General features: G+C 45.1%; 2 protein-coding genes across 2 annotated transcripts in view; one reads left to right on the top strand and one right to left on the bottom strand.

The window, feature by feature from the left end:
- Positions 1-13927: 13927 nt before the first annotated feature.
- Positions 13928-51689, top strand: stox2a (storkhead box 2a; the record flags this gene model as incomplete). The annotated part of the gene is made up of 4 exons (XM_084317842.1): positions 13928-14269; positions 26667-26819; positions 46988-49616; positions 51485-51689. The coding sequence occupies exons 1-4, from the start codon at positions 13954-13956 to the stop codon at positions 51687-51689; spliced, it is 3303 nt and encodes a 1100-aa protein (XP_084173968.1). The 5' UTR covers positions 13928-13953.
- An 8726-nt stretch (positions 51690-60415) lies between these two features.
- tll1 (tolloid-like 1) overlaps positions 60416-66232 on the bottom strand; it is a gene marked incomplete at its 5' end in the record, with an annotated part of 135262 nt that continues 129445 nt past the window's right edge. Inside the window, 2 exons of the mRNA XM_084317851.1 lie at positions 60416-62817; positions 65642-65892. Of these exons, the coding sequence (XP_084173977.1) occupies positions 62683-62817; positions 65642-65892 (386 nt within the window). The 3' untranslated portion in view covers positions 60416-62682. The remainder of the gene's footprint in view (positions 62818-65641; positions 65893-66232) is intronic.

Genomic DNA, 66232 nt, shown 5'->3' with positions numbered 1-66232 from the left:
TCTCCGGGGTGATGACCACTTTCTCTTGTGGACCTTTACGAAGACCAGGTCCCCAGGGATCAGTCTCGGTTTGGTGGCTTCCTTCTCCGCCTCCTTCACCCCCTTTTTCTCCTTTCTCTGCTCCTGTCGAAACACAGCTTCATGTATTTTAGTCACTTGCTGAAGATATTTTTTCAGATCTTGCTCAAAAATATCTAATGCCGGGCCCCTAGCCAGGTGTCTAAATGGCGGTGCTGGCATGCTGCGGCCTGTAAGCATTTCATGCGGTGTTAGCTGTGTTTGGCGGTTTACGCTGCTTCTAATAGCCATCAGAGCAAGTGGCAAAGCATCAATCCAGTTAAGCTTAGTTTGCATACAGATTTTCAACAGTTTGTTTTTAATGACCAGATTGGCCCTTTCCACCTTCCCCTGCGACCCGGGACTATAGACACAGGAAAGGCGCTGTCTTATACCTAATTTCTGCATCAGCCCTTTAACCACCTTGTCGATGAACTCGCGGCCATTATCGCTTTGTAATATCGTGGGAATTCCAAATCTCGGAATGACCTCGCGACACAGGAACTTGATCACTGTGTCCGCGTTCTTGTGTTTAGATGGAATGGCCTCAATCCAGCGACTAAAGCAGTCCTCTACTACCAGGAGGTATCGTTTGCCCTGCACTGGCGTTATCATATCTGTATAGTCCATAATCAGATGTCTGAATGGTCCCTCAGGGAGGGGTGTGTAAGCCGCCACTGTCGGTACTCCTTTGCGCACATTGCCCTGTAAGCATGTTAAACACCTGGCTAGTGTAACGTCAATTTGTGCCTGAAGCTTTGGGGACCAAAATCCCATTTTCGTGATTCGTTTCAGGGTCTCTGCTCTTCCACAGTGATCAACACCATGAGCCTCAGGTATCACCAAGGACAGAAGATCGATGGAGGCGACTATCAAACCGTTATGACTCCTCCACAGACCATCTGCCCCCCTTACAGCCCCCCTCTCCGTCCACGACTGTTTCTCGGCCTGCGTGGCTGAGTCCTGAAGATCACTCAAATTATCCTCAGTTACCTCAGTCGTCAGTTCGGCCGCAAACATCAGAACAGCCGTGGACGGCACCGCAGCCGCCGCCTTCGCGGCCTCGTCCGCCGCGTTGTTTCCCGTCGTCACAAAGGACAGGTCTTTTCTGTGTGCCTGGCACTTTACGATAGCAATGCTTTTGGGCAACTTTACAGCCTGAATAAGCGCCACAACCTGCTTGTGGTGAAGGATCGGTGAGCCGTCCGATTTCTTAAAGCCTCTTGCCTTCCAAATGGCCGCGAATAGGTGGCATACGCCATGCGCATACGCAGAGTCTGTAAAGATGTTAACCGTGCGATCTTTAGCTATTATGCATGCTTCTGTTAGTGCTATTAGTTCTGCAAGCTGGGCCGAACATGGTTGCATGCATTGTCCGGCCTTTCTTGTTAGTGTTTCTCCGTTAGGTTTGCACTGTACGACGGCGTATCCTGACCTTAAATTTTCCCCCTCCCGATAGCAGGACCCATCCACAAAAAGTGAGAGTTCTGCTATCGCGAGCGGGTCGACTCCCAAATCAGGACGGAGTTTCACGAAAGCCTGTACCTCCACCTCGCACTCATGCGGTTGACCCTCGCTCGGGAGTGGTACCAGATCCGCCGGGTTACTGCCGTGGCATGTTTTTATCGTAACGTCCGAGTACTGCAGGAGCCTCATGTAAGCCTGTTGCCGTTGGCTGGTCAGAACAAATTTGCCTCTTTCAATCAAGTTTGCCAATTTGTGATGTGTCCAAATGCAAATGTCATATCCCATTGTCACGGCCGTTGCCTTCTCATACATCAAATGTGCTGCGGCCAGGGCCTGATAACAAGGTGGCAGACCCTGCTCTACCGGCGAAAGAGCTCTAGAGTAATATGCTATCGGTTGTTTTTTCCCACTCACCCCCTGTGTTTGAGTCAGGACAGCTGTCGCATGCTGCGCTCTATGTGAGACGAATAGGTGGAAACACTTCTCATAATCCGGCAGCGCCAGGGCAGGGGCCTGTAACAACAGACGCTTAATGTTTATGAACGCGTCCTCCCCCTCCTCGGTCCATGTCAAGGGAGCGCGAAGCTTGTCTGTACCCGCCTCTTTTATCATCATCCTCAACGGCGCTGTCGCTATCGTATAGTCCTCCACCCACTCAGAGCTGTACCCAGTCATCCCTAAAAACGTCATCATCTGTCGGACCGTCAATGGCCTAGGTGCCTTGGATACAGCTTCGAGTTGCGTGGGTGAGATGTTTTTTATGCCCTTTTGAATGACGCGAGACAAGTACTCAACTTTTGGCTGGCAGTACTGCAGTTTTGAACGGGATGCCTTGTGGCCTCCCACGGCCAATCCACTCAAAACTTTGATGGAGTCCTCATGGCACTGCTGACGTGTATCCGAGCAGATTAGAATGTCATCTGCATACAGTAAAACCGTGCTGAGTAGTGTGTCGCACACTCCTTGCAAGTCTTCCTTGAGCGCCTTCGAGAAGTAATGCGGCGAGTGCGCGAACTCTTGTGGCAACCGGGTGTAAGAGTATTGTTTCCCCCTGTGGGTAAAAGCAAACAGATACTGAGACTCTTTTTCCAATGGAACACTGAAGAATGCCTGCGTGAGATCAATGACCGTATAGTACTGCGAGCTACTCGGGATGTTTGTCAGGAGGGTGTGTGGATTAGCGACTTCCGCCTCTGGTCCAGACACCACGTCGTTCACCGCCCTCAAATCGTGTACCAGTCTGTACCTAGCCCTGTCCGCCTTTAGCACTGGGTGGATAGGTGTATTACATCTGGATTTGAAAGGGACGAGCACTCCCCCCTTTAACAGTCCCTCAATCTGATGTGATATAGCTTCCTCCGACTCTGGCTTCATTGTATACTGTCTGATAAAGGGTGGTCTACAACCCTTCTTTAACCTGACCTTCACTGGCTGTGCCGACAATATTAGACCCACATCTGTGTCGTGTTTTGACCACAACCGTTCCGGGGTGCGCGCCAACATGTCCTGTTCCAGCAAAGCATCCGCCTCTGGAATAACGCAAGGGTCTCCTGGTAATCTGATTACTTGCGGTTTTGCCAAAACTGAAAAGGAAATCATTATTTTTATGAAACTCCCATCTGCGCTGTTCCAAATTAGCGGAGATTCCGTGGAGACCCACCTTTGAGTCTCGGATTCCTGTATCATTGAACCTAGATGTTCGGATTCGTAACCAGGATTTATTCTCAGAGTGATGTGTGGGGCGGCGTCTCTTAGTCTATGTTGTTCCCGTAGATACTTACCCGTGTTAACCCTCAACGCCGCGCCCTGTCTCCCTACAATTATCGTAGATGAGTTAATCTGCACCTGCTCGGGCTGTCCCTGCAACCATGCCTTGTTCCTAACTAGGTCACTATTCGTCAAATATTGTAGTGTGCAATGTGCCTCCATGTTTGTTTGTCTAGACTGAGGCAGTTGGGTTTTCAGAAATGGCTCCCAGGGGTCACAGACCCTTTGCAGCTCTGCATCTATGTTGCCCAGCCAGAACACAGTGGCCTCTTTCTCCCCCGTCCCTTGTAGCATCATTTGGTACACGTCTTGTTCAATTTGAATCCCCTCAGGCGTACATAGGATTTTACAGCCTAGTTTACACATTGCATCTCGTCCCAAGAGATTGCGCGGGGTGCTGTCCGAAATTAATACAGGTATTGTTATGGTCTTGTTGTTATACGTCATAGAGATTGGATCTGATGTGGGTATTAATTGTGTTTTTCCCGAGAATCCGACCGTCCGAACATACTGTCCAGACTGGGGTAAGTGAGCGGCGTATTTTTGCTTTATGCAGGAAAAACCTGCTCCAGTGTCTGCCATCATCTCTGTTAATTTGCCCTCCACTAGGACCTGCAGAATAGGTTCTTGCTCAGCTCCCTTGGAAACCACAATCATTTGATTTCCCCCCGTCGCATTCTCTGGGCACCCCTAGTGATTACCCCCCTGGTTTCGGGGCCCTCCTGTCTCCCCCTGGTCGTGGGGCCCTTGTGACTCCCCCTGGCGCACGGGTCTTCCATACTCCGAGCCGGGACGGTATGGTTGCCTACATCTCATTTCCCTGTGTCCCTGCATGCCGCAGTTCCAACAGTGGAAACGGGGAAACTGTTGTTCGTTCCCCGGTCCCTGTGTAAACCGTGGGCCTGATTGCCCATTCCCTGCCTGCCGCCTGGACGCCTGGTTCTGTGAACTATAGCCATAGCTTCTCACTACCTGAGGTGCAGGCGGGGGTCCCTGGTCCTGCATGGGTGGAGAGGTAGCAGATGACACCATTACTGCCTGCAACCTCCTTTGGGGCTGCAGTTGTTGCTGAGTTAACTTCCTTGAGTCATTTCTATCCTGATCCCTGACTTTCTGCTCCTGAGCCCTTTGCTTCTCCACACTATGTGTTACATGTGCACAGAACAAAGGATAAGTCATGTCCATTAACCCCACCACGTCTTCCAGTCTATTCTTAACCACCTCTGGAAGCCCTCTCATCACACTTTCTCTAAACATCGCTCTCTGCAACGGGTCAATTTCTGGGTTGTGTCCTAGCTCACCTCTCCACTCCTTCAGTATTTTGTTCACATAGGTGCCAGGCCCTTCCGTCTCCATTATGGGGTTGCCCGCCAGTTTTGCCGGATTAATACGTGATGGATATTGATTCCTGAGTTTGTACCACAACGCCGCTCTATGCACGTTGAATATGTCTCCATCATGGGCCTGCGTGTCGCATGCCACTCGCATCGATGTATCACCCATGATGTCCCGGCAGGCACCAATTCCTAGCAAGCGCGTCAACAGGGATTTGACGTCACCCACTGCTAGCAGAAAAGATGACGTATTTTCCTCAAACTGCGTGATCCACCTGGAGGCTCCTTCTGAAAGGTCCGGTAGTCTTGCTATTATGCCATCGATGTCTAGAGGTGACCATGGCATGTGAAAGATATCGTTCCCCTTTATTAGCAGGGGAAACTGGCCTGTACTTGTCACACTTCCCAGGAATGTAGGGGCGAAAGTCAGGGTTCCTGTAATGTTTCCTTTCTCCTGTGCTGGTTTCGTGTCGTTCTCATCTTCCTCCTCAGTCAACAGTTTGGTGTGGCCACACGCCCCGTGTTTCCCTGATGTCTGCTGTGCCACATTTTGACGGGCCTCTTCCTCTATCTTCCTCCCGACTCCCTCCCTCTGCCTGCCCAGGTTCTCTACCTCCTCTTCCTCTGCATCATACAACTTCCGACGTACTGTCTCGCCATATGCCGCCAGGACTTTCGGATAGAGATCCTGCGGGGTCAGTTTGGGGGGGGTATCTCGCCTAAGGGAGGTCTCTGATCTAGCGGAGGTTTCTGACCTAGCGGGGGTTTCTGACCTAGCGGGGGTCCCTAATTCCGTCTCCTCATATTCTCCTCTTATTGTCACAGTGCCCACCGGCAATTGCGTGACATAAGGTGGGGATGTTGGTTTCCCTATATCCGTCTCTCTCTGATTTAGCGCTAAAGCTTCCTGCCTGTATGCTCTCCCCTTCTGGGCGTAGAGCTTCATTACCCCCAACTCTTCTGTCCTCTTTTTCAACCTCTTTTTGCTGCTGTCGCCTGGCTTGTGGTTACGAATCATTACATTCATCTCTTCGCATACGTCGAGATCAAAAGTACCTCCGGAAGGCCATTTTGTGTCCCCGGCCTTTGTACGCCTCTGCCAACGGACACCAACCTTGAGAATTAGGTTCTTTATGAGCGGGTTCCGGTCTAACAGTATGTCCTCTGCTGTATGCATCGTTGTTTAGTGTGTATGTGTGTTTATTGTGTTGTGTGTGTGTGTGTGTGGTTGTACTTCAGCTACTACTACTCTACAACTACTACTCCAGGACACAGTTAACCTAGATCTACTACTACTCTACAACTACTACTCCAGGACACAGTTAACCTGGATCTACCAGGACACAGTTAACCTAGATCTACAACTACAACGCTACTACAACTCGGTGTGTGTGTGTCTGTGTGTGACTGTGTGTGTGTGTGTGTGTGTGTGTGTGTGTGTGTGTGTATGTCGGTGTGTGTGTCTGTGTGTGTGTGTGTGTGTATGTGTCTTTGCTGTGTGTGTGTGTGTGTGTGACTGTGTGTGTGTGTGTGTGACTGTGTGTGTGTGTGTGTGTGTGTGACTGTGTGTGTGTGCGTAATGTGTGTGTGTGTGTGTGTGTGTCGGTGTGTGTGTGTACTGTGTGTGTGTGTGTGTGTGACTGTGTGTGTGTGTGTGTGTGTGACTGTGTGTTTGTGTGTGTGTGTATGTGTGTATGTTGGTGTGTGTGTGTGTGTCTGTGTGTGTGTGTGTGTGTGTGTGTATGTGTGTATGTCGGTGTGTGTGTGTGTGTGTTTTCTACCACCAGGGGTCAGCAAACCCAAGAGAGAAAGAGATGTGATGAGTCTGTATGCTACACCTTGGCCCACCAACAGGGGTCAGCAAACCCAGGAGAGAGAGAGAGAGAGAGAGAGAGAGAGAGAGAGAGAGAGAGAGAGAGAGAGAGAGAGAGATCAGGGGCCTGATCTCTGATCCAAACCCTACTTTTTTCCCAACCTGGTGCGTCCTATTGGGGTGTAATAGCTAACTTTTTAAGCGATGGGGGGGTGTGTGTGTATTGTATGTGTGTATTGTATGTGTGACTGTGTGTGTGTGTGTGTGTGTGTGACTGTGTGTGTGTGCGTGTGTGTGACTGTGTGTGTGTGCGTGTGTGTGACTGTGTGTGTGTATTGTATGTGTGACTGTGTGTGTGTGTGTGTGTGTGTGACTGTGTGTGTGTGCGTGTGTGTGACTGTGTGTGTGTACGTGTGTGTGACTGTGTGTGTGTGTGTGTGTGTGTGTGTGTGTGTGTATTGTATGTGTGACTGTGTGTGTGTGTGTGTGACTGTGTATGTGTGCGTGTGTGTGACTGTGTGTGTGTGTGTGTGTGGTTGTGTGTGTGTGTGTGTGTGTGACTGTGTGTGTGTGTGTGTGTGTGTGTGTGTGTGTGTGTGACTGTGTGTGTGTGTGTGTGTGTGTGTATGTATGTATGTCGGTGTGTGTGTGTTTTCTACCACCAGGGGTCAGCAAACCCAAGAGAGAGAGAGAGAGAGAGAGAGAGAGAGAGAGAGAGAGAGAGAGAGAGAGAGAGAGAGAGAGAGAGAGAGAGAGAGAGAGAGAGAGAGAGAGAGAGAGAGAGAGAGAGAGAGAGAGAGAGAGAGAGAGAGAGAGAGAGAGAGAGAGAGAGAGAGAGAGAGCTATCTCTCTTGGCACAACGCCCAGACCTGCTAGCTGGCTCTACGCCCAGAATGAGTTATCTTCCAACTATCGCTCCTTTAAACTGGGCTGTGTGTCTTTAATCAAGAGTTTATTAAAAAAAAAACATGCGTCGTAGAGCTTCGTGCATGGAACCCTTGTTACAGTTATCTTTGCGACCAATATAGTTTCTACACATGTACGAAAGAAAGAGAGAGAGAGAGAGAGAGAGAGAGAGAGAGAGAGAGAGAGAGAGAGAGAGAGAGAGAGAGAGAGAGATCAGGGGCCTGATCTCTGATCCAAACGATGGGGGGGTGTGTGTGTATTGTATGTGTGTATTGTATGTGTGACTGTGTGTGTGTGTGTGTGTGTGTGACTGTGTGTGTGTGCGTGTGTGTGACTGTGTGTGTGTGTGTGTGTGTGTGTATGTGTGTATGTCGGTGTGTGTGTGTGTGTGTCTGTGTGTGTGTGTGACTGTGTGTGTGTGTCTTTGCACAGACGTGTGTGTGTATTGTATGTGTGTATTGTGACACAGGAATGTGTGTGTGTGTGTGTGGGCCCAATAGTGCAAACAAGCTAGAGTCTCGTCTCACGCTGCCCAAATTTTTTTTTTTTTTTTTTTTACTCTCTGCTCATATTATCACAGCTAGCCTCTCTGTAGCAACAACTTCACAAGCCAATAAGAAAACGAACAATAGTGTATCCGTAAACGTAATTAGTTTGACACAGAGAATGCCAGCTGTAATAGTGTGTTTTGAATAACAGCAGAGCGGCACCGGTTTTTGTTTTGAAAATTGAGAGTCTTATCTACAGAGGACAGAAGGCACAGTTATGTGTGTATGTGGAGAGTGTCGTAAAGGGATCAGGGAAAGGGGTCAGGGAGAAGTTTGAACAGATGGAGAAAAATTTGACCAGAGGTCGAAAACATGCAATTAAAATTGATTAGTGGCGCACTTATAGCCTGTTAAAAGAGGAATCGCCCTAGTGTAAACACCTCACCACTCGTGTTCGTCTTAGCCGTCCATCCAGACCTCGTCACACAGTCAGCTCAACTTATTCCTCCCTCAGAATCTCTTACGGATATTCTAATCAAAAGCAAAAATGCTCACCTGTGTTTGTTTGTCGACACCGCCAGAATTTCTACGGGAGAGGTCCGGAGCTGGCCGTGTGAGGGGGCCCGGCAGGGCGGTCTACAGGTCAAGGGTCACCAAATGTTGTGGCTGATGGTTGTTTAACACAGCAGGAGACGATATTTCCAATTTTAACAAGTAGGTAATTTATTTAGGAAAAGAAGTTTTTAACAGCAAAAGCTATGGCTCAGTAGACGGTCACCACAGTTGAAGGAAAAACACTCTAACTCTCAATCCCTCTGCTTGTCCCCTAAATCCCCTCTCAGTCCTGCCCCCACATGACAGATATGATGACGTGTCATATCATGTCAGATATGACATGACGTACATTAAGATGACACGTAGATTTAACATCGGAGAGAGATAAAAACATTAAGAACATCGAAGAGAGATAAAGACATTAAGAAGAACATAGATTTAGATAAAAACATTAAGAACATCGAAGAGAGATAAACAAAATATGATGTACACACACGATATGATGTAAAACATTAAGAACATCGAAGAGAGATAAAGATTTAGTGAGATGTGTGTGTGTGTGTGTGTTTGTGTGTGTGTGTGTATGTGTGTGTGTCTGTGTGTGTGTGCGTCTGTGTACAGACGTGTGTGTATTGTATGTGTGTATTGTGTGTGTGTGTCTGTGTGTGTGTGCGTCTGTGTACAGACGTGTGTGTATTGTATGTGTGTATTGTGTGTGTGTGTCTGTGTGTGTGTGCGTCTGTGTACAGACGTGTGTGTATTGTATGTGTGTATTGTGACACAGGGAATGTGTGTGTGTGTGTGTGTGTCGGTGTGTATGTCGACTGTGTGTGTCTGTGTGTGTGTGTGTGTGTCTGTGTGACTGTGTGTGTCTGTGTGTCTGTGTGTGTGTGCTGTGTCTGTGTGTGTGTGCTGTGTATGTGTGTGTCTGTGTGTCTGTGTGTGTGTGCTGTGTCTGTGTGTGTGTGCTGTGTATGTGTGTGTCTGTGTGTCTGTGTGTGTGTGCTGTGTATGTGTGAAAGAGAGAAAAGACACAAGATTAGAGCACACGATATGATGTACTGAAATGTCCATCTGCCTATCTTGAGGTTGTTTTAAGAACATCAGCCAGACTGTCGCCCTAGTGTCTTTGAGCCCTGCTAGTTGACCTATATTAAACTAGTCAAGACTAACCCCTTTCCTACCTCCACCCCCGTATACACATTTTCCACAACAGGAGTCTGAGTTTCTGATTTGCTGGGATGCCGGATTGGGGGTCCTCATGGAGTGGGGACCGTGGCTGTCGGGACTGGGGCGGAGGGGGGCTCGGGATGTTTCACTTTATAGAGTAATATGTATCCATGGTTTGGGCGTGTGGTGTTCTGGTCTGCTGAGCTTCACCTGGGTATGGTTGTATGTATTTATATATATATAATATATATATTTTCTTTTTTGCTTTCCCTTTTTTTTGCTTTTCCTTTATATATTTGACTCATATTACAACTGTTTGAGTTGGTTTCATTTGATTTAATTGAGTTGTCTTGTCATTATCATTATTGTTATTGTTGTTGTTACTGTCCTGTGATGCCTTGTTTCATGTAAAATAAAGAAATGTTTTATCAAAATAAATAAATAAATAAAAGACCGCCACTGGCTTCCTGTCTCTCACCGGATCAACTACACAATTCTTGTCTTCTCCTTCACCAACTGCCCCCTCCCCACGTCTCCCTGATGCGTGTATATTTTCCCCAACGGAGTTTCACTTCCGCGTTCGGTTTGCACGATCTGATTGGCCACTGACGTTTTTCTCAGCCCCAATCGCGCTACTCCTAACAATCGCGCCAGCAGGCTGTTACCCTAACCTTAACCAACTAACCTTAACCCTAACCTTAACCAACTAACCCTAACCTTAACCCTAACCTTAACCAACTAACCCTAACCTTAACCCTACCTTAACCAACTAACCCTAACCTTAACCAACTTCGAAAGAGAGCGACTTCGAAAGAGTCGCCAAGCTTAACCAGTTTGTTAGGAGTAACGCGATTGGTGCTGAGAAAAATGTCAGTGGCCAATCAGATTGCGCAAACCGAACGCGGAAGTGAAACTCCGTCCTCAGCCTCTCTTCTCTCCACCCCCAAGTCCAACCTTTTGGGGATAGAACCTCCTCCAGGGCGAGTAGCCTCCAGCTGCAGCGCCGGAGAATCCGCTCACTGGCACCTGTGTGTTCTATATATATCTATGCCTGTGGCAGCCACAGGACGCGTGCTGATTGGCGGAAAGTACGGAAGTTTCTCTTCTTCTTCTTCTTCTTCTTATTGGAGCTTTACGGCGGACGGCCACCATAATTGGGGCATTTACCGCCACCTACCGACCCGGGGATCGGGCCAGTCTTCTTTGGTAGAGAGAGAGAGAAAAAAACGTGTCATTCTTATGTTGTGGCAGCAGCAGGGGGGGCGACGACGACTTCGTAACCTAGTTACTTTGATAATCAAGTAATCAGTAAAGTAACTAGATTACCTTTTAAAGGAGTAATCAGTAATCAGATTATTTTTACAAGTAATCTGTGGCATCACTGATTGTAATGAACCAAAGGAGAATATCAATTCAATTTTTTTTTATGTCATCTTTGACGGTGAATAACACCATGCTAAAATTGACCAGACATGGAAAATGATTCAACACCTTCTTGAGATCACGTGTACAAAAAATCTAAGTAAATGAACAAAGGGAAGATGATTAAACGGAAGGTTTTGTAGATACAGTACTGAATTCTGCCATCCGGACATATGCCATTGAAATATGATTATAGAATATCAGACATTTTTCATCAGATTGCACCACCGTTTTTTGCTAGACATTCACAGAAAAGTAGAGAAACACTGCATTCTGTTTTATGGCAATGACGTTAAAAAAAAATTCTAAAGCAAATTGATTGAAAACGTATTAACAGATTGCAGAATGGGTACAATCCAGTACGGCTCAATACAAAACAACTGCTAAGAGGAGATCATAAAAAATATATACATCCGAAAACTGTGTAGTAAAAAGAGATGATGAAAGTATTTTACTGTATTGTACCCAGGGCTTGACATTAACTTTTTGGCTCACTAGCCACTGTGGCTAGTGGTTTTCCAAAGTCACTAGCCACTCAGCATTTTCACCAGCCAAAAATCACCACACTAAATAATGTTTTCATCAATACGTTCCCATTTTATAGCGTGATGATGAATAGGTTTAAAATCAAAATGCATATGATCGGTATCATGTTCCACCATGAATGCATGAAAGGGGGGGGGGGGCGGGGGACGTTGTTTCTGATTATTGATTACCAATAACGGCATTCGTTATTGTAGCATCATACATATGTTGTGTATATCATAAATGTCACTATAAATTGAAAATGGGGGACCCTGATGTAAACAAGACAAACGTCTTTCTCTGGTCTGCATCCCCTTAAGAATTGTGTGTATTGAGCCGTACTGTATTGTACCCATTCTGCAATCTGTTAAATAAAGTTTTCATTCATTCATCGGCTGGTTGGCTATGCTAACAAGGCCTGATCAGCATGAAATCGTTCTTACCTGTGGCCGGTTGGATCCCAAAAAGGATTTCCCAGTTATTGATCGCCATCTGGTAGATCGATATGTCCATTGGCTGATGCTATATTCCTTTACTGCATACTTAATTCTGCGTCGCAAAAGGTATTCCATGCGATCTGATGAAGGCATAGCTTCACGCTAACAGAAAAAGTAGGCCTGAATGAAAAATTTACATCTGGTCTGAAAACAAGGAGTACTCCATTCTCGAGACAGCACCACTACCAGGATCTGGCCGGTAATGCACTTTTCCGAATTGTTGTGGGAGTTGTAGTATTATGTAGTATCACTTGGATTGACTTAATTATTGTCGATGTCTTTTGTAGACTACAGTACAATGTTTTTTTTTCATAGAAAAAATTCTACTGTGGCCGGTAGAATGACAGAGTTACCGGCCACAGCCGAATTCGACCAGCATTTGGCCGGTGGTCAGGTGTTAATGTCAAGCCCTGTTGTACCCATTCTGCAATCTGTTAATAAAGTTTTCAATCAATTCCAGGCTTCGACCCTCTCTCCAACCGTATTGTACCCATTCTGCAATCTGTTAATAAAGTTTTCAATCAATCAATTCCAGGCCGCGACCCTCTCTACCATAGATATTATCTATGCTCTCTACAACCGCACGTCTCAACCGAGCTTGGTCAAGGGGGAGGGGCTAGGCCCAATGTAGAGTGACGTCCCTCGCCGCCAATCAGCGCAGAAGTACTTCGAGATACTTCCGTACTTTCCGCCAATCAGCGCGCGTCCTGTGGCTGCCACAGGATGCCAGTGAGAGGATTCTCCGGCGCTGCAGCTGGACGGTGGACCCTATTCGGAACTCTCTCCCCCAAATTAGAGATCTTGCAATATTTCAATCTCACCTCAAGATCCATGTCTTCTCCCCCATCTTAGCCCCCCCCCCCATCTATCCTTGTATGTTTGTGTTATGTTTGTCTGTTGTTTGTCTCACCACCGCCCCTTATTGTAAAGCAACTTCGAGTTCCAGAAAAGCTATATATAAATCACATTTATTATTATTATTAGCAGTAATTTACAGTCCAGAGCTTATGGAAAGCCTACACATGTAATGTAATACTTTGTAACGAATGCTATATATATATATATATATATATATATATATATATATATATATATAAAAAAAAACGATTTAGAAAACTACTCAAAAAGTACAATTATTACACAAAAAAAGCTACTCGAGTAAGTAATGTAATGCGTTACTTTCCATCCTTACGCAGAAAGAAAATGGGTTATTTCAAAACGTTTTCATCCATACGGACATATACAACATGCATGTTTCAAAAGCATCTTCCTCCAGCAATCATTGTGTAACAACAAGCACTATTTTGTGTCTTGAGAAAAGCCGGCAATACGCGTTGGAGCCGTTTCACTGGTAACGCAGCCTATTATCAAATGCACAATGCTGGAGGAGGGTGGTTTTGTTTTGCAGGTGGCTAACTCTGCATGTTGTGGTGTGGATTACAACTTGTTTTTGGTTTCGTGACCCCGTTTCTGCCATAGCTTCCCGCCCGGCTCGCTATGGAACCCGGCCATAACTCCGACCGCGGGACTCGGTAAGTAAGCTGCTGCATGATCCACCCACCACTACACACTACTCTACTGGCAAGCACTTCATAGAACGTAATGACACAAATCCGAACTATCCCTTTAAGAGAATGTCGCCTACTTGCGTCTATTGTATTTACACAGAGCCCTGTGCTGCTGGCTGTAATAGGCTAAGGCTTGTTATAGCCTAGTTAGTGCAACTTGTTGTCCTGGTGGAAGCCTCTCTCTCTCTTTCTTTTTTTATTATTTTTTTTTTTACTGTAAACTACCCACTATTTGACTCGTTTTGAATGAGTTTACAACCTACAATCCAAAAAGCGACAGTTTCTCAGTTGGATGTCGTATGAATGTGTGGGACGTTTCCGAATCGACGGCAAATCGCACATGAAGCGGATTCTGTATTTTGACAGTGTTGTGTGGTTAATTCAATGGAGAAGTTCCTTCGGATCGCGCCTCACTCCTTGGCTTTAATGCTGTCGCGGGTTTGCGGAGATGAAGAAGAGGAGGAGAAGTTACAACAGCATCATATGGGTTACGAGATATTCGCACATTTCAAAGCTGCAAACATGCAGCACTTCTGGAACAAGACGGTGACAGACGCCATGTCCGATATTTTCTTCCTGGGATGGATAGATGAGCATGTCTTGCTGGTTCAAGGGAAGGAACACCACCTTGAAGTCCTCAGACTCGGCTGGACAAGACGGGTCCTAAAACCACCTGCGGGGTTTCACATCAAGTGCATAGGTTTGATTGATTGATTGATTGAAAACTTTATTAACAGATTGCAGAATGGGTACAGTACAGTACAGCTCAATACATACAATTGTTAAGGGGATGCAGACCAGAGAAAGACTTTCGTCTTGTTTACATCAGGGTCCCCCATTTTCAATTCATCAGGACATATATGACACAGATATAGGACACAGATAGACAGTACTGCTACATCTATACATCTATGACATACCAGATTTGCAAATACAGTACTGTTTGTGATACAAAAAGAGTCCAGAAAAGAGAGTATCATTTGACGTAGAAACTGTACATTGGAGGAGGTTGGGTAGGTGGGGTGGGGTTGAGTGGGTGGGGGGGGGGGGGGGGGACTGTACATTGGAGGTGGTTGGGTAGGAGGGGTGGGTGGGTGGGGGACACACACTGTACAACTGTACAAGCAAAACTGTACATTGGAATATTGACAAAACCATACTTGGTAATTTACTGTACATTGGAGGGGGTTGGAGGTTCAAGGTTCAAGGTACAACCTTAGTCTATAATAGGCCTATACTTGAATCTTGAGTCGATCGGTAAACAATCTGTTGGCTATATATACATGTATATGTGTGTGTGTATATATATTTCTTTTGGGGGGGGGGGGGGGGTCCTATCCCCCCCCCCCCCCCCCACACACACACACTCTCTTTTACACACACACACACGCACGCACGCACACACACACACACACACACACACACACACACACACACACACACACACACACACACACACACACACACACACTAATATGACTGTTGTGCGGGTAGACTACTAACCGACATTATACCCTAAATTGTTCAAACTTGTCCTGCCACACATGTTGAAATTACCAAGCTAAGGGCATAAGCATGAATGTAGGAATGCTGAACATATAGGGTAGGCCTGTGTCGTCTCCTTTACTCCCTTGACTCTAGGCTATGAGCACATGACAGAAAACGGTGCCTGGTTACTTGAGATTCTGCCTCAACCCATCTCTTTTTCATACCACCAGATCTGGGATCACCGTGTTTCAAGTCATAGTAAATGCCCAATTACCATGTTAGTAGGTCAGTGATCCAGGATTAGCACTCTGTTTTAGAAGAGGTGTGAAAAACAAGCCTGATCATTTCATTACCTGTGTCAGAAGCACCTGCATTGTTATTAAAATATGATGTACAAACTAGCCTACATAATGAGTATTTATGGGACAACAATAAACATTATTTCATAGAACACCAAGACACTGTTCAGATCTGGCATTAAGATCGGGTCAGTGGCCAGCCCTAAGTACAGGTGTGAATGCACCTTAGTTAACTAAATGTGGCCTACTTTGTAGGCTATTGAAATGCAAAACAACTGGCTAGTTATTAATTTGATTTAGGCTACATGGTATTGTCAGGGTCAGGACAAATTAGCGCAAGATTTAGTTCCTCTTTTTTTTTATCCACTTTTTCTCCCATTTTTCTATTTTTCTCCCATCCCAATTTTCATATCGTCCAATTCAACCCTCCCCTGTCTTCGAAAGTTGTCTCTTGCCTCCCACAATCCGGCTGCAATGTGGACTAAGTCATACATAGCAATGATAGCACGAGTCCCCTCCGATACTCGAGGTAACAGCCGTCGCATCTTTTCACCTGCGCGGCTCGATCTTTCAGCGTCGGGGGTCTGGGCTTTGGAGGGGCCCCACCCCCGTCGCTTCTTGATTCTACTGCGCAGGTGCACCAACCGACCTGTAGGAGTCGCTGTCCACAACGCCCGATCCCCACCCTTCAGTTTCCCTCCCCGTAATACGGCCAATGTGTATTACTGTGGACGACTAGCTAAACTGAAAGCAATGTGGAGAGCGGGGCTCGAACAGGAGGCATCCTGTTCGAGCCTAGTCTCCAGCATTCGTTGCGAGCGCCTTGCCCACTGTGCCACGTAGCCGCCCCCAAGATTTAGTTCCTTATTGTTTACATCAATAACACTGTTTGTTTTATGACAAAACTCATTGTATTCATATACGTAAAGGTAGGAGTAGATTCTCGAAAGCACTCAAAAATAGCGACACAAACTATTTATCCACCTACCCTACCCTAGTATTTGTAATTAGCTATGTAGCCTTCTTCACACCCAGCCTTGGTGTGCGTTTGTGGTTGTGGATTGCTGTTAACCCTTTCACTACCACACTACAGAAGGTTATAACCTTTCACTACCACACTACAGACGGTTAGACTTTTGTAGTGTGGTTGTGTGAAAGGGTTAACCCTTTGCCGCGTGGCAGTGAAAGGGGTACTGTACGTGTTTGCAAACTCCTTTACTTTGCATGCTTGACATTATCAGCGTGTATAGATTGTTGCTGGGGAAATCATGAATAGGTGGCATAGGACATGCCATTGTTCAGAGCTAAAGGTTCAGGCAGAGGGGTTTTATGTGTGTACTGTATGGTATGTTGCTGCTTAGTCCAGCCTTCAGGAGGGGTGCCATGCCTTTCCTGGACCTATTGAAGCGAGTACTGATAAGCGTTGGAATGTTTGTGTTATAGCTAATAACTTACCAGGCTGCCTAATGCCCACCTGAGGGGACTGTCCCTTACAAAACACTATCATGGTGGGCGGCGGGGGCGCAGCGGACATTGCGCTCGTCACCAACGCAAGAGACACCGGGCCGGCCGTCATACTAACTCAATTGGCAGAATTAGCGGGTGGGAAGTCGAAGGGTGGTAGTCTGGCCGTTGTGAACAGCGACTCCTACAGGTTGGTTGGGGGACGCCTGCACAGCAAAGTCAGGAAAATGGCGGGGGTAGTGTGAGCCTCCCACACGTTACTCCTCGTCAAATGAGAGTCCGCGCTGGCAGGTGAAAAGATGTGACAGGCTTCCTCCACATGTATCGGAGGGGACACGTGATGCAAGGCTTCTATCCTCCCTACAATCTGCCAGTGGGGGGCATATGCGAGCAACGATCAGGACAGGGGAGGGAGAATTGGCACGAGAGGTAAATTGGGATGGGAGAAAAATCACAGAAAAAGGAGGAGAAAAAAGTAGATAAAAAAAACTGTATCATGGTATTTACGATGATTGTAGTGACCAAAGAATTATGGAACCACTGGTATCATGGTTTAACCCTTTCACTGCCACACTACTGAAGGTTAACCCTTTCACTACTACAGTGAAAGGGTTAACCACCGTCTGTAGTGTGGCAGTGAAAGGGTTAACCTGCTGTAGTGTGGTTGTGAAAGGGTTAAGTGGTTAACCCTTTGTCGTGTGGTAGTGAAAGGGTTAACCTTCTGTATTGTTGCAGTGAAAGGGTTAACCCTTTGGTAGTGTGGTAGTGAAAGGGTTCAATTGGATTGTATCATGGTATTATTTAAGTCAAAAGTCATAAATTGTATCATGAAACTGAAAAAGCGGTGTATGGTGTTATCATGGCAAATGAACATGGCACACATCACTTGGTATCTTGTGTTAGATACTGTGTTAAACTCCTTCACATTACGTATTGTACAACTGTGTCTGCTTCCACAGTCTTTCCATGGTCAGATTTTTCTCTGCATTTGAAAAGGGTGGGGCTTCTCCTCCAAGCTTCCAGAATTCTCCACATATTTATAATTCCATTGTTGGGTCATTCTATTCTGTGTGGCACTTTACAATTTGATAGATTATATTATGGGCTTCAAATACCAATAACGAACCTACAGTAACCTATGTATTTTAGTGAAGGGGGAAAAGAACAATAGGCCACACTTTTTTTATTATACACATTCTGACTTGACATTGTTCAGATTTCCACTTGTGATAATAAGTGGTAATATAGTATTTGTCTGTGAAATATTTAAAAACGTTCAACATAGTTGTGTGCGGATTGTATTACCACTATGCTAGCTAACTGCTACCAGTGTTAAAGTGAAAACCACTCCAGTATTTTTGTTTTATAGAGTTTACAATATTTACTTATTTAGGCTATTTTTGTGAGTCTGGACAAATTGTTAAAATTCTTGAGCCTTTTTTTTATTTTATTTTTTTTACATATGCCACTTTTGGATAGGATAACAATACCAAGGCATGAATATGGTTTTGGACAAATAAAAAAAAATTAAGAACAAAAGCTTTCAAGGATGATATAGAATTATTTGCACAAAGGGAATGGGAAAAACATTAGCAAGCATTGATCTGTCACATACATTCTTTAATATGTCTTGTGGTGATTAGGTTTGGGTACCGTTCACATTTGAACCGATACCGGTACCCAACGGGGTACCTACCTCAAAAAATGTGTCCAAACTTCAAATTATTTATTATCATTATTATTTATTTAGAACAATTTGTTAATATATATATAATATTGCAGCGAGCGTGGTCTGCATCAAGCTTTGTAAAGTGTTGTAAAGCTTTGTTGTTGTTGAATCAAGTCAAATCCTAGGTAAGCGTGTATTGTTTAGCCTTTATCTTATTTTCATACCAGCGCTCGTTTCCCTATGCTTTTTCTTTTGTTGTTGTTGTTCTTGGCTCTATATTATTTAAATTTTTCTAAAATGTTCTTATGTACCTTAGTTGCTATTGCATGTACATATATGTATTTTATTACATGTATATGTACATACATACCAACTATTCGCCTGTTTTATTCTCCACCCATCTATCATCCATATTATCACCGACATCCAAGTTGGGGGATCCCCTTTGAACAGCCCATCTGAGGTTTCTCTCCTCCACATCGCCTATGGTGCTTTTTTCCCCCTATTGTTAGATGAGTTGTTCCTCATCTTCATTGGGGAATGTCTGGGAGTGTCGCATATTTTGATTTGATGGTGCTTTTTTGTTCTTGATTTATTGTGATGTTTCTTCTTGACTTATTCAAGAAGACTTGTACAGCCCATGGATGCATTACCTTGTGATTTCGGGCTTTACAAATACATTTGATTTTATAATAGTTTGATTTGTATATGGAAAATACTCAATTTGGAACTATCATAACGTATTGTAAAATCTTAATATAGCCTACAAGTAGATCGGTTTTACTCATGTTTACAAGCATTCCCAATGTAAACAAACCCTTTATAGATATAACATTGAGCTAATACAATTAAAAACTCTTATTTACCTGCTATCAGTCCTTGCATTTAGTCCCACAATTTTTTTTATCATTCTTTTTTTTTATCATTCATTTTTTCTTTCTTTCTTTCTTTCTTTCTTTCTTTCTTTCTTTCTTTCTTTCTTTCTTTCTTTCTTTCTTTCTTTCTTTCTTTCTTTCTTTCTTTCTTTCTTTCTTTCTTTCTTTCTTTCTTTCTTTCTTTCTTTCTTTCTTTAGGTGACATTTTTAATCCCTTGCTTGCCTTATTGCTTTGTTGCAATCATGTTACAACTAAAATTGGTATTTTTATGTGTTTCACAAATATTACAATTTGATCCAAATAACTGGTATGTTTTCAGGCCAGTTTAATCCTAAACAGTAAATAAATTCCTGATTAAAATGAGAGCCAGTAACCACTGTGTGTCAAACCCAACTGGTGAAACCTCTATCAAAAATAGGATAAATTTTTTTTAATCTGTGTTCATTAAAGAAAGATAATTAACAAGGCAATTGAATACTACTGTAGCTGCTCTTAAGTTTCAAGTAAAACAAACTTGTTTCAAAAGCATTTATTGATTGAACATTTTATTAACAGATTGCAGAATGGGTACAGTACAGCTCAATACACACAATTGTTAAGGGGATGCAGACCAGAGAAAGACTGTTGTCTTGTTTACATCAGGGTCCCCCATTTTCAATTCATCATATTATGATGCATGACCTCGCAATTCGGCTGGTATAGCTTCTTGGTTTATTTTCTGACTTGATGTTGTGGACACATTGACTTGATGTATAAACTATAAACAAAGGGCTGCAAGGAGTGAGTGCTGCCTGCTATGCAGGAAGGAAAGTGAAGGGCTTGTTCAGGAAAGGACCCATGCCTGGTTGTGAGGCATGTCCCCCTGTGGAAGGAAAGGGAGGGTCCTGAAAGAGAATAGGGGGAAACGATTGACGCAACAGGAAGAATTTCGTCCACATTTATTCATTTTGGATGTGCTGTATCAGGATGTGTGTTGTATGTTGGCATATTGCTTTTGTTTCACTAGTCAGCGGCCGGCCTGAAATGGACTTTTGATGAAAGGCATGTACTATCGTTAGAGTTCCACTAGAGGGCAGCCACCTGGTGAGAATGTTCCTGCTTTGCAAGAAAGTTGGCTGATAAGGCACAGCCTGAAACTCTATGGACACAATGTTTAATTTGAACAGGTATACACCCACCTGACATATTCAACCTCAACAACTTTTATTTCCTTTGCTTTTTTAATAAAAAAAAAGGGGCAGCGGTTTTTTGATAGTATCAAAAATCATAGAGGTGAGGTGATACAAGTATAAAAGCATAGCATGAGTTGGGATCCAAAGCGTTGTTGCCATTATGGACATTACCTATAGACATGAGCATTAGTAGGCAACCCAGACACTGTCCTGGTTTTTATCGTTTCATTTTATATTCCTGCCTTAATCAATCGCGCTTCTTTCTGTCGCTTGTAGCTCATTCCCCCCATCAGAGCATCCCTGAATCTCAGACATCAGCGTCAACGTAGCACAAATGATCCGTCTGTGTAACAGCCAGTGCCTGTCCCAGTGTCTGCTGCTCCTATCTTGAGCGACTGGCTCTTTAAGGGAACAGCACTCGAGCAGCTATGAGATCATCGGCTTGCGTTGTCATGGCAACAAAGGCTGTTGCAGCACTACTGAGAAATAAGATGGCTGGCACGGTGGCTTTCTCTGTGGTCTCACTGAACTGGAGTAGATTGGATGTGTATATAGGCTATACTGTCCCCTTCACCCCCTGCCCTGTCCTGCCCTCTCACTCTCACCCTTCCTCTCTCCCTCCAACCACCCACCCATCCATCCATCCATCCACAGAAAAGATGAATGTGTGAGGGAGAAAGAAGGGTCGTTTAAGGGTTCATTCATCCGTGGAGACCAGCTTAGTTAGGAGAGAGAGAGAGAGAGAGAGAGAGAGAGAGAGAGAGAGAGAGAGAGAGAGAGAGAGAGAGAGAGAGAGAGAGAGCCAGAGGTTCTGTGAGGTATAGTATACCTTTGGATCTTCACTGGGCATAATGTGAGTCAAGGCCTGCATTTGTGTATTTCACTGTTGATATTTGCTGTCTTCTTTGGCTTATGCGTGTATGTCCTCGATCTCTCGCATCCTCTCTCTCCTCCCCTCCCCTCAGCCTCAATCACCCAGACACAGACGCATGCATGCTCACGCAGAATCGCGCGCAGCAGGCGGACGCGCGCGCACACACACGTACACACGTACACACACACACACACACACACACACACGCACACGCACACACGCATACATACTCACACACCCTTCCTGGAGGTGCTGGGAACAGCTGCAGCATTAGCGTTGAAAGAGATTTGCCGTGGACTGGAGTTTGCACAGCCTCCCCCGTTAATGAATGGATGCTACTACAGCGATCAGTTTAGCAGCGTCTTCCATTGGATCGCGGTGGTGGACAGTGGATATCCATTCTTGAATTTATTTATTTATTTCTATGCTCTCCATTTTTTTCTCTCCCCACCCTCTCCTCCTGGTGTGCTGTTGTCGGAAAGGACGACGGGGTCTTGTGCTTGATCGGATAAAGATGGAGGTGGACGTGGCCTCTCTGATGCTTGGCATACTATTGAGTTGTGTTCACTGCCCATTAGGGTGAATGGAGATTTCCCTCTTTTTTCTTTTGAGTGAGCTCTTTTGTTTTCCGGGGGGGGGCTCGGCCGAGCACTCCTGTGGTGAACTGAGCTATTGTCGGAAGAGACTGGGCCTCTTATTAAGCTGTGGATCTTTTAACCAGCCATCCATCCCCTCTCTTCCACCCCCCCCATTTACCTTTTAGTTAGCAGGGAAATACGGATAAAAAAAAAAAAGAAAATCCACTAGAGAATCTCTCCTCATCGTCCTCTTTGCTTCCAATGCCCCATTTCCCCCCATCATCTCTACCCCTGCTGCCCCCCTCTTCCTCCCTGCTCCCTCCCTCCTCCTCCTCCCACATCAGAGCGGCTACGTAATGTGCCTCCCTACGCATGCAAATGGGGATGCTACAAATGGTGGCTGGGACTGATGCTGATGAGAGGGTGATGCCTTGCGCAAGCACCTGCACCACCACCACCACCACCACCGCTGCTGTCACCGCTCCAGATCATCAGCCTGATGGGAAAACCCAGCGACCGATGCGATGCTGCCAACCCACTGCCACTGTCTGAATATAGAGTCGAGTGTCGCTTGCTTGCTGCCCGTGGATGTAAATGAGACGCGTGTGTAGTAGTGTATGTGAACGACGTGCACACTGGTTCTCCTCTGCCATCATGTCTGGTGTGTGATCGTCTCTCTAGCGGGACGCTCTTTACTGATGCGGGGGAGGCACTAAGCCTGAGGTTGGTCGACCTCCCCCTGCACCCCTCCTCCCTCCTCCTCCCTTCTCCCCATTCCGCCCCTTCTCCCCAATAAGCCCCGGGGTTAATAAAGCCACCTGCTGCCTGCCGGGGGGTCACTCACTATGAAGAAGAACCGCAGTAGCAACCTGCGCCGGGCCTGGCCCTGCAACTCGGATCTGTCTGAACGGCCGCTGGAGCGTAATCTCTCCCGTAGTGAGAAAGACGTCCGCGGCGGCGCGCAGAAACAGCAGCAGCACCTCCCTCCACCCCCTCCTGCTCACTTCTCTCCCTCCCCGCCGGTCTACCGGGCACCAGGTGAGTCGTCTCCTCCAACAACTCCACCCTCCATCCTCCATAGACCTCCTCAACGCTGCTAGCATAGCGTGGGGAGGGATATATATAAGTCACACATCCTCCAATGTACAGTTTCTTCGTCAAATGTATTTACTCTCTTTTTTAGACTATTTTTGTATCGCAAACAGTACTGTATTTGTAAATCTGGTATGTCATAAATGTATAGATGTAGCAGTACTGTCTATCATGTATGTCTACATATGTTATGATGAATTGAAAATGGGGGACCCTGATGTAAACAAGACGAAAGTCTTTCTCTGGTCTGCATCCCCTTAACAATTGCGTGTATTGAGCCGTACTGTATTGTACCCATTCTGCAATCTGTTAATACAATTTTCAATCAATCAATCAAACAGAATCATACAAATATATTCATGTTGTCAAATCGAAGCCTATAGCCTACTACTGTATAAGTGCTCGATTTGAAGGGGTTACTATCTATTGCCAAACGTCAAAGATGAACGGTCTTCCCCAATCCCCATTACATATTGTTTTCTTTCTCAGTCTATTGCAATGGACCGACGACGTGTATGTTTTTCCAGATCTGAACTTCACTGTGATGTTAGATAAAAAATTTTGTCTAGTGACTCTAGTCTATTCTTTAGTCTGTGGTCTTTGTTTATAATATTGGTAGCTTACGGTCTTTGTGTTGCAGTCAACTAGACATACACCATGTAAATCCATCAGAAAACCGCCACATAGCCATACCATATCCCCCCCCCCCACCACTTTGCCTCTGTTTCCAACTTTTGCGTCTTCACTGTGTCTTCTGTGTCTACTATGGTGGTTGGACGGCCCATTGTCCTGGAAAATGACATATGTCTATATCCAATCTATAATACAGTATACTATATACACAGATTATGAATCCCGGTTGCACTATCCTAGGTTAAAAAGTTGTATCACCTCTGTAAGTGTTTAAATAATTGTCATAAATGTATATTTATTTATTTATTATATTTATATATATATATGCTGTTGTTGTGAAGAGATACAAGAGTATTTTGTGCCAGTGAGGACTGAGGAGTAATGGGGCTTTGCATGGGCTCTATGGTGACTGTGAGAGTGTGAATCCCTCTCATGCTAATGCGGTCATACTTTTCTCTCTTCTGTTTTCCGGTTTATCTGCAGTCTTATCAGAATAACACTAAAACACTGAAAGACGTCAACTTCTCACAATTCTTCAAAAAATTCATCTATCTGCACCTCACTCACCGTAATCTTACAAATAACTGCACAATACACATGAGATGGTACTGAACTAGTGGACTGGCAAAAAAATTATATATTCTATAAATCTTTACTCAATACTGAGATTTCTGGAGATTCATAGACTCTGAACTCCTAATACAGGTTAAACAGGCTACATGTTGTTGTGTAAAGTAACTATGTCTGGACGTGAAGGGGTCAGCCCTATGTTCCCACAGCCCAATGGTCCCACACCCTATATTCCCACAGCCCAATGGTCCCACAGCCCTATGTTCCCACATTTCTAAGATTTTTCTTTCACTCAAAATTAGGCCCTATGTTCCCACAGCCCTATGTTCCCACATTTCTAAGATCTCTCTCAAAACGAGGCCCTATGTTCCCACATTTCTAAGATCTCTCTCAAAACGAGGCCCTATGTTCCCACATTTCTAAGATTTCTTTCCCACAAAAAATTAGGCCCTATGTTCCCATAGCCCAATGGTCCCACAGCCATATGTTCCCGGATGAACCCTCTACTGCCAGAGGACAATTGGATAATAGGTTGGGTGTACCAAATTAAGAGAAAGGGGGATAAAATCAGATAAAAATGTATGAAAAAAGGAAATGTGGGAACATAGGGCTGTGGGAACATAGGCATGCTGCCGTCTGGACATGTTGTGAAAGACGCAGGGACCTGTGCAGACTTCAGAGGTCATGAACTCACCAAACAGTGACAATGGTAGAGCTGTGGAACCAACAATACCTGAATTTGGGTTAGAATTGGGTATAAGCTGACTGTTTCAGTAAGTTCACAATCAAATAATTCCAGTCAATACATTTGTTTTTATATCCACCTTTTCTCCTTATTTTCTATTTTTCTCCCATCCCAATTTCGCTGTTTCCTATTCTCCCCTCCCCTGTCTTGAACGTTGCTCGCATATGCCCCCCACTGGTCGGTTGTAGGGAGGATAGAAGCCTTGCATCACGTGTCCCCTCCGGTACACGAGGAGGCAGCCTGTCACATCTTTTCACCTGCCAGCGCGGACTCTCATTCGCGAGGTGTAACGTGTGGGAGGCTCACACTACCCCCGCTACTTCCTGTCTCTACTGTGCAGGCGTCCCCAACCGACTTGTAGGAGTCGCTGTCCACAACGTCCAGATTACCACCCATCGACTTCCACCCGCTACCTCTGCCAATTGAGCCAGTATGACGGCCGGCCCAAGCCGGAGGCAACGCCGACAGCCGGATTCGAACCCGGTGTCTCTTGCGTTGGTGACGAGCGCAATGTCCGCTGCGCCACCCAGCCGCCAGTCAATTACATTTTCTGAATTAAAACCCAAATCTTTTTTTATTTTATTTTTATTTATCCAGGAATGTCCCATTGAGATACAAGATCTCTTCTTCCAGGGAGTCCTGACCAACACGGCAGTTTGAATTATGTTTGTGAATAGGCCCCAGTGTGTAGTAATGCCCTGCCACTCGCCAAGAAACAATATAGCTCCAGTATATCGGTCTGAGAGAAGACTCAAGCCTCAGAAATACATGAGCTGTGGGTTTCCACGTCAGACTCAGTGTGGCACACGCACATCAAGGATTTGTAATGAGGAATGCATTCCTGGTCAGAACAATGGACTACAGTACAATAATATTTGCATTTGTTAGCCATGCTAGCGATCTAAACAATCAATCCATGCCAAAGCTATATGTGTAAAAGATGAAAGACTCACAACCATGCTGATTTGTCAAAATGACATCCAGCTATTTTTGTTTGAAACCACTAAAACCACTTTTAGTCAGGGGAGTGCCATGGTTTCTCCATAGAGCCCTGTTGTAGTTTTTTAGTGCAGCAGCTCACGCAGGTAGGGGGCAACTCAGTCACGTGATTCAGTGGGTGTTGCTGATTGGCTCGAACATGGTGTGTTTATAAACAAGAAACCCATTTATAGGCCTAGGAGGGACAAGAGAGACCACTGAAATACAGACAATTTCTCAAACCCAACCTCTTTTCTTGATCCTCTAATCACAACCGTTGCTTCCCTCAGACAAACAGTTGTGATTGGAGGATCCAGAAAAGGGGGCAGGGTTTGAGATAGGTCAATAGGAGATGGAGGTGTTCCAGATGGCTCACATCACCTTCTACACAATCGCCCCAAGAGACACGGTGTGACCTGCTGTTCGTTCATAATCTTAACCCTTTCACTACCACACTACAGAAGGTTAACCCTTTCACTACCACACTACAGACGGGTTAACCTTCTGCAGTGTGGTCGTGAAAGGGTTAACCCTTTTGGTCGTGTGGCAGTGAAAGGGTTAACGAGTTCTGTATTGTCGCAGTGAAGGTGTCAACCATTTTGGTAGTATAGTGTGGTAGTGAAAGGGTTAACAGTTATCTTATCTCATTTCTCCTCCAGGTGATGTGTCTCCTATCAGTATGTCACCCATCAGCCAGTCTCAGTTCATCCCGCTGGGGGAGATACTCTGTCTGGCCGTCTCTGCCATGAACTCAGCCCACAAGCCTGTCACCCAGGAGGCCCTGGTGGACCACCTCACTACCAGCTTCCCAGGTACGTCTGACACACAGTCCCAATGGGGCAGCGGTGGCCTAAAGGTTAGAGAAGCGGGTTTGTGTCCGGAAGGTCGCTTGTTCGATCCCCCGGACCGGCAGGGGAAAAAATCTGGGCTGGGGAAGTGAATTAATAACTCTCTCCCATACCCTGTTAACACCAATCGCTGAAGTGCCCTTGAGCAAGGCACTTAACCCCCAACTGCTCCAGTGGAGTTGCTCAGTGGCCAATGGTGTCAGACTGTGGTTGTACTGGACAGCTCCCAGGTGTGAATGGAACTGTGTGAATGTGAAGCAGGGCGTAGCTGAAAAAAAGCATCCGTGCTCAGAGAACCTACCCTGGGTAAATAAAGGTAAAAAAATAAATTATAATAATATGACTGGAGAAAATATGATCGTTATTTTGTTCAGACATTTGTACTTTTTTTTTTTTTTTTGTAGTTTAGTTTAGTCAACTTTCTTATCCCACAGTGTGGAAAATAATCTCAGATTCAGATTCAGAGTTTTATTTGCCACATGGAAACAATACAATCATTTTTCATACAAAATCATAAATACCATACCATGGGCAAAAGGAGCAGGAAGAAGAATAATTCTTATAGTTACCTGCCCCTTATTCCTAAACTAAACAAGTATTACTTGATGGTCGGCGTACAACCTAATTTACACAAAATAATAATTTATACCATATACAAAGAAACAAACAATCCACAGTTTAAACAAGAAAAAATTAAATGATGATAATAATAATAATAAAGACTAAAAGAAAAAATAGAAAAGATCTCACTATTCAGATCACATTTGACTTTCATACTGACTAAATATATATTTTTTATAATTCTTTTTGAATTGACAAACACTATTACATCCCTTAAGCTCGCTATGGAGAGAATTCCACAACTTTACACCAATAACTGAAGGACACATCTGTTTACATTTACAATTACATTTAGTCACTTAGCTGACGCTTTTATCCAAAGCGACTTCCAAGTTCTGTACGACAAGTCATCAGGAAGGGTACAACTCTATCAGCTGAGTAACAATGTTCATCAAAGTGTTGCATGTTACAGTGTAGGTTAGTTTATTAGGACAAGTGCATGACAGTAAGGTTAGTTGGGGTTAGATTTTTTTATTTAATTTTTTTTTATTATTTCAGATAATGGTTGAAGAAGTGCGTCTTTAGCACTTTGTGGGGCAAGGACTGAGAATAGGCGGCTTCTCTTTGATGACCCTCCCGGAGCTTGGATAGGAGTAGGTCTGAGGCGGCCAGAAGATGCAGAGCGTAGGGGTCTTGAGGGTGTGTAGTTAGAGACCATTGACCGGAGGTAGGCGGGAGCGGTTCCCTTTGCCGCACGGTATGCTAGGTCGAGGGCCTTGAAGCGGATACATGCCGCTGCGTTTTGAATGAGTTGAAGAGGCTTGGTGGCAGTGGCCGGGAGGCCAGCGAGCAGTGCGTTGCAGTAGTCAAGGCGGGAGATGACTGTTGATTGGACGAGGAGTTGGGTGGCTTCTTTTGTCAGGAAGGGGCGGATCCTTCTGACGTTGCACAGGAGGAATCTGCAGGTTCTGGTTGTCGCTGCGATGTGAGCAGAGAAGTTCAACTGGTCGTTGAGGACAACACCAAGGTTCTTGGCGGTCGGGGACGCGGTCACAGCTGCATTCTCGACTGTGATGGAAAGGTCGGTCAGGGGGGAGGATTTGGCCAGCAGGTTGTAAGATCCTGATCAAACTGGCCAGTATCACGTCTTCATCTGTTTTGGCTCTCCATCCAATTCCTCTGCGTTGTGTCATTTTAATGGTCCTGACGTCTACGACACTGGCTGATAAGATCCTATTCTCCACCTCCGTAAGAATTCGACACTTCAACACCGTGAAATACCTTATGAGGAAAAGCGTTGTTTTATCGCTATAAACAGAACCTCATAATCAGATGTTATCAGATGTTATCAAATTGTATCGTCCTTGAAGAGTCTATTCTAATGATCTTTCGGTGTGTTCGTCTATCGTCCTTTTGTTATTCAGTCCAATAGTGTTCAGGCCTGGTCTTTAGCCTAACCCTCCTCGCGTTAGCCGGAGCTAATGATGATGTGGCATTCTCCCCCCCCCCCCTCCTCTCTGTGATGAGAGGAGAGAGTGTCCTCTGTGTGATCTCAGTCCTACTCGCTCTTGGTCAGATTCTAGTCTGCCCTACACCCGGAAACACCGTTCGACTTATAGATCTTTGCCGTAGCAACGACGGCCCGCCTTCTGGTTGTCATGCGACGTGCTGTCATGACAACTGCATAACCTTTAACACCATTAAACTTTCATTAAGATGAACCTCTCTCCCTCCTGCTCTGGGCCTACAGTACACTCGCTATCAGTGTTATGTCTCCGAGGAATTAAAAACAAACCCCCTCGCTGGCAGTGTGGTGCTCACTCGCTCTGAACCAACCTCTGCTAAGCCAAACACATTTCTGCCCTCTCTGACCTGGCACCGTTAGATGCTACCATCTTCCCCCAATCTATACATCACATACATTGAAAAAGCACCCCAAATCCCTCATTCCCCCCTTTGATTCTTAATCAACCTTCAGAATCATAAATCATTATTTGGTTTTTTAATTAATTATGCCAAAAATAGCCTGTGGTTGAAGCAAACCAACCTCATCTCTCGTGCACAAGAAACGAAGACGGCCCACGGTCAACCCAGTGATCTTGCTGCCTGATGTCTGCTTGCGCCCCCCTTCGTGCACAAAGGGAACCGAAACCGACCACCAACACCAACAACATCCAACGACTCATAACAATTAGAGCTCCTCTGTCTGCTCCCAATAATTCCATCCTGTTGTTTTACTGTTTTCCCTCTTATCTACCTTCTATATATATATATCCTTCTATACATATATCTTCTATATGAATCCTCCATTTATATCTCATACTCCTAATCAATGAACACAGGACTTCTCGCTGTTGTCTCGTCTCTCGATCTCCTGATTGACTCTGAAAGGAAGTCCCTGCTTGTCCATGATTCACCGCCCGTGCTCTGTTGTTTCAAAACGCTCTCTAAACAGCGTCTCCGCAGGGAAGCCCCCTCCGATGTCCGCCTCGTTCTCCCCTGGGCAACACCGCCTGCGACCGCTGGACTCCACCCCGTCGGCCGTCTCCGCCCCGTCGGTCATCTCCGCCCTGTCGGTCATCTTGGTTGAGGCTCATCTCCACCGCCGTCGGCCCTCTCCAGACTCTGAAAGCAGAAACACCACGCCGGCAGTTTTTCTGTACACTCGACCCTGTGTTTTCTATTAGTCTACCGTGGCTTTGGGCCTGCAGCTCGTTCCATGGAGTTATCTCCAGTTCTCCTTCTATTTTTCCTCTGCAAGCCCCGGCCATGGCCACGCCCTTTCAGACTGTTGGACGGTGTGAGTGTCCTACAGCCCATGGCGCTATTTGTTCTCTATTAGTCCCCCACCTTCTCAACACCCATATCTAATCCTACAGGGCTGTTCCCTGTTTTGTTGTCTTCCGGCGTGACACCAGCAGCTAAACGATACCCACTCGGCGCTCTATGTTCGTCCCACGGGTGACCCCCAGCGCGCGCCAGTTCTTTCTGGTGACTTGTCCCCTCAAGACTCTGCCTATTTATTAGGTGTGAGAAGGCCCCACTGGAGATCGAACTCCCTCTTATTTCATAATTAAACTTATTTAATTAACCGCATCTCATCTCTCTCTGCAATTCTTATTTAACCCATTCAATAATTAAACTATTTAATTAACCTGTATATCGATATTATTATTATGATAATAACATACAACAGAGCATCGCTCTAACATACAACAGAGCAGGTTGGTTCCCTGCCCCTAACTCACATACGTACTCGTACTATCATCTAACATACAACAGAGCTGTCCGTTGCTCTATACCCTACGGGGCTGTCTACCGTCGCCCTGGAGCTGTCACATCGCTCTATACCCTACAGGGCTGTCTACCGTCGCCCTGGAGCTGTCCCGTCGCTCTATACCCTACGGGGCTGTCTACCGTCGCCCTGGAGCTGTCACGTCGCTCTATATACCCTACGGGGCTGTCTACCGTCGCCCTGGAGCTGTCCCGTCGCTCTATACCCTACGGGGCTGTCTACCGTCGCCCTGGAGCTGTCACGTCGCTCTATATACCCTACGGGGCTGTCTACCGTCGCCCTGGAGCTGTCCTGTCGCTCTATACCCTACAGGGCTGTCTACCGTCGCCCTGGAGCTGTCACGTCGCTCTATACCACACTTTGAGTTCCTTTACAAAGTTCTCACATACACCACCGTGTATACACACAAGCAGTTGGTAATTTTGAAAAAATTAAACTCCTTAGTTAACTTAAACTCTAAATATTCCCCTATGGGTAATGGAAACTCCCCAGCACTACCCCCCCCTCCGCAATTAAACTCCTTAATTAAATTAAACTCTAAATATTCCCCTATGGGTAATGGAAACTCCCCAGCACTACCCCCCCCTCCGCCACTAGGTGGCAACCTACTCCTCCTCCATTTGCCTGTATTATCCCACTGCCCCCCCTAGATAGCGGCCAAACTCAGTCTAGAGGATTGGTTGACGTGTCACTTCCCGGTTCTAATCTCCTCGTGGCTCTGCGGCCAATTCTTTTCCTTTTTTTTTTTTTCACCGTCCCTTTAATGCCTCAAACATTCTCTCGCTACCGACCACACCCGTAACGTTTGTTCACTGCTCCCTTCACGCCACAGTCCCGCTTCCCGCTTCCTGCTTTTTGAACAGTAATCAAACTAAATACGATGTTGCCCCTTTAATTGAATGAACATCTCCCCTTTGCCTCCCTTCCCATCTCCTATACAGTGGCTTCTGTGCTCTGTAGATAAGACTCTCGATTTTCAAAACAAAAACCGGTGCCGCTCTGCTGTTATTCAAACACACTATTACAGCTGGCATTCTCTGTGTCAAACTAATTACGTTTACGGATACACTATTGTTCGTTTTCTTATTGGCTTGTGAAGTTGTTGAGACTCACTTTATCTTTTCACCGTCAGTTGTTCTGGTCCATGGCGCTGTTTATCTCTCCGGCCTTGCTCGGCTCGCTCGCTGGGTCCATGGCGCTGTTTATCTCTCCGGCCTTGCTCGGCTCGCTCGCTGGGTCCATGGCGCTGGCCTTGCTTGCTCGCTGGCTTGGCTCGCGTCCATGGCTACCCCTTCACGCCTCGGCACTGCACACAGTCTCTTCCTTTCAAGCAACTTCAAAGCAAGCAATAATCCGGGTCCAAACGGCATCAACTGTAAGATCCTGATCAAACTGGCCAGTATCACGTCTTCATCTGTTTTGGCTCTCCATCCAATTCCTCTGCGTTGTGTCATTTTAATGGTCCTGACGTCTACGACACTGGCTGATAAGATCCTATCTCCCCCGTTAGTGCAATCCATAAACCATAATAATTCTCCACCTCCGTAAGAATTCGACACTTCGACACCGTGAAATACCTTATGAGGAAAAGCGTTGTTTTATCGCTATAAACAGAACCTCATAATCAGATGTTATCAGATGTTATCAAATTGTATCGTCCTTGAAGAGTCTATTCTAATGATCTTTCGTTGTGTTCGTCTATCGTCCTTTTGTTATTCAGTCCAATAGTGTTCAGGCCTGGTCTTTAGCCTAACCCTCCTCGCGTTAGCCGGAGCTAATGATGATGTGGCATTCTCCCCCCCCCCTCCTCTCTGTGATGAGAGGAGAGAGTGTCCTCTGTGTGATCTCAGTCCTACTCGCTCTTGGTCAGATTCTAGTCTGCCCTACACCCGGAAACACTGTTCGACTTATAGATCTTCGCCGTAGCAACGACGGCCCGCCTTCTGGTTGTCATGCGACGTGCTGTCATGACAACTGCATAACCTTTAACACCATTAAACTTTCATTAAGATGAACCTCTCTCCCTCCTGCTCTGGGCCTACAGTACACTCGCTATCAGTGTTATGTCTCAGAGGAATTAAAAACAAACCCCCTCGCTGGCAGTGTGGTGCTCACTCGCTCTGAACCAACCTCTGCTAAGCCAAACACATTTCTGCCCTCTCTGACCTGGCACCGTTAGATGCTACCATCTTCCCCCAATCTATACATCACATACATTGAAAAAGCACCCCAAATCCCTCAAGGTGGAGCAATTCTGTTTTGCTTAGGTTCAGTTTGAGGTGGTTGGTCGTCATCCAGGCGGAGATGTCGGACAGACAGGCCGAGATCCGCTCATAGACGTGGATATCTGAGGGAGGGAAGAAGAGGAAGAGTTGAGTATCATCGGCATAACAATGATACAAGAAGCCATGAGACGTGATAATGTTACGCAGTGATTTAGTGTAGAGGGAGAAGAGAAGGGGTCCTAGGACCGAGCCCTGGGGGACACCCAGATTTTGTAATTTTTCTAGCAGTGGATTATTTCTTGCCCTAAACATAATTAACATGGTTTGAAACCATGTCTTCAAGTTTAATTATTCTAGATTTAATAAATAATGTGTTTGTGTGTTCTCGATAATTCACTTTATGTGTGATTCTTACAGCCCTCTTCTGTAGTATATATAATGGTTTTATATTGGTCCCATAAGTATTCCCCCATACTTCAACACAATAACTGAGATAAGGTGAGATGAGTGAACAGTAGTGTTCTCATTGCCTCATACTCGAGTCTAACACATCCTTTACTTTATTCATAACAAAAATACTCTTGGACATCTTTTTTTTAACATGTGCTATGTGAGGTTTCCATGTTAATTTATCATCCATAATTACACCAAGAAAACGAAATGCATTAACTCTCTCTATATCAACTCCATCTATGGTCAGTACTATATTTTCATCTAGTTTTCGCGTTTATTGATCCAACGTTATATCTCCAAAACACATTATCCACGCTGCTCTGAGTGTCCCCAGTCCATCTGTTGTAACGATACTGCATGCCCCGAAAACCTGGACCGGAGTTTTTTTTTTGATGCACATCCCCAGCCAATCCAATCCAATGATGTGCAATACCATCCGGGAGACGATAGGCGGCGGTATTTGCCCTTTTGCGAGCTCAGACCCATTCCCAACGATAACATCAGGTTGGATGGATGAAAATGAATGGATATCGCTAATAAAAGAAATAACGATTAAAACCTGACTATACTCGTGATTGGCGCTCAAGCGATGGCGAGTTAACCCGACTATCATTGGGTCTGGCGTCCAATGAGTTAAAGGCGGCCGGGTAGCACAGCGGACTAAGCGTCTGTCTACCACCACAGAGACACTGGTATCGAATCCGTCTGTGAGCGGTCCCTCCGGCTTGGGTGGTCGTCATACTGACACAATTGGCAGTGTCAGCGGGTGGGAAGCCGGTGGGTGGTATTCTGGTCATTGTAAACAGCGACTCCTACAGGTCGGTCAGGGCGCCTGCACAGCGAGGGAAGGAACTGGGTAAGGTAGTGTGATCCTCCCACGCATTACACTTCCCCAGTGAGAGTCCTTGCTGTCAGGTGAAAAGAGGCTGCTGGCTGTCTCCTATGTATCGGAGGAAGCATCTGATAGACCTCAGGGCTCCCTAGACCGACCAGTGGGGGGCACATGCGTGCAACGACCAGGAAGGGGAGGGGTGAATTGGCATAATGACTAAATTGGGATGGGAGAAAAATACATATGAGGAGAAAAAGTGGATGATAAAAAAAAGAAAGGGGTATTAAATTCACGAGTAAATATTTCATTATTACATTCCTACAGTAGGTATTTCCACTCCCAAACGTGAACAGTATTTACTCACATATTTAAGTAGTGCATTTTTAGGTGGTACTTGAAAGACACTTTGCTATTTAATTTACTTATGTTCAGTGGGCAGTTATTCCAATGATTGATGGCACGATAAATAACCATCCTCTTTAAAGCATTTGATTTTGGACGTGGTAGCATAATCTGTCCATCATCGGCTGACCTAGTAAAATAAGGATGAACCTGACTGCATCTGACAATTTGTTTGTATAAGAAAACAGGTTGAGACGAAAAGACAGTGTTCCTGGAGGGCGGCTACGTGGCGTAGTGGGCAAGGCGCTCGCCACAAATGCAGAGACGCTGGGCTCGCCTGTTCGAGCCCAGCGCTCCACATTGCTTTCAGTTTAGCTGGTCGTTCATACTAATACACATTGGCCGTATTAGGGGGTGGGAAACTGATGGGTGGGGATCGGGCGTTGTGGACAGCGACTCCTACAGGTCGGTTGGTGCGCCTGCGCAGTAGAATCAGGAAGTGTCGGGGGCAGCGTGAGCCTCCCACGCGTTACTCCTCGCCACTGAGAGATCGAGCTGCGCAGGTGAAAAGATGCGACTGCTGTTACCTCAAGTACCGGAGGGGACTGGTGCTATGTATGACTTAGTCCACATTGCAGCCGGCTTGTGGGAGGCAAGAAACAGCGTTCGTGACAGGGGAGGGTTGAATTGGATGATACGAAATTGGGATGGGAGAAAATATAGAAAATGGGAGAAAAAGTGGATAAAAAAAAAGACAGTGTTCCTGAAAAATGTAACCGTGTTGAAAACCAGCCTATTCTCTACCGCTAACCATGAGAGTTGACGGTGCATACTGATAGTGTTTGTTCTATTGGAACAATGTAAGACTAACCTTGCAGCTCTGTTCTGGGCAGTTTGCAATTTCTTTAGTTGACCTTTGGATGCAGAGGACCATACTGGTGCACAATAATCCAGGTGACATAAAATTAAAGATTTCGCCACCTGTCCCACAATGTATGTAGGGACATAAGAAAGACATTTCCTCACCATCAATGGGTGTGTTCTTGTTCAATGTGAGCGATCTGTAGTGTAGTGCTCATTAAAGGATTTCTATTCTATTCTAAATACATTTATTTTTACTGCTAATACTGATTCTAAGTCCTAAACTTGTAAGTATTGACCAAAACTGAGTTCCAAACCAATCCTTTTTCTTTTACTGAACAGACATAGACCATTTGTTAAAATACAAATGATTTATAGGCTTATATAATCAATTTTTATTCACTAGACTACTAGAGAGATCAATCATGCTTCTATGTACCAAAACGACATAAAATCAGGGATGGGTGGTGGACTTTAGTTCGGGGGAACGGTCTGATACTGATACCCTGTTTTAGCTTGCTGTCGCTGTGATACGCTGTGGTGCCATCACTACCCTGTTTTATAGCTGATTCTTCACTCTATGACAGATGTTTCACGGTAGAGCTTCATTCGTTGATCCCTCTTGATTCATGTGACATTTTAGAGGTATTTTAATGTTTAAAATTGGACAAAGTGCGTATTTAAGAATGAGGAAGAAAAAACTGTTAAATTGAAGATCTCAGTTGGATAATTCTTTTGTCCCGGATTAGTCTTTAGGTTAATTAGGTAATTAGGTTAATCCATGTCATAGAAGCCAGACCTTAAATGGGAACTACGCCCAATTTAAGGATACCTGTTGTCCCTCTGGGTTAAGATGGTCCAAGATAGGAGTGAAAACAAACAGCTCTAGAGTGCTAGAACTCAAAGCTGTGATGTCATCAGGTATAAAGTCTGAAGCTGCTCCATAGACAATGATTGGGAAAGATGGTAAATGTGACACCCAGGGATGTCCTTGGGATAAAAATGGACTCCAATCTTACATTTAAAAAAACAAATCAAATCGGTAGTAAACAATGCAAAGTTTCACTTATCAAACTTCCGTCACATCAGAAACTCTCTGTCAACAAAAGCAGCAGCACTGTATTTTAATGCCATTATTATGTCACACTTAACATACTGTCTGACTAGCTGGACACAAGCCTCCTGTACAACATTACGATCTGTACAGGTAGTTTACCATCAGGCTGTGAAAGTTCTGGACAGGAAAACAAACAGCCACCATCATTGTTATAGCATAGCAAACCAGAACCTACTGAGCTGGGACAATCTTGTCAAATTCAAAGATGCCTGCCTTACCTATAAAATCCTACATGGCTTGGCTCCTCCCCCCCTCTGTACTTTCATAAAACAGAAAGCATCTGCTGATAGATATACCAGGTCTGTAGTCAGAGGGGACTGTGTAGTCCCAAACAGGAGGTCTGCTTTTAGTCAGACAGCCTTTTCCGTGAGAGCAGCCCACACCTGGAACAGTCTGCCAACACGGCTCAGGGAGTATCAAAGTTACATCTCATTTAAAACTAACTTAAAATCATGGTTGAGTGTGCGACCATTTTAACTGAGGGGTTGTATTTTAATGTATGTATTTTAGTGTATTGTAACCTATACTGATTCCTACTGTGTTTTAATGATTGTACTATGCTTTTTAACTGAGGGGTTGTATTTTAATGTATTTATTTGTATGTATTTTAGTGTATTGTAACCTATATTGATTCCTACTGTGTTTTAATTATTGTACTATGTTTTAATTATTGTTGTGCTCATGTCACCTGCCCCAGAGACTACAGTTGAAAATTAGCCAACTTGGCTAAACTGGCATATTTACAGTCAAATGTTCCTTAATATGCACTGTCTCTGTATTTTAAACCAATAAATACAAATACAAATACAGGGGAATGTTCTGATTAAACAGGTACATTTTCTACTTCAGATCTGAGAACACCCATTCATTGTCTATGGATAATCTCCAGACGTTACACCTGATGACGTCACACGTTTGAGTCTTATATCTCTGGTTTCTGGCTTTTTGAGAGAGGAGCTCGATTGAACCTTCCTGGGCCATGAAAATAACATATTGGAATTTATAATTTTGGTGGAAATTAGCTTACCGTCTTCTCCAGAGAGAGACAAGAAGATAGATACCAGTTTCCTCTCTGTGCGTTCAGTGGAAAGCTAGCTATCTGGCTGCACGTTAGCCTAGCTTAGCACAATGAATGGAAGCGGACATGACCGGTTAGCCTAGGGCATTGTCCAACTAACACCTTTCCCCGAAGGCTAACCGGTCATGTCCACTTCCATTCATTGTGCTAAGCTAGGCTAACATGCAGCCAGATAGCTTTCTACTGAACGCACAGAGAGGAAACTGGTATCTATCTTCTTGTCTCTCTATGGAGAAGACGGTAAGCTAATTTCCCAAAATGTTGGCGTGTTCTTTTAACTGTATGGAAACAGGCCCGGTTCTTAGTGATGGTTCTTAGTGATGGTTCTTAGTGATCCTCATCGCCCCCCAGAGGCCCACGAGCACAAGAGCAGTCAATGTGGAGGAAATTAGTTGGGAAATGATTAGACCAAATGATGAGGTGAATATGAACCTTTACCAAGTCAACTAACGTTAGTAGGCTGTGGGATTGTTGTTACCAGTAGTTACGGATTATAGTTTCAAGTTCAAGTTTCAAGTTTCTTTATTAGTTGTCATACAAAAATACAGAATACTTTTATATAAAATGCCTCTTTCTGTTTTGCTCCAGAGATTGTGCTAGATAAAAATAGATAAGTATAAAATAAGTATAATAAGTATAAAATAGAAGTCAAGTATGTAGACAAAAGTGTTCAATATATATACAATATACAATGCAGAGTAGAAAAGTAACTGAGTTACACTACAATATTTATACAGTACAATGCAGAAATGGGATGAGGTACAATTTAGGTACAATTTACAGTCAAGAGTCACTTTATTGTCCCATCAGCTGGGACATTTGTCTTGGGCTTACACCCACTACAGCCACAGACACATACATACAGACATGACACAACACAACCGACTCCACACAGAGGAGATACACAATATAAAAGATACAGAAAAGTACCTGCACAGCAGGATGTCTGGGAACACCACATTAGAATAGTATACCCAAATATACTAGTATAAGTAAGGGATAATGTATAGCTACGAGGTCATTGTCGCAAAATAATTGACCGACACGTAGTTTAAAATACCGAGCCGCTTCGGCGAGGTGTTTTAAACGTCAGTGAAGGTCAATTATTTTGCGACAATGACCGAGTAAAGCTATACATTATCCCGCTTATTACATGGCTAACTTACTAACAATATACCTAATTCATTTGACAAATCGCAGTTGTTCTGTGGCTCTGTCAGCCCAAATAAAGTGATTATTATTATCGCGGGCAGACTCTGTTCTGGCTCCGCTGTGTTCTGGCTCCGCTCGTCGCTCCGCCCCCTGTCATCGCCGGCAGCAGAACGCCGGCACGGCAGTGTCTAATTGCACTGAAACAGTGTGTCAGTGGGCTTGATTGCGAACAGCTGCGCACAGCGGTCATTATTGAAAAAACAGCGGTCATTATTGAAAAATAATGACCGCTGTCGGGGGGCTATTGACCAATCACAAGCAAGCATTTCGGCGAATGTGAAAACGCCATGTAATAATATAATATAATAGTATACCCAAAAAACACAAATATCGGTTATCGAATATCGATAATATAACAACCAAATATCAGTTATTCGATAGTTGCCCTTTATCTGGCACTATTTAAAAGTTTGACTGAACTTTTTTTTTAGCATGGAACTCTAAACCTCCTCCCAGAGGGCAGTAGCTCATACTCGGCATGTAAGACATGGGAGGGGTCCGAGACTATTCTATTGGCTTGCCTTAGAGTAGCCTGTTCAAAAATAGACTGCAGGGTAGGTGACCTTTCACCCCTATGATCTTCCATGCAGTCTGCATCAGACGGACCAGTTTGGACTTTAATTGTACAGACAGGTTACCAAACCAAGCTGTAATACCGTATCTGATGAGACTCTCTAATACAGATTGGTAGAAAAGTAACATACATTTTTGATCTACACCATGAACTCTAAGGTGACGTAGAAAGTGCAGTCATTGTTGTAGTCTGCTACACAGGCTATCTACATGGGTGTTCCAGGTTAGTGTGTTATCGACAAAAATCCCAAGATATTTATATGAAGAGACCTGCGAGATAGCTGTGTGTGGATGACCACAGGCCTGTGGTCCCCAACACCTCTGGGGTCAAACACCATCTACTCAGTCTTCTTAACATTTAAAACCAGACAGTTATTGTCGCACCAGTTTACAAACCTCTGGATTTCCGAATAATAGTCAGCTAGGTCACTGTCATTCTTAATTAGAGCTAAAATGGCAGTGTCACTGATAATTATTTTATTTAGTAAGGTGTAATGAGGTATGAGTTGTAGTGCAAATTCTTTACCAATAAATATAAAGTGTGTTAAGTGTCTAAAGTGGGTAAAGTGGGTGCTGCAGTGAGTTGTTTGTTTAAAGTGAGTGTGTGCGTGTGGATGTGTGTGCTGTGAGTGTATTTGATGGTTTGTTACATAGTGTTATTGTCATTTAGCATCCTGATGGCCTGGGGATAGAAGCTTCTTCTGAGTCTCTCTGTGCTTGCCATGAGACTCCGGTATCGCTTGCCTGACCGCAGCAGTTCCAAGAGGCAGTTGTTTGGGTGGCTGGAGTCTTTGATTATTCTCTTAGCCTTACCCATGCAATGCTTGTTGTAAATGTCTTGGAGAGTGGGAAGCCCACCTCCAATTGTGCGTTCGGCTGAACGGGCCACTCTCTGTAGTCTGCTATGGTCTTGTGCGGTGCTATTCCCAAACCAGGATGTGATATTGCCAGTCAGGATGCTCTCTATTGTACATGAGTAGAAGTTCTTAAGGATCTTCTGACTCACTTGGAACTTCCTTAGATGCCTAAGGAAGTAGAGGTGTTGCCGTGCCTTCTTGATAACACTGTATTATATATAAGGCAGGAAGTCAGGAAGTCCAAGACCCACTGGCAGAGGTCATAGTTCAAGCCCAGGTCCCTGAGCTTGGCTATGAGTTTGGAGGGGACTATGGTATTGAATGCTGAGCTGTAGTCGATGAACAGCATTCTCACATAGTTCCCCTGCCTTTTGTCCAGGTGTGATGCTGCTGTGTGCAGCACATGGGCTATGGCGTCCTCCGTGGACCTGTTGGGGCGATATGCAAATTGCAGGGGGTCCAGGTTGATGGGGAGGGAGGAACAGATGTAGCCCTTCACTAGCTTCTCAAAGCACTTCATGGCTATGGAGGTGAGAGCTACAGGGCGGTAGTCGTCGAGGCAAGCGGGCATAGATTTTTTGGGTACAGGGATAATGGTGGACTTCTTCAGACAGGTGGGGATGACAGCCTGTTCTAAGGACAGGTTAAATATGTCAGTGAATACCGGGGCCAGTTGGTCGGCACAGACTTTTAGGACATGGCTGGGGATGCCGTCCGGTCCTGCTGCCTTCCTGATATTCACTTTCTTAAAGGTCCTCCTCACCTCATGTTCTGTTAACCTGAACACTGAGTCTCCATCCCCCCCCTCCATTGCAGTGGTTTGTAGGCTGGTGTTGTTATTCACAGCCTCAAACCTTGCATAGAAGGTATTGAGATTATTTGCTAAGGAGATGTCACTGTTCAGCTTGAGGGAGGTGCCTTTGTAACCTGTCATCGTTCTGAGGCCCTGCCACATACCTCTGGAGTCAGCCTGTTCAAACAGAAGTTCAACTTTATCCCTGTAACGCCGTTTTGCCTCTATTACTGTCTTCCTTATGTTGTATCTCGCCGCCTTGTGTTCATTCATGTTGCCTGTCACAAGCCCGGCGTTGTAGGCTGAGGTGCGCGCTTTCAGAGCCTCACGGATGGATTTGTGTTACTAAGTATAACAGTATAACAGTATTACTAAGACTGGTATTGATAAAGCTAACTCAAATTAATTTGTCAATTTATAATTATAATCGTATTTTATACTTTATAACTATGACAACTTAAAATAAATGGTCAGTTCATATACGTTTAGGCTTTTTGGGTGTTTGGAAGTAATTTCTTTGATGAAGGAACACCAGGCTACTATGCAATATCTTGGACTTGGCATTTACTTGGTGGATTACCAAATTGAAATCTTCTAAATTCAGAATTACTTCTATCTACAGACAGATTTGAAAGGAATTGAACTTCATGTTGCATCATATTGGTATGGGAACTCACACAGGGGTGATGTAATGTCAGGCAATACTGTAGCCTTGATCGTTGAAGGTTATGAACACAGTGCTACTGTATTTTTAGAATTTATTTCATGAACGTTTTGGGTGAGTGATGGTACTATGCATCCTGTGTCATTCTCTGAAACACACTAAGTACACTAATTTGTTGCATGATATGGCAGGTGACAGTCAATTTCACGCCAATATGAGTATAGTTAACAAGGGCAAATGGTATGCTGTAAATGTCATGTCATTATGTCAATATACAGTATATATAGTCATTATGTGCAGTTGTAATCTACAGCCACAGCACATCATGTCAATATGATATACAGTATCATCAAGTCAATAATTACAAGGTATCTATCTATCTATCTATCTATCGTCACATTGTAGTACTTATCCTATATGATCCAGTCATAACAAGGAAATGTTACTGTAACTGAATGAATTATTTAACATATTTTTTATGTTTGAAAATATTAAAGGAAAGACAGAAAGAAAAAGTGCAGTGAAATAATTTACAAAAAATACCACCTACCTGTGAAGTGGAAGTTACAGTATAAACACTGAAACATCGCACTGTGAAGTAGGTTTCAACACTGGAGTAGTACCAGTTTACCTAGCATGCTACATGAAAAGCGTATATCCACTAGGATAAGCTCAACCATCTGCACGCCAGCCACAGACGATAAACTTGTTTGTGAAAACGGGTTTTTATACAAGGCTTTAGGCTCATGTGCGAACACGTCACCCGTGTTTATATACTTCACCAAGTAAAGAGAAAACACAGACGTTTAAAGAGAGGGTCAAAATACCTCGGTACAAGCTACATATGTGATTACTTCTGTAGGCTAACACTCTAACCTGGTTGTGGACTCGACGCCATGTTTCCCAAACATAACAGAATACACACAACCCCCTAAGATAAAAAAGGTAAAGTTCACTCTTACTACTGCAAGAAGAACACAGTCTTCTTCATGATGAGGGAAGACAAGTCTTTCGACCGAGTGCTAGCCACAGGCCTTGCTAAGCACACATATATATAGCGACCAGAATTTTTTTTCAAGAAAACTGTCCTACTCCCTAAGTAAACACACAACCCCACAGCTAGGTGAGGGTTTATACATCGTATCCCCAATATATAGTGAATACACACACATTTTGTAACAAAAAACAGTCCCTCACCAGGAGGGACTTTTTATTTAATAACAAAATAATATGTTGGGGGGGGGGGGGGTAAACAGGAGAGTCACTAGCGGCGCCTTGGGGAACCGGCTTTCGCAACAGCTCCCACACCATTTCGGGACAAAGTATGGATGCCATCCGGCTATCAAGCCGAGGCACCCCGTCCTTTAGCCCCTGGACCAAACCTGCCACCCACGTGACTGGCACGTAGGCGGGGGTAAGGCCAACAATGCGGGAGATTACCTGTCCCTGTTTCACGTAGGCCTCCATTGATGGGAAGAATGGGCAGACAACGCCCGTCTCTCTCACAGGACGACGTTGCCAGAGATGACCTATCATGTCATCAGGAACAGGTGCTGGCAGTGGCTGCGGCAACGCCACGCCATTAGCGGCTGCGGCGGCCGCCATGAGCTCGGGGAACAAGGCAAGCAACTCCCCTTGCGTACCTCCCTCCACATCACTCGCGTCCCTCACGTACGGGAGGCTGCCACGGGCGCCACCATCCGACGCGGCAGATAGCTGGGCATCTTGTCTCAGGGTTGGAGGTTCTAACCCAACCCCGGAGTACGAGGGACCCCAAGAAGATGCAACACTCCCTGCCACTCCCCAAGGGGGAGAGTGATACGTCTCTACTGGGGCTTCGAACAAGAGAGCTCTCGCCCCCTCCATATAATCCTCAGTCTCCATCGGAAATGGAGACGAGGCAAGAGAACTCTCGTCCGGCTCCAGCACAACATCAAAGCCTGGCCGTTCGCCCCTGCTGCTCGCCGCCTTACGACGAGAGCGAGCAGAGGCGAAGAGTCTGCATCGCAAATCCCCAGCCACCAGAGGAGCTGTCGGCTGTCCACTGACGGGGGAACCAGGGCTGGAACCAGGCCATCTCACGGGAGATGGAGGCTCAACGGCCCCTCGGAGAGGCAAACTCACCACCGGGCGCTGCCCGGGCATATCTGACTGCCACGACCGCGGAGCCAGAGACGCCCCACGACGCACGGAGGAATGGTGAAGCGCTGGTGAAGGGTGACGTTGCGAGCGTCCAAACCCTCCGAAGGTGCAAACATTATGTCTTAGCTTTTCTCGTAAATTGGCGAGAGAGAGAAAAATAAGATACAATGTCCACGTAGCTCCTTTCCAACAACTATTTCGGCACTAAACTCAAGTGGTGTATACAGACCCTTGTCGGTGGTGAAAATAGGGAAGGAGCTGTTAGTATGGCCACGTCCCCGCTTATGTAGAGGAGCGGATGTGGGTGTGGCCAGGCGGATGGGTGTGTACATGTGAAAACATTTATTCAGTATTAGATTGATAAGGGATAGGGTTCCAATAGAGCAGAGCGTAAGCTATACGATAATATAACCACCTCTTTATAGCTGATTTAACAACACTGAAGTGGTTTCAACACTGTGGAGTAGGTTTCACCACTGAAGTAGGTTTCAACACTGAAGTAGGTTTCAACACTGAAGTAGGTTTTCAACACTGAAGTGGTTTCAACACTGAAGTAGGTTTCAACACTGTAGTAGGTAGGTTTCAACACTGTAGTAGGTAGGTTTCAACACTGTAGTAGGTTTCAACACTGAAGTAGGTTTCAACACTGAAGTAGGTTTCAACACTGAAGTAGGTTTCAACACTGAAGTAGGTTTCAACACTGAAGTAGGTTTCAACACTGTGGAGTAGGTTTCAACACTGAAGTAGGTTTCAACACTGAAGTAGGTTTCAACCCTGAAGTAGGTTTCAACACTGAAGTAGGGTTCAACACTGAAGTAGGTTTCAACACTGAAGTAGGTTTCAACACTGAAGTAGGTTCAACACTGAAGTAGGTTTCAACACTGAAGTAGGTTTCAACACTGTGGAGTAGGTTTCAACACTGAAGTGGTTTCAACACTGAAGTGGTTTCAACACTGTGGGTTTTACACACTACTTCTGGACTTGCCCTTTAAGAAACTATTACGTTACCATTGACTGAAAGAAGGCTTGTTGTCAATGTAACATAATAAGGAGACGGTAGCCAAAGTAACCAACAACATTTTATTAATAATTACCATGGTTTGTGAACAGAAAGAAATATAAAATAATGACAAACAAAACACAGAACTGCACAGACAGGATCAGCCTCAGACAAAGGGGAAGACAGAACACTTATACATGAGGGAATGACGAGACGAGACACACCTGGGTTGATTACAAATGGGTACACCTGGAAGGGAAACGATAAGGACTACGAAACCAGGACAGGGAACTACAGCTAGACATAACACATCACACTAGGAACGCCTGATCAGGGCACAAACACGTAACAGAAACACACAAAGAAGGTGTGAGCCACCCCAGATCAGTTTTGAGATACATAAAAAAGAATACATTGGGATTACCTTTGTGTAAATTGATAGAGGATACCTATTAAACAAGTAATTGAATTTGCATGTCACCATAATGCTTTGTGTTATACATAAATGGTTCGTAAACTATTAGTTAGTGACTCCACACATTTTGTTGCTTTTCCATTCAAATAAGGTTGGCATGGTTGTCAAATCCTATAAATGATTATGACACTCATACTTGCAGCCTTTCCCTCACACTTTTAGTCCTCCAAAAGGAACCGTAGAACAAACGAAAATCATCATGTCATCATGGACACACCAGCTGTTATCAGTATTTTAGTTAGAGTATACAGTGGTTATGAGTATTTTAGTTAGAGTATACAGTGGTTATCAGTATTTTAGTCAGAGTATACAGTGGTTATCAGTATTTTAGTCCGGTTATCAGTATTGTAGTCAAAGTATACTGTACATTTGTGTATCTGCAAAGTCGATATGCACAGCACCTGTTTTTCAGATTCAATTTGTATTTACTTCAATGCAGAGCAGGAAGAGAGGAACATACTACATGTAGTATGTTCATGAATGACACGTGTACATGAATGACACTTGCATGTATGTATGTATGTATGTATGTATGTATGTATGTATGTATGTATGTATGTATGTATGTATGTATGTATGTATGTATGTATGTGTGTGTGTGTGTGTGTGTGTGTGTGTGTGTGTGTGTGTGTGTGTGTGTGTGTGTGTGTGTGTGTGTGTGTGTGTGTGTGTGTGTGTGTGTGTGTGTGTGTGTGTGTGTGTGTATGTATGTATGTATGTATGTATGTATGTATGTATGTATGTATGTATGTATGTATGTATGTATGGATTAGGTGGGACAATTCTGTGTCTTGACCATCAGCCTATAAAGCAACATTAAAGGGGACATATTATATTATCTTTTCAAATATTTTATGACTTCCTTGAATCCGTGGAACTTGTTTGTTACATTTTATTGGAAATAAACTAGTGTAAATCTCATTTTAATTATTTATTTTCTAGCACCCCTTTCTTCCCTTTTATTGAATTGAACACACTGTTTTTGTTGGGTATGGCATGCACCAAACATTTCAAACTAAGTATTTTCTTTCCTGCCTGGCTACCCCAAGAGTAAAATACCTTTACAAACAAACTGGGCAGTACATTAAGTAAGCAGTGTTCCTGACTCGAAAAAGCACATCTAATCGATTAATTAAAAGCACATTCATTGCTTGTATTCCCACTGTGACATCATCAAGGGGAAGCAATTCTGAACAGCTTGTTTAGGCTTGTTAATCTGATTTCACACTTTGGCCAAACAGCAAAGTACATTATGTAATTTCCCCAACATTCTAGACTGCCAAATCCATAAAAAGATAGGGCAAAAAACCTACTTTCCATAATATAGCCCCTATAGTACAATTAATTATTCATCTTTTGAATTTGGGGGTACTTAAAAGGTAGTACTTATTACAGTATGTCTACAGTATGTCTGCATGAGCAAATTGTAGGTAAGATAATCCATAAGTTATTACATTTCGTTTACCCCATTTGCTCACTTACAACCAGACCTGTCGCTCTTTTACTTGTTGTCCCACTCTCATTATGGAGCAAGACAGGCTACTGACATATCCCTCTTCCTTATTTACTAAATGTTCTTGGTAACTTGAAAAGGCCCCCCTCCCACACATACACACTCTCACTATGTTCTTTCAATCTGTGTTCCCCCATAGGTGTGCCCACACCAAGCTCAGAGGTTCTGCGACATACCCTGAACATGCTGGTGCGAGAGAGGAAGATCTACCCCACGCCAGAGGGCTACTTCATTGTCACTCCCCAGACCTATTTTATCACCCCATCCCTCATCAGAACCAACAATAAGTGGTATCACCTGGATACCGGACTCCCAGAGCGCCAGCTGCAACAGCATAAGCTGCAGCAGCCGCAGCAGTGCACCTCGCCTCAGTCCGGCACTGTCACACCTTCTACACCTGGCTGCTTGAGAGAGAGACCCAGCCGCAAACACCAGAATGACTCCTACAATTCTTACCGTGAAGACACGCCCAGACTCCATGCCTCAAGTAAGTCACCAAAGGAGCATAGGGGAGACCCCTATCAAAGTAAGCCACCCAAGGAACATAGGGGAGATCCCTATCAGAGTAAGCCACCCAAGGACCACAATGGCACAGAACCTCCACCAAGCACGTCGGCAAAGGAGCACAGAGGAGAACCCCCATCGTACCCCCATCCCCCACCGCCTACCTCCCCCGTTCAGCCCCCACCTCAAGATTCAACAGATAAGAACAAGGGCATCACTTCTTTCCCTTACAAAACTGACACACTTACCAAAAAGAAAGAAGGCAGTGTCGGTGGGACTAGTGGCGAGAAGCAGTCCAAGAGATTCGGACTGAGGCTGTTCAGACTGAGTTTCAAGAAGGACAAGATGAGGCAGTTGGCCACCTTCTCGGCCCAGTTCCCCCCAGAACAGTGGCCTCTTCGTGACGAGGACATCCCGACCGCCCCTATCCCGCGCGAGGTCGAGATGGAGATCATCCGTCGAATCAACCCCGACCTTACCATGGAGAATGTGGCGAGGCACACGGCTGTGATGAAGAGGCTGGAGGAAGAACGCACCCAGAAAAACAAGACAGGGGCCTCGGCCCAGCACAGTGCCCGCAGTCGGAGGGGGAGGGGCCACAGGAGGGCGCTACATGGCAAGTCCCGCTCGCATAGCAAACCTCGGACCTCCCGGGGAGACCCGTCTGAGGCTTCCAACTGGGATCTCGTCTTCATGGAAAGGGATTATCGCTTTTTCAGCCACTCCCTGGTGCGCTCGCCTCGGGAGGCCATGTACACCGTGGAGCGCAGGAGGAGCGGGGGTGCAACGTATCTGGTCCACAGCAACCCTAACATCACTGAAACGTACTGCCCAGTCACTCCCGAATGGGACGTGTCTGGGGAGTTGGCCAAAAGAAGGACAGAGATGCCCTTCCCGGAGCCCTCGCGAGGGACGTCCCAGTCCAGGGTTCAAAGAAGCCACAGCCACAATCAGGACAGGAAGTCGCGTCACGAGAGGTCAGATCAAGCTAAGGAACGGTCTCGCTCCATGGACAACTCCCTCAAGGGCCCGTCATTGGGCCCGCCAGAAGACTTTGACCACAGTTTAGACGAGCGCAGTCATTACTACACCGATGACGGCACCCTAAGGGCCACTCAGAAGTCCTCACACTACTCAAGGATCATGTTCTCCGCTGCTAAGTTCCACTCTGATTTTAATGTGCCTGATGTGGGGAAAGGGAGTTTGGACGAGTCAAGGGTCCGGAGTACCATAGAGAGGAACAAAAGCAGAGACAGCTTGCCCACGTACAGCGAGCTGATGGGACTCTCTCCTAAGCCCTCGACAGATGACTACTTCCAGTGCAATACGTCGAATGAAACAATCCTAACTGCCCCTTCGCCTCAGGCAAAATCAGAATATGACACATTAACCTCATCAGGGGGACTCCGAAAGGGCTCTCCGGCCGATCGCCAAACCCCTCACCTCACTTCTCCTCACACAATGGAGTACAAGGAGGACCTGTTGGCAGCAAAGGGACAGAGCGGCTCAGCCAGGCTGACGCCCAGGTTGACGCCCAGCCAGACGCCAGAGCCCGCTCAGAACGCCCGTTTAACGCCACATCAACACAATGTAGATCCTGGAGGGGGGGGCAGTGGTGTGGCAATCAAGAGAAAGGAGATCTTCAGCAAGGACACTTTGTTCAAACCTCCACACAACGCCTTGCCTTCAGGCTACGTGGACAGCAGCTACACCAAGTCTGGCACATTGCGAAAAGCCTCGCATGCTAAATCAACAGAGGCCCTAGACAATCCTGAGCCCCAGCAGCCTTCCAATTCAACCACTTCCTCGACTTCACCCGCAGTTCTACAGAGCTGCTTAGAGCTGCCAACCGTCCCCTCTGCCTCCTTTGACTATTATAATGTATCGGATGATGAGGAGGAGGAGGAAGAGGAGGAGGAGGAGGAGGAGGCAGAGGAGGACTCGCACAAGGAGTTGGCAGCGGCGGAGGACAACAAAGACCACGGGGAGGGCGGAGGCGGGGGAGGAGGAGGAGGCGGAGGAGGAGGAGGAGGAGGAGGGGGAGGAGGAGGAGGAGGAGGAGGAGGAGGAGGAGGAGGGAACAGCAGCGTTGGGGAGGGCACCATGCAATGGCTCCGGGAGAAAGACGATCTGCAGCGCAACCTGACCCTGCTGGGTCCGAAGGAGACGGAGAACAGCAGCAGCCAGAAGTCGGCCCACTCGGCCCGTCTGGACAGCATGGACAGCAGCAGTGTGACGGTGGACAGTGGATTCAACTCCCCCAGGTAGGCTGATCCGACCATCAGAGCAAATATTTAGCATTTAGCATTTTAGCATTTAGCATTTTTAGATTATATATTAGATTAGATTCAGATGATTGGATTATTAGATTATATATTGCATATATTTAGCATTTAAGCATTTATTTTTTCTTCTTTTTTTATTATATATTTAGATTATATTTAGATTACCGTATTAGATTATATATTGTAACTATATTTATTGTAGGGCAAATATAACTGAGAGGGAATACATACCCTCATCTCGCACCTTGTTGCCCATATGTACATGTCCAGAGTTAATTATATTGTATATTGTTTACACTGCCTTTTTATTCTATTTTTATTTTTACTTCTCCACTGTACTATAATTCTGTGACCTGTAGGCTACCTGTATGTCTTCTACTACCTGTACCCCCCCTCCCCCATGCTGCTATGATGCCTGAAATTCCCCAAGGGGATCAATAAAGGAATATATCTTATCTTATCTTATCTTGAGACGAATTATGTACCGTGTTCATGAAAAACTAGGTTTCCCTGAACATTGCGGGTATATTCTGTTCTCGACCACAGAACAGAAGAACTCCAGGTGCCCGAAGGAACGGAGGTCAAACCAGAGACTTGGAAATAATTTGCTCAATTGAAATTGAAGTTCTAAAACGGTGAATTTAATTTGTACCCGTATCTCCAAACTGTAATGTAACTCTCATTCATGTAGCATTAATAGTGCCTTCGTTAAAAAAAAAAGAAGATTATAACCGAAATCATACAGGCCCATGGATTTTGTTCTGACCTATTTTTGTTGTGTATTTCAAATAACCACATACATTATGTCTCTGGTTTGATGTCCAATTTCAACCATTATGGATGTTTGACATTCCTCTATAATGTGGTTGTATATACAGTATCAAACTATATTTATAATATTTTGTGTTTTTCCCAAGAAGCTTTACATGAAGCTATCTCTGAATACGAGATGCAAATAGGCCCTACGGTCCAACCTGCAAAAGCCCAAGATTGAAGTATTGAACACCATTTACTGTAGGAATAGCAAATACAATGTTAAATTTAGCTGGAATTTCAATTCAAATTCTGAATTGAACCCCAACCGTGTTTGGGATGTGTTTTTTTTGTAGTGAATGAGATTCCTGAAAGGTAAGGGTGGACAAGGTGTTTTATCGATTTACAGTATTCAGGGTTCGCACAAGGTCCTTGAAGTGCTTAAAGTGCTTGATTTAAAAAAAATAATAAAGTCAAGGCCTGGAATTCCTTGAAAACAGCCAATTTTTTTAACAATGTGCTTAAAAAGGCATTGAAATTCAAATCAACCATTCGCATTGAAAGTTTTGTTCATCCATGATAAAATTGTTCTGAATCAAGAAATTGAATTTTTGTAACTAATTGTCGGAAATTGGTTTTAAGCCATAAATATTGGATCAGTTTTTTTCTTCTATAAAAAACTGCATTTAAAAGTTAATTGTATCCTTTTAAATGCCATTTTAAAATGAAAAATAGTGCTTAGGAAAGTACTTGAAAGTCATTTAATTTCATTTTGCAATGTCTGTGGGAACCCTGTTTATTTTCAAAGGAAGGAAACCTTTCCCTGACTTATGTTGGTTATTTTTCTTGATTATTGAAGCTCACATTATTCAGAATGGGCTTTTCCAAACCTTTAAATGCTTTGGTGAAATGAAGAAAAAGGTGGCTATTCCCGTAGGGTCACACTGGTATATGGTGTGTGCTGTGGTGAAAAATGAGTACGACCTCATTGGATTTCGCACCATCACACCATATATTTGGAATCTAAAGGATATTCGATATGATGAATCACTTATACGTCACTTATATGTCTCTGTTTTTTTTCTTTCTTTCAGGACACGAGAAAGTCTGGCGTCCAACACGTCGAGCATCATGGAGAGCAATAGACGTCAGAACCCCGCACTGAGCCCCGGTCACATCGGCGCCACTAGTATCGGACTGCCGTTCAGCTTTCGTTCAGCTGTCCCGGAACCACCCACTCACGCACAGCCCGAGAAACTACAGAAGCCCAACTGTCTGGCCTCCATCACCAGTGTCTGACCGACGGCACGGGACTGAGATGGAGGAGACGGTGGAGGGGGGGGGGGGGGGGGGGGGGGATGGGCGGTCACGGGACGTTGAAGGTTTAAGTGTGTGAGGAGCTCCGCGTTCCTTCTTGCCCAGACCTCCTTCTAGCCGTTACACATGATCCTCGGACTCCTGAGAATCCATTTACTGGGACTGTTAAAGAAACAGGCATGGCTTCAAGAGACTGTTCCCACAGCTTCAAGAACTTACCTGCTAAAAAATTTAAAGAAAGAAGAAAAACGAAATACAATACAAAAATGACAATTTTTTACCCCCCCCCCCCCCCCCCCTGCAAGACCGCTCTAGGTTGAGGAACCGACATGAAGTACTTTGATTATGGTGACATGGATTATATCAAGGTTCCTGATTATTGGTATTGGAAACTAAAGTAGTAGACTATAGGATTCAAGTTACATTTGGAAATATCAAAACTCTTTTTTAATATTACTTAACAATATATGTCCTATAAATGTTCTCCTTCCTGAGATTAGCATCAACTCATCAGGATGGTTCCGTGTATCAGCACAATGTCGAGACAATAAAAAGGTGTTCCGGAGAACCGAGAATGAAGGACATGAAAAGATCAAATAGAGAGTCAGATTTGTGTAAACACAATGCAAATGATGTATGTATACTCCATACTTTTGATATCCTAATTATTATAATGGTGGTATTAAAGATGCTATGTGACCAAAATGATCTCATTGGACAAAAAGAAAGGGGCCACGCCTCACCGCACCATCACCACACCACACCACACCTCACCACACCTCACCACACCTCACCACACCTCACCACGCCTCACCGCACCATCACCACACCTCACCACACCTCACCACACCTCACCACACCTCACCACACCTCACCACACCTCACCGCACCTCACCACACCACACATCAACACACCTCACCGCACCTCACCACACCTCACCGCACCTCACCACACCACACATCAACACACCTCACCGCACCTCACCACACCTCGCCACACATCACCACACCTCACCACACATCACCACACCTCACCACACCTCACCACACCTCACCACAACTCACCACACCTCACCACAACTCACCACAACTCACCACACCTCACCACACCTCACCACAACTCACCACACCTCACCACACCTCACCACACCTCACCACACCTCACCACAACTCACCACACATCACCACACCTCACCACACATCACCACACATCACCTCACCACACCTCACCACACCTCACCACACCTCACCACACCTCACCACAACTCACCACACCTCACCACACATCACCACACATCACCACACATCACCTCACCACACCTCACCACACCTCACCACACATCACCACACATCACCACACATCAACACACATCACCTCACCTCACCACACCTCACCACACCTCACCACACCTCACCGCACATCACCACACCTCACCACACCTCACCACACATCACCACACCTCACCACACCTCACCACACATCACCACACCTCACCGCACCATCACCACACCTCGCCACACATCACCACACATCAACACACCTCGCCACACATCAACACACCTCACCACACATCAACACACCGCACCATCAACACACCTCACCACACATCAACACACCTCGCCACACATCACCACACATCACCACACCTCACAGCACCATCAACACACCTCACCACACCTCACCACACATCAACACACATCAACACACCGCACCATCAACACACCTCACCACACATCACCACACCTCACAGCACCATCAACACACCTCACCACACCTCGCCACACATCAACACACCTCACCACACCTCGCCACACATCAACACACATCACCACACATCAACACACCGCACCATCAACACACCTCACCACACATCAGAAGGTTTCTTTGTCTGTAAAAGAGAATTCAACATACATGGGGTTTCTGGCACTCTGGTTTTTTGTATCGTGTTGTCAGTGTGGGAAGTGTAGCTGGAGTCAAATGTTGGTGTAGTCGAAGGCACGCAGAGTACACCTCTTTACTGGGTATTTACACTATCAGCCTAGTAATTACCATTGAAATAAATAGTCAGGTCATGTGTCCCTTTAGTACCTCAGCATTACCATCTCAATTATCGCAGCATTATTGAGTCGAACAAAAGGTTGACACTGATATTGGGTTATTTTAATTGATCTTTTTTTTATTGATTTTTTACACATGTTCATATTCTGTTGCTTCTTATGCCTGTCATCTGTCATGCCGTTTTTTATTTTGAACGTTTTATCCTTCTCCAGGAAGATCAATAATATTTCATTCAGAGACCTCCCCCGGATAGCAGACCTATCTGGCCCAGAATATGACTGGGTGTGTGAGTGGAGCATGGACCTGGTGTGGTATTGATGACAAACAAGGTCTGGGCCGATCGCTGATGGGAATAATTGGTCTAGACATGTTAGAACTTTGGGCCACATACTTATTAGGGGTGTAAATGTTTGATTGTTCGAAATATTCGATTACGATTCTTCAGGCAGTGATTCAATGCATCATGAAATCTCTTCATTTGACCACGATTCGATTCAATACATTTTCTCATCAGTTAATTCCCCAAAAGATTTGGAATACACAAATGTGGCTGGGGGAACTGATTCACTCAGCATGAATGGACTATAGGTCAATAATAGGGGTGTAAATATTTGACCCAACAACGATTCGATTGCGATTCTTCAGGCAACGATTCAATGCATCATGAAATCTCTTCATTTGACCACAATTCGATTCGACCTTAGGATCAATGCATTCTTACACCCCTAATACTTATGGTAAGACAGTTGGCAGTCATACTGCTGGCTGAGACATGGCTACAGTATCATGGCCCAAAAACATACGGTTATCCTATAACCATAGTTATATGAGTATAGCGAGCGCTCTGTGCTCAAGTGGAACACATCCCATAGCCAGTCTAATACTGAATACATTTCTTCACATGTACACACCCATCCACCTGGCCACACCCCCATCCGCTCCTCTACATAAGCAGGGGTGTGGCCATACTAACAGCTCCTTCCCAAGTCTTTCACCACCGAAGGCGAAGACCACGGGTCCTCAGTGAGTCCAGCGCAGAGCGCTCGCTATACTCATACTACTACTATAACCATATAACTATGGTTATAGGATAACCGTATATTATATATCGTATTAGCTTACGCTCTGCGCTCAAGTGGAACACAGGAGCTGAGCAGAGCGGAAGCTCGACAAATGTACCCGCTGAGGCACCCCACAACCATCAGAACCGGGGAGGACCCGAGCCCCCGGATCCCCCTAGTGGAGGACGGGAAGGAATCGGATCCGACTGTGCGAAGAGGGTTTAGCAACTCAACGCACAGGGTGAGAAGAACCCACGACGACTACACAGGCGCGCAACCCACATGCCACTAGGGAACGAACGGGAAGAAAAAAAAACCTGTTACAACCCCTAATATCACGGGGTCAAGGTCAAGAACCCAACCCCGTGGCAAGGCCGTAGCAGCGGAGCGCGAAGGAGGACCCAGCCCCAGGAAGGGTCAGGACCCCCCGGAAAAAGGGGGCCTGGTGAGGCCAACAACGCTGCAGCATCGAGACCCCACCAGGCGGTCACTAGTGACACCACCCCCCACATCGCCAGCGTATCGGACAGGGCCCATCCAAGAGCAGGCCCTTCCCCCCTACAGCACGCCGCCCTGAACGGGGGACCAGGCAGCGCGCCGGGGAGACAACCCCCAAAGAGGTTGATCCCTCAATCCAGGCAACAGGCCAGAAGGACTCGACCTGTGCCTGGAGCACTGCGGTCTAGACAGGCACCTAAGGGGTCTGCTGAAAACAGCACCCCGGCGGAAGGGGTGTTCGGTATGCTGTGCACCATGTCGCAGCCTCCACAAAAAAAACACCCTCTAGAGGGGCCGAGGCAGAGAAGGCTGACATGATTGGCAGACGTCATGAAAGGTGCAGGGGCACACTCGCAGGCAGACGGGGTCAAGCCCGGCCTAACCCGAGAGTCGACTCCGCTACCAACACACCTGGAAACCAACCACCACCTAACAGGAGGCGGTTGTTCTTATAACCCCCCCAAGAAAAAACTCCAAAACACAACTGCGGGTATACACCGGCTATACAGCAGTACGAGAGTCTCAGTTCTCAAGAAGGGGTTAACCCAGGCCAACAGGTCGACGAGAATGAGTCCGGACTTGGGCCCGGCGGACCGGGATGTATACAGGGATGCCAGAGGGGCACGAAACCCACCTTGACAGCCCCCTCCCAGCCCCGCCAAGCAGGAGAAGAGAGGGGCGAAAAAAATAATGGAGAAGGACCAGGCTCCTTTAGCACAGCGCAAGGTACAACACAATATGGACCAAGCAATAGTGAAGGATAACACGCAGTGATATAACCACGAACACCTCCATAACATCAACCCCTGCAACGCCCGGGCCAACCCGGCATTTTCCCCCCGAAAAAGCACAAGTCCTTCAGGGTACCAGAACAGCAGATCTGCGCCCCGGCGGACAACGGGTTAACTGACCTGGTCCGGCGTGACCAGAACCAGTCCTGTGTCCTAATCACGCCACCATCCCCAGTCCTAAGAGGGGGGTAGGTACGTGTGTCGATCTAAAACATCACAGAGGGCGCCACCAAGACGGTCAGAACATAAAAGCACCGCGCCCGGTGGCCCACCCCAAAAGTGTGAGAGCCCTCCGCCAATGCTCTGATCTATTCCGTTATCTCCCCCAGAGATGAACGAGAATTCATCGAGACTAACCCAGTACACAGGCGCTCGGAAGAGACAAACTCCATCCAAGTTGCCCCATGAAAACGCTGTTACAATGAAATGAGCAACCAAGGCGCGCAAGCCCACGCGTGATTCCACACAGAAGCACCCAGGGCCAGCACTATGTACACGTCGAGACCCAAAACATATCAATGGTAATTCTAACAAGAACCCAGATAACGTTCCCTCCAAGCCGCCTGGGAGAGCGGCAGGAAGCCGGCCAAGAGACACAGATATGGGTCCCATATGACGCGTCTGAGGGAAAAACACCCCTGTCAAACCTACTCTGTATAAAAGAGAGGAGACAGGGAACCCCCAGAGAGACTTCCCACGTGAGTAACAATTTGAAAAGATATATGTAACATTGAGCTACGTGACCAAAAGCTCAAGACATATGCAACAGAGCGCAGAGCAGAAAACATTTGTTTAAGTTCACACGCACCGCAAAACCCATCTTGACAACAACAGAGGTCCACAACATGGACCCTGAAAAGAACTCACGGAAGTCTCACAACCAATAGAAACTCGCCCAGTGACGTACTCTATGGCGGGGGGAATTCCGTGAGGAGGGGTGGAGGGGTTTATCAGTTCACCCCCCCATGACCCCATGAAAAGCGTATATCCACAAGGATAAGCTAAACCAATGCACGCCAGCCACAGACGATAACTCGTCTGCGAACGGGTTTTATATACAAAGCTGTAGGCTCATGTGCGAACACGTGACCCGTGTTTTATGTTTTAAGAAAAAACACATACGTTTAAGAGAGGGTCAAGACCTCGGTACAAGCTACATATACAAGCACTTCTGTAGGCTAACACTCTAACCAAGTTGTGGACTCGATGCCATGTTTCCAATGTAACAGAATACACACAACCCCCTCAGACAAACGGTAAAATGTACCACTATAAGAAGAACACAGACTTCTTCATGATGAGGGAAGACAAGTCTTTCGACCGAGTGCTAGCCCAGGCCTTGCCAAGCACACATATACATAGCGACCAGAACGATTTATAAGAAAACTGTCCTACTCACTTAAACAACACACAACCCCACAGTTAAGTGAGGGTTTATACACGTATCCCCAATATATAACAGTGAATAAAAACACAGTTTGTAACGAAAAACAGTCCCTCACCAGGAGGGACCTTTTATTCAGTAACAAAAATCATATGTTGGGGCGGGGAAGGGAACAGGGGTAAACAGGGGAGAGTCACTAGCGGCGCCTGCCGCGTGCAGCACGGTGCTTGCCCCCACGGGGAGCCGGCCCGAAGGGACGGTTCTGGGGCGCCTGGTCACGTCGATCCCTACCGTCACCTCCGGGCGTGGGGCGGCTGGCTGCGGCGGACGAGGCACTCCCTCTACTCCTGGCCTTCTTGGACGAAGGCCCAGCAGCGGCGGCGGTGGTGGCGGTGGCAACGGTCGCGGGCCTCTGCCGGCGTTGTTTCCGTCGGCCATCACCGGTGGCATCGGGTCGGGGGAAATGGGGTTGGAGCACAGCGCGCTCCTCCTCCATCTCTCTGCAGGCAGCTGTCATCTGCTGCATGGCCGACCCGAAGAGCCCAGCATCGGAGAGGGGGGCCGTGAGCAGGGGAATCCTCTTCTGTTTCCGGCACCCTTGCCTGCTCCAGCCAAAGGTGGCGGGGGTAAGGCCAGTGATGCGGGAGATTACCTGTCCCTGTTTCACGTAGGCCTCCATTGACGGGAAGAATGGGCAGACAACGCCCGTCTCTCTCACAGGATGACGTTGCCAGAGATGACCGATCATGTCATCAGGAATAGGTGCAGGCAGAGGCTGCGGCAACGCCACGCCATTAGCGGCTGCGGAGGCCGCCATGAGCTCGGGGAACAAAGCACGCAACTCCCCTTGCGCACCTCCCTCCACGTCGCCCGCGTCCCTCACGTACGGGAGGCTGCCATGTCGGGCACCACCATCCGACGAGGCAGATAGCTGGGCATCTTGTCTCAGGGTCGGAGGTTCTAACCCAACACCGGAGAACAAGGGACCCCAAGGAGACGCAACACTCCCTGCCACACCCCGAGGGGGAGAATGATACGAATCCATTTGGGCATCAAACAAGAGCGCTCTCGCCCCCTCCATGTGATCCTCAGTTTCCATCGGAAACGGAGACAGGGCAAGAGCACCCTCGTTCGGCTCCAGCACCTCGCCAAAGCCAGGCCGTTCGCCCCTGCAGCTCGCCGCCCTACAACGGGAGCGAACAGAGGCGAAGAGCCTGCGTCGCAAATCCCCAGGCACCAGAGGAGCTGTCGGCCTGTCGGCCGACCGTCCACTGGCGGGGGAACCAGGGCCGGAACTAGGCCATCTCACGGGAGACGGCGGTTCAACGGCCCCTCGGAGAGGCAGACTCACCACCGGGCGCCGCTCGGGCGTATCTGACTGCCACGACCGTGGAGTCAGAGCAGCTGGTGAAGGGTGACGTTGTGAGCGTTCGAACCCCCCGAAGGTGCAGACATTATGACTTAGCTTTTCTCGAAAATTAAGATACAATGTCCACGTAGCTCCTTTCCAACAACTATTTCGGCACTAAACTCAAGTGGTGTATACAGACACTTGTCGGTGGTGAAAATAGGGAAGGAGCTGTTAGTATGGCCACACCCCTTCTTATGTAGAGGAACGGATGGGGGTGTGGCCAGGCGGATGGGTGTGTACATGTGAAGAAATGTATTCAGTATTAGACTGTATTAGACACTTAAGCGCAGAGCGTAAGCTAATACGATATATAACAGCTCTGCTCTGGTAACCAGATCTGAACTATCATTCTTGCTGCATTGAGGGCCAAGTACTAGTGCATGTTATGTCGGCGTCACTGGGCCAGACCTGTGCTATAATGTGGGATCCAGCACCTACCTTTGTCTGGAGAGCTTGATGGGCGCACTCTAGTGGTCAGTTGGTGGTATAGTTGTAGTACCAAACAGCAGCGCTGGCTGTACAACAAATATTCTATGTGACTAATTTGAGTTAGCCAAAACAACCTAAAGAAGATTTATCTTGATCTGGCTAAAACCAACTTGTTTTAAAGAAGTTTTAAATTATGTTTCAGATGCACAGAAGCTTAAAAAAATAAAAGGTTTCCATCTGGAAATGTGCATCTACAGTAGATGGTGATTTAAATTAAATACTATTACTACATTTATTATAATACTATTATTACAGAGTATTCTATTACTCAATAGATACGTTATTATTATTATTATTATTATTATTATTATTATTATTATTATTATTATTATTATTATTATTATTATTATTATTATTATTATTATTATTATTATTATTATTATTATTATTATTATTATTATTATTATTATTAATAATAATACATTCATTTCAAGGTTATCTCTTTGGTTGTGTCTAAAGTGATTAGAACTGAAAGAGAAAAAAAACGTGTACCCATAAGACAGATGCAAGTAGTATTAGGCCTTATATAAAACATCCTGGAATGTAAGAAGTCATCTAGGCTGTATCATCAACTTTTACCACATAAACAATCTGATCCAGGAGGAAATGTTCTTGCAGAATGCAACGTTCAGTAAAGGAAAATTACAGTTTATTTTATGTATGGGTCACTCCTACATTGATTTGACGCCTCCCTCAAAATCCTTGATTTCTCTGAATAGGTTAACCCTTTGTTGTGTGGCAGTGAAAGGGTTAAAACAAGCCTGACATGCATAAAAGGCAAACTCGGGAGGACACATGGTTTTGGGAGGAAAAACACAACAATAATAATAACAACAATAATGCAATAATGTAAGAAACATATAGTGTGTGTTCTTTTTACCTGTATGTATTTTTAATGACTCATCATGTAGAGGAAGTCACGTCAGTGTCATTGAACTACAGACATGGAGGTGGAATGATACAACATGGACTACAGGGACGGGGGGACGGGGGTCACCTGGAGCTTGGCACGGTACAACGAGTGAATCCAACAGAAACATACAGCTTACAAACACACTCTTCTTACACTCATTATTTCACTATAATTTCATATGACACACACTTACACACTCAATGCATACATGCCCTATACGTTTGCATTTAACACAAAGATTAAGCAATCTGTATGCATCTCATATTCCTTCTATATTACAGCACTTCACGTCATTCTCCCACCCTGCAAATAATGCAGCGCAGGACTGCACTGTACGACACACATAGTATGAAAGAGAGAACGCACACAGATCCATAAAAAAAGTCATCAGGAATCAAGTGCTTATGTGGGTGTGTGTGTGAGCCAGCGACTAATGGCTTAACTTTGTCACACAAACACACACACACACCATCGACACAATCCCACATACACACAGACGTTTCCCACTTTGTGTCTCTTCCCATCTCTTTTTTTTTTTTTTTTACAATAAGATCATTCAAGTTCTTCAAATTTATTGACAGGTGAAATACCCCCCCCCCAAAAGGAAAAAAACAATCTACAGACATGGGACATCTGTGCAAGAGCATACATTTGGTTCTAAGGCAATATTGTAGTTCCACAGGACTAGTGCTGTTGGTGCGGTGTGCTGCTGTCACGCTGTCCCCCCCCAACTGGAATATCTTTGCCTCATAGTTCTATCCACAGAAGTCTACGTTGTTTCGTTGTATTTTTATAGCACCATGGAGATCTCTCCTATACCGATGTTCTGTCATTCCAAGAAACAGGTGTGGAAAAATGTTCCCTCCCGATATCCGAGGAAGTGTTAGATAATGAAGATGCATTCATTTGCAAAAGGATATCCCCCCCCCCCCATCTGCCATAACGTAAATATGACAGTTTTTGTTTTTTTTAAGCATTTCTTGTGGATATGTCACACATGAGTAAAGTTCCAAGATGGCGCAAACACAAACAGCATGGACACACAACATACCATAATGCAAGGCTTGACATTAACATCATTTTTCATTCGCTTTTTTTTCCTCTTTATTCTTTCTCCATTCATAGATGGGCGTCTGCATTAAGCTTTTAAGCGAGGGAACGACAGGGGTAGGAATAAGCCTTTGTTCATTTCTTTATACACACACACGCACACACACACACACACACACACACACACACACACACATACACACATACAGTAAGCACACGTCACGGTTTTTAGAATAAGATAATAAAACCAATTGCAGCCATTGTGAGCTGGCTTGTCCAGACCAATCCTCAGGCCTCAAAGGCAATAGAAATGTCAAGAGGTTCCACTGCTTGGCTGTAAGCAGCCATAGCTGCTGGTCACAGTAAGTTGTACATATATCAAATGTTCAAGGCTCAAGTCGACATGGACTCTAAAGTCCCTCAGCGCAGCTCAAATCACTTGACTCAGGCCTCTCTCCGGTAACCGCTACATTGGATCCAGTTTCTATTAACCCTTTCACCACCACACTATGGAAGGTTAACCCTTTCACTACCACACTACAGACCGTCTGTGGTGTGGTAGTGAAAGGGGTTAACCTTCTGTAGTGTGGTTGTGAAAGGGGTTAACCCTTTGTCGTGTGGCAGTGAAGGGGTTAACCTTCCGTATTGTCGCAGTGAAAGGGTTAACCCTTTGGTGTGGTGTGGTAGTGAAAGGGTTAACCAGGACCTGTTCATAGGTCCAGCCGAGCTCCAGAGTCAGTCAGCCAACGAGGAGTTAATGCTTCCCCTCTTCATCAAAGCATCCATAGTCTATACTTCTGACTAGGGGTTGTGTGTGTATGCGTGTGAGTGTGTTTTATGTGAGTAAACCTATCTTAACTGATCCCTTGCAATGCCTTTTCCACATTGCGAACAAGGGTCCCCTGTGAGTGTCGGTGTGCAGTCAGAATATCAGTCTTCACCCACAGGACGACTCCGGAAGCTGAGCGAGGTCTTCACCCCATTTGTAATCCAAAGTCACAGATCATGCTCCTTTTTCCTTCTCTCCTCGTATAAAGTGGAGATATATCCACTTGAAATATCCACTGGCTCCACTAGAGGGAGACGATCGTTCACTCACTCATTCTCAAATGTAGACCTCCCTCTTCCCCTCTCACTCTCTCGTGTGTCGGGACAGACGTCCCACAACGTTCGGCCTTGTTCGTGGAGCACCTGTCGGTGGGTCAGAGAAAAGAGGAGGGACTTGGACGTGGTCTTTTCTCATCGCCGCGGGCGAAGGTTAGGTCAAGGTGACAGGCGGAGTTGGAATGGAGGTCAGAGGTCGGTGCGGCTGTGTGAGGTCATTTCCTGGTGTGGAGGCTCTCCTGGAACTTGGTGCTCGTGTAGCGGATGTGGAAGCCCTTCTTGCTGATGGTGTCATCGCTATGGAAACGGATCAGTACGGCATCTCCGGGTGAGTAGATCTCCTCCCTGGGCTGTACGAAGCAACGCAGGGCCGGACAGAGTGATAAGAAAAGAGAAAATAACAGAATGTTTAAAACGAGTCCCCATAACTACTAGTACTACAGGGTTCACACAAGGTCCTCGAAGTGCTTAAAGTGCTTGATTTTTGAGGGGGGAAAAGTCAAGGCCTGGAATTCCTTGAAAACAGCCAATTTTTGAACAAGGTGCTTAAAAAGTCATTGGAATTCAAATCAACCATTCGCATTGAAAGTTGCATATATATGTTTGTTTTGTAAGGTTTTAAATTAGTACATTCATTTGAGTAGTGGAAAAGGGGTAGGATTAAATAAGTGTATACTTCTTCCTACTCCTTTTCGAACATGTAAATTGAGTTACAGTTCCGTTACTTAAGTAAAAGTAGAAATACCCAGATAAATTAGTACTTTGGTGAAAGTAAAAGTCCTCCATTCAAATTCTACTTAAGTAAAAGTAGAGAATTATTTGCTATTGAATGTACTTAAGTATCTTATGTAGCCTTGGTCCATTATTATTCTCACTATACATGCTGCCACTCGGAGACATCATTAGAAAGCACAATGTATGTTTCCATAGTTACGCAGATGACACACAATTGTACATCTCCGCTGAACCAAATGATCACACAGCTATAAACTCCATTTCCGCATGTCTCTTAGCAATAAACAAATGGATGACGAACAACTTCCTAAAATTAAATGAGGGCAAAACTGAAATCCTACTAGTCGGTCCTATAACAAAAAGAGAAATGTTACAGAGCAATATGGGGCAACTTACTCCTTGGATCAAACCCGAATATACAAGTCTTGGTGTTATAATAGACTCAGACCTAAGCTTTAAATCACACATCAACAAGGTGACAAAAACATCATTTTCCACCTTAGAAACATAGCTAAGGTACGGCCGTTTATAAATCAAAAAGACGCTGAAAAACTGATCCATGCCTTTATCTCAAGCCGACTTGACTACTGTAATGCACTCCTCACTGGCCTCCCAAAAAAACACACAGAACGACTCCAACTCATTCAAAACTCGGCAGCTAGGCTACTAACTAGAACCAAGAGGAGAGACCACATCAGTCCTGTATTAGCTAACCTACACTGGCTTCCGGTAACATTTAGAATTGATTTCAAGGTCCTCCTCCTTATATACAAAGCACTAAATGGAACAGGACCAAGCTACATTGCAAATTCTCTAGTCAACTATGTGCCTCCTAGAACATTGCGATCATCTACTACTGGTCTATTGAAGGTTCCAAGCCAGTCTAAGGAAAATCGGGGATGCAGCCTTTGCAAACTATGCACCAAAGTTATGGAACACACTACCTTAAGATCTCTTAATATTTTCAAAAATAAGCTAAAAACGTACCTCTTCACCATAGCCTTCTAATACACCCTTCTGTTGATTGTACTGTAGCACTATTTTACTCTGTCCATTCTATTGCATCATTTTACTATATATTCTATTCTACTATTCTATTATTGCACTGTATTATTTTACTCTGTCTATTGCTTTTTATTACAGGTTCAAAACTGTCAGGTATTAAACTGTGTGGGTATCAAACAAGAGACTGTCAGGCTTTAAAACTGTGTAGGACCCAAGCCTATAGAACTGCACCCTGAGAGCACCCTGAGAGGGGTGTGGCCAGACAGATGTTGGTATGTAAAGGTACATTGTGAGTTTTTATTCAGTGCACAAGTACTGAGGTGAAGTATGTGCATATGACGTAATATAACTGCACCCTGAAAGAGGGAACTGCACCCTGAGAGGGAGGTTTGCTCTGGGTGGGAGGTTCAAAGGGTCAAAGTGGGTATAAAACAGGAGGGAAGACTGTCAAGTTTTAAACTGTGGATACCAAACAGAGAAGGAAAAGACGACTTTGAACTGTTGAACAGTAATCCAGAACTATTTTATTGCACTCTAAAATATATCTATTTTTTTAATCTATTCTATTCTACAATATTATTGCACTGCACTATTGCACTATTTTACTCTGTCTATTTTATCTTACTCTTTTTATTATTGTCTATTTAAAACTGAATCAAACCATAAACAAGGTGGCCTGTTGGGATGTTAGATCCTAATGTAAAAAACTGTGATTTTATATGTCTGCACTTTATGTGCTCATTTTATGCCTGTCTTTTTTCTGTTGTGAAGCACTTTGAGCTGCAGTTTCTGTATGAAAGGTGCTATACAAATAAAGTGTATTATTATTATTATTATTATTATTATTATTATTATTATTATTATATTATTATTATTATTATTATTATTATTATTATTATTATTATTATTATTATTATTATTATTATTATTATTATTATTATTATTATTATTATTATCTAAAGTAAAAGTATGTATTATACATGCCATTTGTGTATTCCTGTGCTTGGGAGCATTCAATCCTCGATCCATTGACCTCTATAGGTTATGTTAAAGTGGTATGTGGTCCAGTTATGCTGCTCTGATTACATCCTCTTGAAATTGACAGGCTTTAAACGTGAAAGTACTGTATATAATCTTAATTCTTGCATTTTTTGCCATGTTTTCTATGCAAAATCTTTTTCTTCAAAGTAACTAGTAACCGATGGATTCAGATAAATGTAGTGGAGTAAAAAAAGTACAATATTTCCTTTGAAATGTAATGGAGTAAAACATAAAATTCCCTAAAATGAAAATACTAGCTCGAACAGCAAATAAGTAGCTCGAATTTGTACTGAGGTACAGTACTTGAGTAAAAAAAATACTTAGATACTTTCCACCACTGGTATATTGTAAGGTAAAGGAACCTCTGTGACGTTTGACATCGTGGAGCCTTACCCCGGAGCCACAGAAACGTCCCAGCCGGTGTGCGTTGGAGTCATAGCCGTCGTACAGCTCTATGTAGTCGTAGCCGCAGTCCGCCTCCTCCTCCACCTCGAAGGTGGTGAAGGTCAGCTCTATGCCGTAGCCCTGCTCCGCCGTCACCAGCCACTCGCAGTCCGTGTGGCCGGGGTAGTTGTTGTCTCCAAACTGAGAGTGGGAATAGAGGTTCTTCTGACGAGTCTCCGCTTTTAACCGACCTCCACACTCTACGGAGACGGAGATATGAAAGAGAGAGAGGAGGGATAAAAGGGGCATATATAATAATAATAATAATAATAATAATAATAATAATAATAATAATAATAATAATAATAATAATAATAATAATAATAACTTTATTTGTATAGCACTTTTCATACAGAAGTTGCAGTTCAAAGTGCTTCACAACACAACAGTAAAAAATACAGGCATAAGCAAGCATAAAAAATTAAATACAAAAAGATAGAGAGGTAGCAAGGTAAGGTAAATCACAGTTTTTCAGTAATACAAATAATAAAATAGAATAGATTAGATAGAGTAAAAAAGTGCGGTTTGATTCAGTTTAAA

The sequence above is a fragment of the Notolepis coatsorum genome (genome assembly GCF_963971535.1).
Source record: "Notolepis coatsorum genome assembly, chromosome: 7".
In the NCBI taxonomy this organism is placed as follows: domain Eukaryota; kingdom Metazoa; phylum Chordata; class Actinopteri; order Aulopiformes; family Paralepididae; genus Notolepis; species Notolepis coatsorum.
The sequence above is the reverse complement of the archived record's forward strand: the minus strand, read 5'-3'. Positions and strand labels throughout refer to the sequence as shown.